General features: G+C 55.9%; 2 protein-coding genes across 6 annotated transcripts in view; one reads left to right on the plus strand and one right to left on the minus strand.

The window, feature by feature from the left end:
- The first annotated feature begins 5,064 nt into the window (after positions 1-5,064).
- KIAA0930 (KIAA0930 ortholog) lies at positions 5,065-44,092 on the plus strand. Of its 4 annotated transcripts, XR_009265252.1 has the most exons (11): positions 5,774-6,194; positions 28,113-28,264; positions 31,967-32,092; positions 32,197-32,274; positions 32,629-32,730; positions 33,999-34,139; positions 34,487-34,681; positions 37,449-37,611; positions 38,893-39,051; positions 39,585-40,433; positions 40,629-41,017. XR_009265252.1 is itself a non-coding variant. In XM_058741042.1 (10 exons), exons 1-10 carry the CDS (start codon positions 5,080-5,082, stop codon positions 39,623-39,625), a joined length of 1,206 nt encoding a protein of 401 aa, XP_058597025.1. In that variant the 5' UTR covers positions 5,065-5,079; the 3' UTR covers positions 39,626-41,017. The 4 variants fall into 4 exon arrangements, 3 of the variants coding, with proteins under 3 accessions (XP_058597025.1, XP_058597024.1, XP_058597023.1); XM_058741042.1 differs by lacking the exon at positions 5,774-6,194 and adding an exon at positions 5,065-5,128 and having other exon boundaries at positions 39,585-41,017; XM_058741041.1 differs by lacking the exons at positions 39,585-40,433; positions 40,629-41,017 and adding an exon at positions 43,797-44,092 and having other exon boundaries at positions 5,770-6,194.
- Positions 44,093-47,235: 3,143 nt separating this feature from the next.
- The window catches only part of NUP50 (nucleoporin 50), a 21,192-nt gene continuing 170 nt past the window's right edge, over positions 47,236-68,257 (minus strand). Inside the window, exons 1-8 of one of the 2 annotated variants that reach the window (XM_058741038.1) lie at positions 68,065-68,257; positions 64,324-64,402; positions 61,683-61,766; positions 58,222-58,408; positions 56,534-57,202; positions 53,843-53,924; positions 51,672-51,790; positions 47,236-50,673 (exon numbers count right to left, since the gene is read on the minus strand). The exon at positions 68,065-68,257 is cut by the window's right edge and continues 170 nt beyond it. In XM_058741038.1, the coding sequence (XP_058597021.1) occupies positions 50,471-50,673; positions 51,672-51,790; positions 53,843-53,924; positions 56,534-57,202; positions 58,222-58,408; positions 61,683-61,766; positions 64,324-64,392 (1,413 nt within the window). In that variant the 5' untranslated portion in view covers positions 64,393-64,402; positions 68,065-68,257 and the 3' untranslated portion in view covers positions 47,236-50,470. Of the gene's footprint in view, positions 50,674-51,671; positions 51,791-53,842; positions 53,925-56,533; positions 57,203-58,221; positions 58,409-61,682; positions 61,767-64,323; positions 64,403-67,998; positions 68,020-68,064 lie in introns of those variants that run through there. The other variant, XM_058741039.1, reaches the window with a different exon arrangement.

The following is a 68,257-nucleotide window of genomic DNA, read 5'->3' on the forward strand; positions in this document are numbered from 1 at the left end:
GCCCGGGACCGTACTTGTCCACATTCAGGGAGCTTCCGGCATAAAGCAGTTCCTTGGGCAATGTGAGCACGTCCCCCGTCCCCAGTCCTACCAGGCATGTCTTCCTGAAAACCTTCTTGGGTCCTTTCTTCTCGCTACTGTGTCGGTGCCTAAAATAACTTTGAGGTTATCCCCTCCAGGAGAATTCTAGCAGGGATCTATTTTAAAAAAGGAGAGCAGCTGAGGATGTGAAAGTATTTTGTGTGCGGCGGGGCGGATGGTGGAAAGAGGGCCGGAGGAGGGGAGGAGGGAGGCGGTGAGCCTTCTCAGGCGGTACCCCTACCCTGGCGGCAGGTGAGCAAACCCCAGTGTTTCAGGCGCTGTTGCAATCGAGATCTGGGAGTGGTCGGGTTTCGATTTCCGGAAAAACAGAAGGATGAGGGACAGGGATTTCAGCAAAGGAGAACCGTAAGTGAGTCACAAGGAGGGAGAAGTCAGGCCAGGAAACTCACATGACTGTGAAAAGTATTTTAATAGATTCTCTGGAATGAATGAAAAGCCTCTGAACCTGACCCTTGCCGTTCTTGTGCTTAATGATCGAAGGTGGGGCTGTGCAGACCTAACTTACCCCCGGGGAACTGTCTTTTCTTCTTGAGGACCAAGGAGAAAAGATCAGAGCCCAACTCTAGACCCACGGAACTGTACGGGCAGGAGGGAATCTCAGCCGTCATCCGGTCCTGTCCACCTTTGTACAGACAGTAGACAGAAGCCTGGAGAAGAGAAGGTCGGTGGCACCATTTCACACGAGTCCCTGAGGCTTTCAGCTATGTAAGAACCACCGGGAGAAGGGTTCTCTGGGAGCATCTGTTGGTGACACTGGCTCTTGGAATCCGTTCAGCCCCCAAACATTAGGGCTGGAAAAGAGAGCTGTATACACAAGAATGGTACTTGGGCATTGCCCCGGCAAGAACGTTGGAAAACGAGAAAACTGACCTAGTAAAGCAGATGGGTTGTGGCTGACTTTTCCTTTTGCTCATCGTTGCTTAATGGTTGCCCTAGTGTGTTTTGCAATCACCACTCGGGGAAAAGAGGCTTCAGCTGTAGGGCTTTCGTGATTCCCTTTGTTGGCTCATTGTATTGTTTTTCTCTCGCTGCCCTAACTAACAAAAGAAGTGCCTGGAAACAACATAAATTTAGTATCTCACAGTTCTCTGAGTATGGCTGGGGTCACACTTTGGGCTGAAACGAAGGTGCAGGCAGGGCTGTGTTCCTTTCTAAAGGCTCTAGGGGAGAACCTGTGTCCTGGCCTTTTCCAGCTTCTAGAAGCTGCCTGTGTTCCTTGACTTGTGGCCCCTTCCTCCACCTTGTGTGATTAGATTGGGCCCCCACGGACAATCACGGAGGATCTCTCTGTCTCAAGGTCCATACCCTTAATTCCAGCTGCAAAGTCCATTTTGCCCTGTAACAAATATTCACAGGTTCCAAGGATTAGGGTTGGACATCTTTGGGGGACATTATTGGGCCTACACTTTTTTTCCCCCCACGTGGCTTTTCTTTCTTTTTTTTTTTTTAAATTTTTTTTTTTAACGTTTATTTATTTTTGAGACAGAGAGAGACAGAGCATGAACGGGGGAGGGTCAGAGAGTGGGGGAGACACAGAATCCGAAACAGGCTCCAGGCTCTGAGCTGTCAGCACAGAGCCTGACGTGGGGCTTGAACTCACGGACCGCGAGATCATGACTTGAGCCGAAGTCGGACGCTTAACCGACTGAGCCACCCAGGTGCCCCAAAAATAAATAAATATTAAAAAAAAAAAATAGCAAGTCTCGGGGAGCCTGGTTGACTCAGTTGGTAGAGCATGCCCCTGTTGATCTTGGGGTTGTGAATTCAGGGGTGTACATAAAAAAATAATAATTACAAAAAAACCCCCATTATCTTTATTTCATTTTTATTTGAGAGAGAGGGAGAGAGAGAGAGAGAAATTGTGTTCGAGCAGGGGAGAGGGACAGAGAAAAAGAGAGAGAATCTTAAGCAGGCTCCATGCGCAACACAGAGCCCAACGTGGGGCTGGATCCCACAACCTTGGGATCATGACCTGAGCTGAAATCAACAGTCAGACGCTCAACCGACTGAGCCACCCAGGCGCCCCCCGACGTGGCTTTTCTAAAAGCACAGCTCATTTATTTGCAGAAAAGAACATTTTCATCATCATAGGAAATATGGCTAAACCAGAATTTTTCCAAGGATCTTTTATTGTGTTTTAAATTTATTTTATTTTTATATTTTTATTATTTTATTTTTAAATTTTATGTATTGATTTTTTAAGTGTATTTATTTGAGAGCAAGAGGGACAGAGAGAGAGAGAGAGAGCAGGGGAGGGGCAGAGAGAGAGAAGGAGAGAGAGAATCCCAAGCAGGCCCCGCCCCGTCATTGTGGAGCCCTGATGCCAGGCTCAAGGTCACCAACTGTGAGATCGTGACCTAATCCGAAATCAAGGGCTGGACACTTAACTGAGCTCCCCAATAACCCCTTAAATTGTTTATTTTTAGTTCTATTTTATATTCTGAATATTTATATACACAAAAATACCTAACTCACAAAAGTACAGCTTCTTTTGTACATTTTCCATGTAATCAGCCCCCACGTCAAGAAACAGAACATGTTCTATGGTCCCTGCTCACACCCACTTTAAGTGAAAGACGCGATTCAACATTCGCTGATATTTAAAATCTCCCTATGTGGACCATACCTGGAGTATCGTTGAAACAAAAAGCAGAGGGCACGAGCGATGTTCATTTATCCATTCAACAAATTAAAAAAAATTTTTTTTGTTAAGTTTATTTATTTTGAGAGACACAGAGACAGGGGCAGTGGGGGAGGGGCAGAGAGAGAGAGGGAGAGAGAGAATCCCCAAGCAGGCTCCTTGCTGCCAGTGCAGAGCCCGACGCGGGGCTGGAACCTACGAAACCTTGAGATCATGACCTGAGCGGAAACCAAGAGTCGATGTCGAATTGATGGAGCCACCCAGGTGCCCCCGTTCAACAGATATTTTCTGATACCCGTCCTAGGCTGGATACCGGGGTAAAGACCGTGAGCTGATCCAGTGCTGGTCCTATGGCACAGTCTACGGAGGTGAGCGTGAGGGGAGAGGTGGGGCTGATGAGGAAGCAGGTAAGAACACAAACGCATTGGCCAAAACTAACCAGAAGGCTTACCCGTTGACGGTGGGCCTTGAAGCCAAGCTCAGTGGAGACAAGGGGATTTCAGGCCCCGGGGTGGTGGGGGGGGGGGCGGGGAGGACAGCATCAGCAAAGGAGAGGCAGGGGGAGCAGGCAGGGGTATGACCATTGGACTTCCCAGCCTGGCAGACCTCAGCAAGTCTCATTTCCCGTTTCTACCAGCCCGAAGCCCAGCTGTCCAGACTCAGAACTGGTGGCCGTAGCCCTCAGGCCGGTGTCCTCATTTTACAGGAAGGGACACAGACCCAGAGGAGAAGAGAGGCCTGCCGACGGCCAAACACGTGCTTCATGACCACTCTTGCCCCACACTTCCGTACAGAGTGCCCCCCACCCCACCCCCAGGCCTGGCTCTGAGGGCACAGTGGGGCCAGACACGGGCCCAGGGGCCCCAAACCAGCAGTGAGGCCTGAGGCAGGGTCCAGACCACCCATTTCCTCCCCCAGGCTATTATGCCCCATGGTCCCAGGCCTCCTTACTGCCTTGTCCAAGAGGCTTTCCTGCTTCCTATCAGGCCTCCGGTCCATTCTTTTTTTTTTTTTTTTTTTTTTTTTTTTTTTTAACGTTTATTTATTTTTGAGACAGAGAGAGACAGAGCATGAACGGGGGAGGGTCAGAGAGAGAGGGAGACACAGAATCTGAAACAGGCTCCAGGCTCTGAGCGGTCAGCACAGAGCCTGACGCGGGGCTTGAACTCAAGGACCGCGAGATCATGACCTGAGCCGAAGTCGAACGCTTAACCGACTGAGCCACCCAGGGGCCCCTCCGGTCCATTCTTAATACATTCCTCCCACATTCATTTACAGGGCGTCTGCTATGTCTCCACAACGTTCTAGGTACCAGCTGTGAGCTGTGCAGGAATCAGACACTGAACAGAATTCATAGCTATGCAGTGTGATGTCCCCGGAGGCGCGTGCTGTGCTGTGAAGACAAATAAAGCAGGGTAAGGGACTAGAGGCGGAGGGAAAGCGGGGTTTCAGGTGAGATGGTCAGGAAAGGTGCCACGGGGACCTGAGGGAAATGAGGGAACAGGTTTCACAACGATGGGGGAGAAGAGCACAGCTGATCCTTGAGGGATGTGGGGCTTTAGGGGTGCCATCCCCCACGCAGGTGAGAATCCCCGTGTAACTTCTGACTCCCCCCAAACTGGACCGCCCGGTGCTGACCGATGGCACCGTCGCAATGTGTGTTAGGTTTGTGTTATGTATTCCACGTGTCTGTGTATGTATTTGCATACTGAATTCTTACAATACGGCAAGCTAGAGGAAAGAAAATGTTAAGAAAATCACAAGGAAAATACATTTATAGTACTGTACTGTATTTCTCGAAAAATATCTTCCTGTAAGTGGACCCTAGTCGTTCACACAGTTCACATACCCGGGGGTGTTCAAGGGTCAACAGCACTTGGGCGGGTGGGGCGGGGCCTGGAGGCAGGACTTCCCTAGAGGGGTCAGAGCTGAGACCCCACCCCCACCCCAGCACGGCCTCTCCATTTCTACCTCCCCCTAGAAGTGAGGTGGCAGGCGTGGGTGCCCGCGGAGGCCTCTGGCTGCTTCTCCCCTGGGTCTCCCTCTATCAGCGGGGGCCAGCTCACCAGGGGCGCCTGGCTGGACCTTGGCCTTCGTCAGGATCATATGCACAGCCGACCTCGTACCTCCCTACTTCTCAATCCCCTCATACCTAGTCAACACTCAGGGAGATACCCCCATTGTACAGCTGAGGAAACCGAGGCTCAGAGCCTTTCTCAACACCCTGCACTGTACTCGGGCCAAGGACTCAGCGCGGGGAGGGAAGCGCTTTGCCTCGTGGCCCCTTTGACACTTCTTTATGGGGAGGGGTGAGTTCTTCCTGGGTTCCGCGGAGGATGTTCCCGGAACTGGACGGAGAGAAGAGAGCGGCAACGGCGGACGGAGGTGACAAAGTGTTGTCTCGAGGGACGGGGGGTGGGGAGGGGGATGGGAGGGCAGAGGGGGCGCAGAATAGGCCCCAAGGGGTGATGGGAGGGGCTCAAGGACGCCAAAGTGCTGGATGATGTTTGCGGGCGGGGGACGGCCGCGGGGGTTGGGCCTGGAGGAGGCGGGCGCAGGGGCTGAGGGGCCGGGGAGGAACAGCAGACGAAGCGCGGGAGGTCGAAGCGGGCTCAGGGCGGCCGCTGTGGGTAGAGCGCGGCTAGAGAGTGTCGGAGGTGGGCGGGGCCGGAGCGGCCGCGGTCGGTGGGGGTGGGGAAGGAACCCCGCCCGCCAGGCTCGGGGCCCTGGAAGCCCGGCCTGGGGCGGGGCCTCATCGGTCGGGGGCGGGGCCTACCGGCCCAGGGAGGGTGGGAGGTGGGGCGAGCAGCGCCGGGGGGCGGGACGGGACGTGCCGGGAGGGGGCGGGGTCTGGAGGGCCGGAGGCGGGGCGGGAAACGGCCGGGGGGCGGGGTCTAGCAGAAGGCGGCGTGGGGGCGGGGCCCGGCGGGCCGGGGGGCGGGGCGGAGTCGGGGGCGGGGCGGGGCGGGGCCGGGCCGGGCCGGGCCGGGCCGGGCCGGGCGGGGCGGGGCGGGCGGTGGCCCGGAGGCGCGCGGGCGGCCGCGGCGGCGCGGATCTGCGCTCGTTTCCCCGGACTCGGCAGGCGGGCGGCGGCGACGGCGACGGCGGCGGCGACGCGCACAAAGGCGGATTGTGGCTTCACTGGTGCTCGCGGCAGGCGGCGCCGGGGCGGGGGCGGCGGGGCGCGCCGGGGGCCCCGGCGGGCGCGGCGCGGGCGATGAGCCGGGGCCCGGCATGGCCTCTGCGCGGCCGCCGGGCCGGGCCTGCGCCTCGGCGCCCGCGGCCGCGGGGCTCCGGGCCGGGCCGCCCGCCCTCGCCGCCGCCGCCGCCGCCGCCTCCCCCGAGCCTGCGGGCGGCGCCGAGGCCGAGGAGCGCTCGCTGCAGCGCATGCTGCGCGCCATAGCGGAGGAGCGCGGCCGTCTCAGCCTGCGCCGGGAGGTCTGCGGCCTCGGTGAGTGGGGTGGGCCGGGGCCGCCAGCGCCGCGGGTGTGCGCGCCTCGGTCTGTGCGTGCGACCCTGTCGCTGAGCCTGTCTCGGTCTCTCTGTGTCTCCGTCTCTGCGCCTCCGTCCGTCTCTGCGTGCGTCTCGGACTCTGGGTCTTTCGGTCTCCGCGTCTCTCTCCGCCTCTGCGTGCGTCTCTGTCTCTGGGTGTCTCCGTCTCTGCGCCTGCCTCCGTCTCTCTGTTAATGTCTCTGCGTGTGTCTCTATGCGTGTGTCTGTCTCTGTGTCTCTGGCTCTGCCTGTCGTGGCCTCCTCCATGCGCCCCCCAGGTCTCCACGTATGGGTTTTTCCTGTGTCCCTGTGTGTTGGTCTCTGATTTTGGTCCCAACAGCGGCTCTGCACACTCACGTCTCTGTGTCTCTTCCTCTTTCCCGGGTCACTCGGTGTCTCCCTCTGTCTGTGCCTTCGAGTGTGTCTGTCCATCCTTCTTCCTCCCCGGGGTTGTGACAGGTCCCTTCCTTCTCTAGGAAGCCCTCCCCGGGGCTTCGGTGCCGCTGCAGGGAGTGTGGGCGTGGGATCTGGGGAGATCCTTAGCCCATCACCAGACGGGGGCGGAACAGGCCCCCAGTGGGCTCTGGGCCGACCTCCCTGCCAGCCTGTCCGGGCCACCGTCCCCCGCTTCCTGAAGCCTTTGTCTTCCCGCACCTTTCCACACTGCCATTTCTTCCTCTCCCATTAGCTCCAACTGGGGACCTGTTGGGCCTTGCCCCCCGCCCCCCCTACTCAGCGGAGGGAGCAGGGACTGCCGCCTCTCTGGGTGTGATCCTGCTTAGCTGAGGCCCTGAGCCCTACCTCTGCTGGTGGGGTGGGGTGGGGGGCACCTGGTATTGTTTGGAAACACCTGGGGCTGAAGGTGTGGGTGGGGTCTCCCGGGGTGGCTGGGTGTTGGATCCTGCCCGACCCCAGCTGAGGAGCCCCCTTCCTTGTAGTGTGTGGTTGTCATTTTTTTTCCATGAAAAGACCCCTCCCTTCTTCGTGCCGGCATGATTTCATACCATATTGTCAGCCAACACCCCCCCCTCCTCACCCCAATCTGAGCTGGGAGTTTCAGAGGGGGTGACAGCCTTGGAGATTCTACCCTTGCCCCCTTCCTTCACCACTGGGGAGTCCCAAAGTGCCAACATATCCCCTCTAAGGTCACACAGCAGCAGGGACATGGCACCCCTAGGGGTCCGGGCCCCTCAGGAGGCCACACCCTGAGTCTAGAGAGGAGAGGAAATGAATCCGAATCCTCGTTTTTTTTTGTAGTTACCTTAGCAGAAGACTACGTGTCCCCTCAGGAAGCAGGTCCCAGCCCAGCCTGCCCCAGGAATGACCTTTCCTGGAGCGAGGGTGGGGTGCCTTGGAAGTAGGGACGGGCCAGGAAATGGGTTTCTCAGGTTTCTTTTCTGATAAGGCGTCAAGACTCAGTGTTGAGCAGACCTCGAGGGATCCTCATGAGTTCATTCTCGCGTTCACTGAGCACCTACTGTGTGCCAGGCTGCGTGCCAGGCCCACCTGCCACCTGGCCCAGGATGTCTGGGATGGGAGGGGTCTGACGGACCATCTGCTCCAAGCCCCTCTGCCCAGTTTGCTCCCAAGCTCCAGGCAGCCCCTCCCCACCTCTCTGAGCACCTTCTCTCCTCGGCCAGGCCCCGCCCCCAGGAGCCCAGGGGGCCATTCCCTGAGGCCGATCCTAATGAATTCTAGCACCTGACATTTCCGGAGCTGCTTACCCTGTGCCAGGGCCTTTATGCGCTCTGTCAGTTCCATTCTGACTTGGCCTGATAGGAGTGTCATCTCCGTTTCACAGATGAGCAGGAGGTTCTGGGAGGGGGGAGGCTTGCCCCTGGAAAGCCGGTGAGGAGGTGGCAGAGCTGGGGTTGACCTGTGGCCAGTCTGACAGCAGAGCCTGCCGTGTCCCTCCACTGCTCCCCAGATGTCCCTGGCCAGACCTCGCTGTGCCTGTCGCCCTGCATCTGGGGAGGAGAAATGCCCCGTAGTTCCCGTGTCTCCTCTCCGGGCACGCGGTCCCCACTCCCCCCCCCTTCCCCCCCTCCCCTCCTCCCTCCTGCCTTACCCACCCCCCAACCCCCGTCCTGAACTCCTGAACTCCTGAACTCCGTCCCTGTGGCGCTCTGATGCTCTGTGCTTTTATGCCCGCTCTCTTCTCCTCCCGGAAGGCCACCCCTACTCCCCTGCTCCACGCACACCTACAGGGGTCTCTCCAGGCCTCAGCTCCAATGCCACCACCCTAGTGACCCCACCTCCCCTTCCTGTGCCACTGCCTAGGCTCTTTGTGCCCGATGCATGTCTTCTGGATCATCAGGCTGATTGTGGCGCTGTAACAGTCTGTGTGACCGTCTCCCCGGTTAGCAAGCGAGCCCCTTGAGGCCACTGCCCAGTCTGTGACTCCTCAGTGCCCAGCACAGGGCACGTGCAGAGCAGATACCCAGTAAACATTTAGCAGCACCAGGGAGAGGCTTTCTGGACGAGCAAATAAGGGTATGGGTGTATAGAGAGTAGAATCTTGGCCTCTTAGAAGGGTGCACTCTGTCCCTCTTTCATTTTTCACAAGAGAAATGCTGTGTTCAGAGAGGGCCAAGCTGAATAGTGACCTAATGCCAGAGTAGAGTCAGGACCCAGTGGGTGGCCTGCCCACCCAGAACGCCGCCCCCAAAGAACCTTCGCGTGTCCAGCAGGTCGCCCGGCCCTTTCTTCTCCACTTCACAGCTGTGACAACCTGTTACGTTCCTGCATTTCAACCTCCCAGATTGTTGCCGTGGTTGTTCAATTAAAGCTGAGGCTCTTGAGAACCATGCCATGTTCTCTGAGGTTGTTTTGAAGGTGTGAGGGAGCCTCTGGTGGGGACGCTTGACCCTAGACACACTGTTGTCATTTCTGAGTCACAGCGTCTGTCTAAGATGGGAGAAAGCGAATGCTTCTCCCCCCCCTCCCCCCGCCCCAGGGATTGTCACTTGGCTGTGATGATGAAAGGCACCTCGTGGATCCAAACCTGTCTTTTGAATCTTCTCTTCGGCCGCGTCTGCAGCGGAGACGTGTTTTGCGTGTCAGGCAGGGGGATCGGGCCTGGTCCTGCCTGCTCGTGCCTGGTGGGAGGGCACCGCTGAGTAGGGGAGAGAAGCCGGGGGCGCAGGTGACTCAGCCGGAGGAGAGACCCTGCTGGAAGCAGCCAGGGCTGTGGCTCCGGCGAGCAGGATTGTAGTGTTTTATCCACAGGAAGCTGCTTGGGATTCCAGGCAGCTGGCTGAGACAGCTTCTGTGGGGCTCCAGATTCTCGGAGCCGGGAAGAGTCAGGTGGTCCTGTGTCCAGCTGTTGTGTGATACAGACATCTGGACCAGAAGCGGATCTAGCCCGATGCCTCCTCCCGGGGCTTGGGCTCTCTCCCGGGCCCTGGACGTCAGCTGAAGCGTCCCATACCGGGAAGGCTCCCTCTCAACAGAGGCAGCACGCCGCTGACGTTCAATGGGGCCGCGTGGACTTGACCTGGCCCCGGGGTCTGGTGTGAACCGTGGACAGGCGCTGGGAGGGGAGGGGCCTACATCGTGCTGAATGTCTTTGGGCTCTGCCTGGGCCGAACACCTTTCGGAGCGTCTCTGCCTGGACCGATGTCCCCTTTTAGGTGGCCTAGGGCATTCTCTCTCTGGCCAGGAGTGCTGGGGGGGGGGGGGGGGGCGGCGAGAGGAGTGTTCCGTGTTCACTGTTTTATTCTTGAAATCGTCCTATAAGGTGGGTATCGGTACGCTTTTCTCTTTGTCCTGAGGACCAGATGCAGGTTTCGAGGTGAAGTAACGTGTCCCCGGGTCCGTGGCTCCTAAGTGGCAGGATGTGTCTGAGCCTAAGCTCTCAGCGGCGGTGGGACCCACCCATACCTGTCCTCAGGGTGCTGGTGGTCCAGTCATCACAGGTGTGCGCAGGTGGATTGAGGAAGGGCCCAGGTGGCGGCATGAGAGGTTCTCTCAGGGGCCACAGAGGAGGGAGCCACCACGGCTGCTCAGGGGGATTGTGCAGTGCGGGGCCTTTGAGAGGGGCCACGGCAGGGCAGGACTTGCCTGGGCGGACGGGGGGGAGGCTGGCCCGGCTGGAAGGAGAGTGGGGGCTGCAGCAGTGGTCTGGGCCCTCGGCCCGGCCTCGGGGGGGTTTTGTGGCCATTGACTTGGGCTGCCTGCCCTGTGCCCGTCACACGGCAGCTACAGTCATGCCCATGGGGGTAGAGTCTGTTGGCACCCCATTTTGCAGGTGAGAAAAGCAAGCTTCAGGAAGCCAGGCGACTCACCCAAAGTCATGTCGCTGGGAGGTGGCAGAAGTGGGATTTGTGGCGTTTCAGCTGCGGCCCGTCAGATGCCGGTAGCCATCCTGCAGGGGGTTTGTAGAATGAGCCAGAAGGAATGAAGTGGGGAAACTGCCTTCCAGGGAGCCTGCCAGCCTGGCCCTTTCCCATTTTGCTAGGTGCGGTGTAGCTGGGCATCGGTTGAGTGGGGGGGGGGGGGGGGCGGTTTAGCGGGAGGTGTGGCTGGAAGGGAAGACCGGGGGGCTGAGCCTCTGTGAAGTGGCGACCCAGAGTCTGTGGCATCACGGGAATTGCAGGAGAAGTGACAGCTTCATGGGCAGCGTGAGGAGCAAACGAGACAGGGCAGGTCCAGACCCTACACGGAGTCGGACCCCAGCCTTGCTTGCTGTTACAGAGGATACAGAGCACCCAGGCTGGTGCCCGTGCATGGAATTGGGGTTGTGCTTGTGCGGTCCCTGAGGACAGTTCCCCGGGGTTCCCTGGGGCCCCACGCCCTCCAGCCCAACCGAGGCAGGCTGGGCCGTGTCTGGGCCCGTGCTGTGGGGAGGAAGTGTAACCGTTTGCGTGGTGAGCGGTGCCTCTTTCGGTTCCTGGGCCTATTTTTAAGGCCTGTGGGTTCCGGCCTCTGTCCGTTTCTGGGGCTGGAGGAGGCCTGTGGTCTCTCCTGAGGCAGGGACTCTGTGTCCTTTCAGGGAAACCTGAGGACTTTGGACCTCACACTTCAAAGAGACCAGGCAAGGGGCCCTGAGGGCTCAGTCGGTGGAGCGTCCGACTTTGGCTCAGGTCATGATCTCGCGGTTCATGAGTTCGAGCCCTACATCGGGCTCGCTGCTGTCAGCACAGAGCCCACTTTTGATCCTCTGTTTCCCCCCCGCCCCTCCCCCACCTGTGCACGCGCACTCTCTCTCTCTTTCAAAAATAAATACACATTAAAAATAAATAAATAAATGAGGAGACCAAGGGTCACAGCTGCAGGGCTGTCTCTGCAAGGCAAGAGTGTGAGAGGTTGTGTGGCCTGCCCAAGGTGGGTGCCGTGGCCCCTCATGGCCATATTTGCCTCCTTCCCTGAGCCTGGAAGCCTCGGGAATGCCCCCTGAGCCGTGAGGCCACTCAGGAGAATCTGCACGCAGGATACTTGTTAAAAAAACAGCCTCAGACGCCCAAAACCAAATTTTTTTTTTTTCCCATTGAAAAAGTGTTCCACGCACATTACAGAAACTGGAAAATTTAAGAGGATGGGAAAAAATCACAGTTCCAATCATGCAAAGACGACCGTTAACTTTGCAAAGGCTTGCTTTCCAATCCTTCTAAAGCCTTCTTAAGGAATGCTCGACATTCTAGACACAAAGTTTCCTAGTCATGCTTTCTTACTCAAAACTCCTGAAGCATCTTCCGTGTTGTTCACCGTCTCAACGACCGCAAGGTCATTGGGTGGCTGTGCCCTCGTTTCCTGGATTGGTCTTACCTCGTGGGAAACTTAGCTTGGATCCAGGTTTTCAGCCGGCCTCCTGCTTTGGGCTCAGGCAGCAGAACGTCTTGTGGGTCACAGCCTGGCCTGGGGAAGCCGGGTGGACAGGAAGGATCCAGAAGTCCACCAGCCCGACCCTGTGTCTGCACAGACAGCGGGGTGAGGCTCAGAGAGGACCCTGCCACAGGTGGACCACAAGGGGCAGAGTGCCTGATCTGACCCACCTGTAGCCCCCCGCACAGGTGAGAGAGAGAGATGATTAGCGACAGGGCAGAGGCAGAGGCTCCCTTATTTTCCCTTTGCAGTGACAGGGCCAGGACGTGTGAGGGGGAGAAGCTCAAGTGCACCCCTTTCAGGGCCCCCGTCGGCTACAGACGGGGGCTGGGATGTTGCTTTTGGACCTACAGGTAAGGGGTTGGAGCGGCTGGAGTTGAGCCCGCAGCGGTGGGGGCCAAGGTCGGGGGCCACCCAGCTTGGAAGGAGCCTTTGCCCAGCCCAGGCTGGGCGGCAGGAGCATCAGCTCAGTTAGAGAGGGACCCCCTCCTTTTAAAAAGGGAGTCCTGGGGCGCCCGAGTGGCTCAGTCGGTTAAGCGTCTGACTCTTGCTTTCGGCTCAGGTCATGATCTCATGGTTCTTGAGTTCGAGCCCCAAGTAGGGTTCTGCGTTGCTGGTGTGGAGCCTGCTTGGGATTCTCTCTCTCAGAATAAGTAAAGAAACTTTGAAAAAAAAAAAAAGTAAAAGGGAGTCCTGTGTCTGACATGACATGAGACAAACATCCGGCCAGCTTGAGTTTTTAAAAGAATATAGGGGCCCCTGGGTGGCTCAGTCGGTTGAGCGTCCGACTTCGGCTCAGGTCACGGTCTCACGGTTCGCGGGTTCGAGCCCCGCGTCGGGCTCTGTGCTGACGGCTCAGAGCCTGGAGCCTGCTTCCGATTCTGTGTCTCCCTCTCTCTGCCCTTCCCCTTCTCACATGCTCTCTCTCTCTCTCTCTCTCTCTCTCAAGAATGAATAAACATTTAAACAAATTAAAAAAATATATACATACATATATATTTCCCTCCCTTGAACAACCAGCAAATACTTGAAAAATGTCTGTTGGCAAAGCAGAGAAGAGGGGGCTTAGTTTTCAGGTTTTTGTCTTGTTGGTGGAGTTGTTGTTCCTGTTTATCTTCAGGTAAAACCCCTTTGCTTTTGGATGTGCTTTGAAAAATCTTGAGAAACACCTTTTAGACTTGGGTTTCTTAAGACAGTGCGGAGGCAGGATACTCTCCCTCCCTCGCGGAGGAGGGACACGCTCCCTCTGCCTGGGTCTGGCCTCACCCTGTCTGCTGGAGATCTGCGCCTCTCTGTGGCCCTTTGGGGGGTGGGGGGTGGCTCTCCGGCCGCTTCCTGACCCCTTGACAGAATCAGCGCCCCTGCCACTCCGCCACCCCCGCAGTCCCGTGCCGCTGCTCTCCCTGCTCTGTGTGTGGCCTCCCCTCCCTCGCCCCCGCCCTGCCAGGCTCCCCCTTCCCTCCTGGGCTGTCAGTGCTGTGGCGGCTCAAGGCGGGCTGACCAGCCCAGGGAGGGGGTGGTGGGGGTGGTGTGGGTGATGGGTGGATGGATAGGTATCCAAGGGGTGCTGGGGAGGGGTGTCCCTTGAGTGGGCCTTCCTCACGGAACTGTCTGCCTGGCAGAGACCAATAGTGGGGAAGAGGGCAGAGAAGATTCAGAATTTAATTTTTCCCAAGTGCTGTGCTGCTTTGGGGAAACCACCGCAGCTCTCTGTTCTCCTGGCAGGGTAGGACCGATTGTTGTTGTGCCTCCACCTAGGGCGGAGGTCAGCCTCCAGGCCCAGAGTGTCGGAGAGTGTCACGGAGGCTGCCTGTGGCAGGCGACAGAGCCCGGGGTCGAATCCAGACTGTGGGCGAGGCCCTTCTCCCCTCTGGCTCTCAGTTTCCTCTTGCATCAAATGAGGGAAGGAAGGTTGACCTGGAGCAGCGTTCTCAGCCCGCAGTGCCCGGACGTGTGTTCACCAGGCCACAATGCCACTGCCTGAAACTGAGCAGGGCCACTGACACCGCCTCAGGGAGCTCGGTGCCACTGGGGTGCCGTGGCTCAGGACGGCAGGAATGAGATGGGAAGAGGCAGAAATGGGAAGCATCTCGGCTCCCACCCCCCAACAAGGCGGAAACGAGGACCCTGTCCTTCTGCCACCCGGGGCCCCGGCCTCCCCCTCAGGCTGCAGCCTTCATGACCGGCAGGTCCCCAGCTGCGTTGGCGGGGCCCCCCTGGGTGATGCCAACACGGTGCCACCTGCCCGATTCCAGATTCCTCCCGACCCCAGGGGGAGGGGAGCGGCCCCCACGCGGCGGGGCTCCGTGCAGCTGCAGGACGCAGGGGTGCGGGCCTGTCTGCGCAGAGGCGCTGCGCCCGGGAGCCCGCCGGGGAGGCCGCGAAGCCCGCTTGCTCCCGCAGAGGGTGGGAGCCAGAGCAGCCACGGCCCCGTAGCAACCCTGTGGCGAGGGGGTGTTCGCCCCGTTGGCCAGTGAAAACGGCGAGGCCCAGAGAGGCCGGGGCGCTTTGTTCAGGGTCGCGGAGCAGCGAGGGTGGGACTCGAGGCTGTGGCCTGTGCGCTCTCGCGCTCAGACGCGCCGTCTCCCCAAGGGGAGGCGTTTGGCACCCACTCACCCCGTGGCCTCGCCCGGTCTGGTGTGTGAGCAGGAGCCGGGCCGCCTGGTTTCCACAGTGAGGGGAAGGGGATCGGGACACGGAGACGGATGTGGGACTGGCCCCTCCTGAGCACGTGGCTGTGCGGCCGAGGGCCGTGACCCAGCCCCGGGGCGGGGGGCGGGGGGGGAAGGGAGCAGGCCCCCCGGGGGGCTGGGGAGGGTGCGTTGGGCATGTCCGTGCGCTAGGGGACGTTGGCATTGGTGCGCAGAATGGATGCTGTCGTGTGGCCTTGAGTCCCTCTCGCCAGGCTGTATGTCCGCAGGGACACAGTGCTTGGAGCGGGCGGGCTGTGGACGCCTTGCAGGGCTGACCTAGGCCTCTGGGGCTCTGTGACCTGCCCCCACCCAGGTAGCCTGTGGAGGTGGGGCCCTGGGCCGTGGCCAGGGCCACGAGCAAGTGGTCTCCTGCCCAGGCAGCGGGGTGGGGCGCAGGTGGGCGCGAGGGTGGCCGGTCACAGCTCCGGTCTGGGATGGGGCACCTTGCGCGTGTGTCTGGGAGCCTCGGTGACCCTGTAGAACCGCAGCTTGTCTCATAGGCTCTGTTTTAATGTGTCAGAGCGAAGCAGTGAGTCAGGAGTTCGAACAAGGCCACAGCAATGACGAGCTCACAGGAGATGGAGCTTTGAATGTGCGGCTACTCTTGGGCCATAAGTGCTCCGGCGGGATTGAGGTATCTGGGAGCAGTTTGTGGGGAGTGAGGTGTGGCGTTGAGTGCCAGTGGCCGCGGGCCATTTGCAGGCGCTGCCGTTCTGGAGAGTCCAGAGGATCGCTTTTGGGAACCTCGGGCCAAGGACCACTCGGGCGGACACCCTGCCCCGTGAGAGCGACCTGGCGGTCAGGGTCAGGGTTTATTTTTCACTATGCCCGGGGCCTCATGCAGAGCCCACTCTCAGAGCCGGTGCTGATCCGCCCTGGCATGGGTTCCAGTCCCAAGTCCCAAGGCCCGTTATGGCCCTTCTGGGTAACCTGGGTCAGGTGCCTCTGTTTCCCGCACCGCGAAGTGGGTCATTGGGGAGATCCCGGATGTGACCGAGGGTTGTAAACGGGCTTCGAGGATTTCACGGCGCCGTGCATGTGTGAGAAGGGGTCGGGAGTAAAGCGCTTGCTGGTGGAGGCTCTGGGCGAGCATCAACGCTTCCGTGGTGTCTGTCCTCTGAGCCAGCTGGAAGCCGGAGGTCAGTCATCATGACCATATTTATTTGTTCAGCCTTCGCTGGTGCCTGCTGGGGGCCCCACCCTGTGCTGGGTACTGGGTCATCCTGCCAGCAAGGTGTCTCGTCCTGGAGGGGAGGGACACCCAGGCAGGTGTGTGGAGCCGGCGTGCCGAGGCCGTGGCCTAGAGCTAGGAGCGCGGCTCGGAAGGCAGCCCCGGGCAGGAGTCTGGTCCTGCCGCCTACTTGGAACTTGACGTCAGACGAGTGACTCGAGCTGCGAGCTTCACGTTCCTCATCAGCTGAATGGAAGCAGTGACTTTACCTCACAGGGTGTCTGAGCTGGAGTGTGCAGCGGAGGCGGAAGGGATCAGGTGCTCCGGTGCAGGTGGCCTGGGGCGGTGGGGGGAGGTGACAGCTGCGGTGTCAGCACAGACAGGCTTGAGACCAGCACGGCCGGGGGCAGAGACCCTACGGTGGGGGGACTGGCAGGCTGAGGCTAGGTTGGAATTTGGCCAGGGAGGAAGGGCGGGGGACCACACTGCAGACTCTGGGGGGGCTGTCTGGAGGGCCTGGCTCATATGGTGAGGAGGACGGGGAACCGGGCAGGGGTGTGGGGCCTCACCCGATCTGGCCACCTTGCATCACCGAAACCCCATGCTTCCCGGAGGACTGGCCAGGCCCGTGGGATCCCTCACGTGGGGACCCGTCTGACCAGTGCTTCCCCTTCCAAGGGCCTCATCACCAAAGCCGGGCACCCCAGGCAGCTCCTTTGTTTGTCTTCTGTGCCCCGAGGCAAGGTCTTCAGCCAGCTAGGAGCACTGAGAGGCACTGAGAGGCACGAGTTGGTGAAAGGCCTATTGAGGGGCCACAGAGGCCTATTCATCCCACCCCGGCTGCAGGGGTGTGGGGGTGGCCAGGGGCCAAGGTCTCCCTGGGACTCTCCCCAAAGAGGCTAGTTGACCTCCCACCTTTGGGAGGGGGCCAGGCGGAGCAGAGGCGTGCTCTCAGGAGGCCCCTCCCCACAGCAGAGAGACTCCGCCCCACTCCCTCCCCGCGGAACCCTTCAGGGCTCCCCTGGCCCCTGCCAGCGTGGAGGCCCGGAGGCCCCATTCAGTGGGGTCCTCTCCAGCTCTGGCTCCCACTGGGCATCTTTACCCCTGGACCCCTTCACCAGCCGGCCTCACCGGGCATCGCCCCACAGGGGGACCTTGAATGTTCTTCCCCTGCCCTCACCCACTTAACCTGTAGGTTTGAGCCCTCACGTGAAACCCCTCCTCAGGGGAGCCTCCCTAGTGTTCCTGACCCTTACCGAGGCAGTATTAACACTCGTGTGTGTGTGTGTGTGTGTGTGTGTGTGCGCGCGCGTGCGCGCGCGTGGGTGAGTTGTGGATAAATCTTCCCTCCCCTGATGCTCCGGGGGGCAGGGGCCGCCCCACACCCCGCACTGAGCATCCAGCCCCTACGAGTGCCACCCCATGCCTTTTGGCTCCAGATTAAACAAGGTGTGGATGGGAGTGACCTTGGACAACCGTGTCTTCACTGGTAAATAAAACCTGCTTCACGCAGTGTTAACGTCGGCAATACAAGTGTTCAGCACAGTGCCCGGCACTCGGTAAACCCTCGGTGTTATTTCAGTTCAGAAGTGTTTATAAATATACGACAGAGTATGTGACAACCAGGAAGAGTCGTTCCAGCACTCTGAACACTAACCACCGTGGGCCTTTGGTTTACTCCCTTCAGTCTGTCTTAGGCCTATTCATTTGCTTATTTGTGAGGGGGGGAGGGGAAGAGAGAGAGGGAGAGGGAGAGAGAGAATCCCAAGCAGGCTCTGCGCTCTCAGCTCAGAGCCCGAAGTGGGTCTCGATCTCACAAACCATGAGATCCTGGCCTGAGCCGAAACCCAGAGTCAGACATCTAACCGAATGAGCCACCCAGGCGCCCCTTCTGTGACTTTGAGAACAGAACACGCTCAGGGCACTGAACTCGAAGGGTATGAGGAGAGTCATCGTGAAGAAGGCCCCTTTCTCTGTAGCCCGTCTTGGGACGCCGTGGTGGCACCGGCGATGGCGTGAATAACGCTTGCTCACCCGCCAGCGTCCTGGGGAGGGCTTCCCGTGTATCCGCTCATTAAAACCCCCAGTAACCCCGAGAGGTGGGTTCCATTCTTGCTGTGGTCTTACAAGTGGAAAACAGGCAGCCAGGGGCCTGGGGTCTGCCAGGCACCGGTCAGAACCGCTGGAGCCCGGCACCCGCCCTCCTGTGCCTCCGAGCGCCAGCGTTCGGTCGCGGCCGGCTGTCCCGTTAGCAGGGGGGACCCCTCGGGCTGCTTTGCTGCCCACTTTATCCTAGAGACCTTTCCTCACTGGCGCAGGTAGAGGTCTTTCCCTTGTCGTGGAACAGCCGCATCGCAGCCCGCTCTGTAAACGATCTCTGACCTCTGTCGTGACTTCCCTGTTGAGGGGACCATTCCAGTATTTCGCAAAGGGCTACAATTAGTTACATTATTTGGGGCAAACCCTCCGGAGGAGAATTGCTGGGTGGAAGGTATGAGCATTTGTGGTTTTTGTTCCCCGCCGTGTCTGCAGAGATCGTTACCCGTTCACCTTCTGCTGCCAGACGCGAAGTCCTGTCCTCGGCATCGTCTTCACCCGGGGGTGTGTTGTCAGGTGTTTAGATTTTTGTAGATCGAAGAGGCGAAAAGTAGACGTTTGTGGTTTTCATGTGACATTCCTGTAATTGTGTAAGTGGAGCCTGTTTTCATGTTTGAATCTCCCCTCGCCGTTTGGATCTGCCTTTGCTTTGCATCCTGTTTCATTTTGTGTGCATTAGATGAAACTTGTTATTTATTAGGGAAAATAAACCTCAGTTAAGCGGTCCAGTAATTTTGGGGCACCTGGTGGCTCAGTCGGTCAAGCGTCTCATGTCAGCTCAGGTCATGATCTCCCAGGTCGTGAGTTCGAGCCTCACATTGGACTCTGTGCTGACAGAGCGGAGCCTGCTTTGGATTCTGTGTCTCCCTCTCTTTCTGCCCCCCCCCCCGCCCCCCCCCCCCCAACGCTCACTCTCTCAAAAATAAATAAACATTAAAAAATTAAAAAAAAACAGTTCCAGTAATTTTTCTGGTGTGTGTTTTCTTTTGTTTACGATACATGTGGTGCTTTTTTTCCCCCCCATAGAAATATTTTATTTTTATGTAGTTTGATTAATCTTTTGTTTGAAATCTTATGCGGTCTATTTAGAGAGGCTTTTTCATCTCTGAGAATAAAAAAATTCTCTCACAGCTTATTTATTAATTTTTTTACGATTTTACTTTTAACATTAAAAGCTTTGATCTTCTGGAGTTTATTTTGGTTGCGCACAGACCCAGCCTCGTTCTTTTTCCTTAGCCTGCCAGTTGCCCCAAGACCAGTTGCTGAAGAGTCCGTCTCCAGCCTGCTGGTTCGAAGCGCCATGTTTATATAAACTAAATTACAGTGTGTTTTTTCTGTGTTTGCTTTCTGTGTTCTTCCCTTGATCTGTCTGCCGATGTGTATCACCATGTTGCTTTCATTAACCAGTTCGTTCGTTTCACTTGCTGATTCAGTTAGCCAATATTTATTGCTTCCTGTAGGCTGAGCACTCTTCTAGGGACTAAGTATGCAGCCGCGAACAGTATGATCACAGGGGAAAAATCTTCATCCCTTCACGGAGCTTACGTTCTCATGGGGCATCTCTGTTCTCCTGGGGGCAGGTGTTGGCAAAGCATGGGCCAGTTCTGGCCTGACGCCCGTTTCTGTGTAAATAAACTTGTGTTCGAACATAGTCATGCCCATTTCTTCACATGTTGCTCTGGGTGATTTTGTAGGTGAGACAGGACCATATGGCCTGCAGAAGCTAAAATATTTTCTGTCTGGACCTTTTCAGGGAAAGTGTGTTGACTCCTGTCCTAAGGAAAGGCCGAGAGCAAAGTAAATAAATAGGTAAAATACGGATGATGTGCTACAGGGCCAGGTTCAGGAAGCTGGAGAGGAGATGTTGGGGTGGGGGTTGCAGGTTTCAGTCGGGTCAAGGGCTTGGAAAGGCTTCCCCGAGAAGGCAGGCGTTTGAGTGAGGTGCTGGAGGGAGGCCAGGAAGCACTTGATGGAGATTCGGAGGAAGTATCCCCCGCAGGGAGGATTTTAAGCAGGGAAGGGACAAGAACTGATTTCACAGGACCAGTTAGAAAGCCGTACCAGTAACGCAGGCAGGCAGGCGATGGTGGCTTGGGCCCGGGGGGAGCAGTGGTCCCCGAGAGATGGTTGGATCCCAGGTTTGTGAGAAGATGGAATCCATGAAATGATACAAAGTCACAGTGGCAGGGAAAACAGAGGAAGCAATGGTACAAATGAACAAACGTGTGCATCAACAAACCTGCCCAAGAACATGATGGAAAAGTTTTTGTTGGAGTCAGCTTCCGGTCGAGATGGTAGCTGGAAGGTGATGCAGGGTCGGGATGTTTCCCCGGTTGTTTTCTAGCATCCGGTGAGCCTCGACGTTGTGTTTGCCACAAGTCTGTGGGTTAACAGGTCCCCGCTCTCTCCTCTGTTCTTGACCTCGCTGGTCGGTTTCTGTCCTGCAGGTAGACCCACGGCCCCGGGCAACACCAAAGGGTGATGACGGGTGGTTGGGGCTGTTAGTGCCTGAGGGTTTTGGGCTTTTTCCGGTGTGGTTTTTAACAACGATAGGAACTCTGCCCCCACATGGTTCTTCCCGAAGTGTCCTGGCCGTTCGCGCTAATTCGGACACATTCTCTTGGCATTTTCTGTTGGCTCATGTTAGATGACCAAATTACTAGAGTCGCTCCCTCTGTGATTTGAATATTCCCAGCCAAGATCTCGGCAAACCTGTCAATTATTCAAGTCTTTGAAAAAAAAAACTCTGAACGAGTATTTCTTCCCGTTACAACTTCTGCCTGGATTTATACTTATGACTTCTAGTGTTTGAATAATTTTTCAGTTGAGTTTTTTGGATTTTCCAAGTCAGGTATAATGTCATCTGTAAGTCATGATAATTTTACTGGACTTTCACGATTTCTTTTCTTAATATCTCCGTTGTCTAATTGCAGTGTCTAGTATCTTATACTTAATTTGTCTCCAACGTTTTCTACTTGAGCTGTAGACCACGTTTAAGGAGCTACTCATTCATTCCTATTTTATGGAGAATTAAAAAAAATTTTTTTTTTAACGTTTATTACGTATTGAGAGACAGAGAGAGACACAGAGCATGAGCAGGAGAGGGGGCGGCACAGAACCCGAAGCAGGCTGCAGGCTCCGAGCTGTCAGCACAGAGCCCGATGCGGGGCTCGAAGTCACAAACCGTGAGATCATGACCTGAGCCAAAGTTGGTCGCCCAACCAACGGAGCCACCCAGGCGTCCCGAGAAATTTTTTTTTAAATCAAGAAGGGGTACTGTATTTTACTGAATGTTTTCTCAGTGCCATGGAAATGATCACGTGTTATTATTTTTTTTGATCTGTCAATATATAGCGCACATATGGATGGATTTCCTAATATGGGACCGTTTTTGTATTAGATTAAATCCTGCTTGGAAATGGCATATACTTTTCAATGTTGCTTCGAAGATTTTTGTGTTGCTGTCCACAAGCCTGTGCTTTTTTGCATGCACATGTATATGCATGCACTATTTTTGGAATCAACATTATGCTGCCTTGTTAAAAAGAATTTGCAGATTTCTTAGGCTCTAAAAATGTATGAGTCGTTGCCCTCTCAAAAACATCTCTTGGCCTGCTACTCAAAGTACCTTTTTTAGAAGTGGCTCTCGGACAGTTTTCTCTGTTGTAATACACGGTTCTCATTTTTTTTTTTTTTTTTAATTTTTTTTCAACGTTTTTTTATTTATTTTTGGGACAGAGAGAGACAGAGCATGAACGGGGGAGGGGCAGAGAGAGAGGGAGACACAGAATCGGAAACAGGCTCCAGGCCCCGAGCCATCAGCCCAGAGCCCGACGCGGGGCTCGAACTCACGGACCGCGAGATATGGTTCTCATTTTTAATGGCTGTGAATGTTTTACTCGGGGTGTTGTTACCACGGCTTGCTTATTAAGCCGTGTGGTTTAATGGTCTTAAAGTGGACGGGGGTGATTTCAAGGAATGCCTCCCAAAATCTAATTCACGATTTCTCAAAGGTCTGGTCAACGGACAATAATTTGCCGGAGGCGGGGGAAACAGTTGGACCCCTTGGGAGCTGACGGCTATTAGTTCTTCCCATATGGCCCATCTTCATTATTCATGGATCAATATTTGGAAATTCACCTGCTTGCTAAAATTTATTGGTGGCCACCAAATCAGTACTTACGGTGCTTTCGTGATTAATTGCAGACATGCGCACAGTGGTGAAAAGTTTGAGTTGCCTGACGGGTGCAGGTTACCCACCCCCTGAGGTCGAACAAGGTGACCTTCTGCTTCTGCCTCGTCTCAGCTCATACGGTACACGAGTGTCCTTTTGCGGTCGATTTAGCGCCTGTATTTTGCATATCTGTGCTTTGTGTTGGCGATTTTGCTGTTTATTTTTTATTTATTTATTTAAAAAAAATTTTTTTTTTGTTTAACATTTATTTATTTTTGAGACAGAGAGAGAGCATGAACGGGGGAGGGTCAGAGAGAGCGGGAGACACAGAATCAGAAGCAGGCTCCAGGCTACGAGCCGTCAGCCCAGAGCCCGACGCGGGGCTTGAACTCACGGACCGCGAGATGGTGACCTGAGCCGAAGTCGGCCGCTTAACCGACTGAGCCACCCAGGCACCCCGATTTTGCTGTTTAAAACAACACCAAGGGGCGCCTGGGTGGCTCAGTCGGTTGAGCATCTGACTTCAGCTCAGGTCGTGATCTCATGGTTCGTGAGCTCGAGCCCTGCTCCCAGTGAGCCCCACTTCTCTCTCTCTCTGCCCCTCCTCGTTCACATGCGCCCCCATCTCAAAAAATAAAAATAACAAATAAAGCAACCCCAAGCATAATGCTTCGGTCTGTCTGGTCCCAGGCATGAGAAGGCTGTGACGGGCCCTTGTGGAGAAGGTCTGTGTATTAAGTGAGCTTCGCTCAGGCGCAAGTTACTGTGCTGTTGGCCTGCGTTCAGTGTTGAGGAATCGACAATGTATCAAATCAGGTGTCCTGAAACAAACACACATAAAACAAGGTTGCGTGTTGATTGGTGGACGACAATGTGTCCAGAGGCTTGCGGAACCTAACTGGGTATCCCCTTAGGAGCGCTGGTGTGGCCCCGCCAACCCCGTGCTGGGGTGACAGTGTGACCCTGCTGACCGTGTGCTGGCGTGACACGGCCAACCCGCGTTTCTGGCTACTTTAAAGAACATAACAGGGCGCCCGGGTGGCTCAGTCGGTTAAGCATCTGACTTCGGCTCAGGTCATGATCTTGTGGTTCACGAGTTCGAGCCCCGCGTCGGGCTCTGTGCTGACAGCTCAGAGCCTGGAGCCTGCTTCGGGTTCTGTGTCTCCCTCTCTCTCTGCCCCTCCCCCGCTCATGCTCTGTCTCTGTCTGTCCCTCAAAAATGAATAAACGTTAAAAAAAAAAATTTAAAAGATGCTGCTTTAGGACCCCGGGCCAGCAGGGGAGGTGGCCCTCGGGCGGAGGGGCTGTCTGCAGTGTTGCCCAGGTGAGTGGCCCAGCATCAGGGGCTGCCTGTCTCCCATAAGTCCCTCCACTGGGTTCAAGGGTCCTGAAAACCCGCTGGCGAAGGAGACAGGGACACAGGGACGGGGAGAGTGTTGCAGGTGAGGGAGCTCCCTGCTGGAGTGGCAGCTGCCTGGCTTGTGACCCAGGGGATCTCTTGCTGGGCAGGCCTCGGGAAAGGCCACGTTGCTGAGAGAGACGTGCAAAGCAGCAGCGCAGAGGGTCCCCACGAACCCATGTGTGGATGGAACTTTACAGCTTGCAGAGGACGCTCTGTTGGACTCTCACCCCGTCCTCACCGTCAGTTCCGGGAGGCTGGCAGGTGAGACCCATCTTACGGATGGGGTCACTGAGGTTCAGAGAGGTTGCATGAATTGGCTGCCTGGCTAGTGCGGAGTAGAGCTGGGACCTGAACTTGGGTGTGCCTGCAAATTCTGACACCGCACGGTGCCTCCAGGAGCCAGAATTCCCGCCCAGTCTGGACTCTCGACCCTAGCTTTGGACTTGGAGCGTGAGGTCTCCGAAGACTGGCGGGGGGAGGGGGGGGGGTCCCTTCTCCACCCCCGTCCATTCTCTCTCTTTCGTCAGCCCTATGCCATTCACCAAAAGTTGTACCTTCACGGGAAAAGGGGGTGTCCTCTTACTGTTAACAATACTGGAAATAAAATAAAAGCAGAAAGGAAAAGATAGTCCCAGCAGCTCCCGTCACTCTCGTTGTTTGCTTCTGGTACTTCCTTGTGGCCCCCCAGCTCTGGTCAGCGTGTCTGCGGCTGAAGCCCTGGGCTCTTCCCCGAACGTCGGATTACACGCCATCCTGGACCTGTACAACTTTTTACTGACGTTACTGGCGCCCAGTTCACGTAAAACAAACTGCATGCGTGTAAAGCGGAAGCCCTGATGGGGTTCGTGGCTGCGCGTACCTGGGGAGCCACCACCACGAGAGGCAGAACGTGTGGGGACATTGGCCATTTGCTGCTTGTCCCTGCAGGCAGAAACCCGCGTAGCCCTTTACGCTTGCCTTCGGCAGGTCTGGAGATTTATCCCTAGCATTGTGTGGATCAGAGTTTGTTTTTACTTTCAGTAATAGGCCACTGACTGGCTGTGTCACGTCGGTCCGTTTTCCTGGCCTCCAGTTTGGGGCTGTCACGAATAAAGCTATCTGTGGCCCGGTGTTTACGTAGACACGTCTCATCTCTTGGGTGAGTACCTAGGAAGGGCTCAGTCAGTGGCAAACATGTATGTTTGTAAGACCCCGCCAGTTTTTGTAAGTGGGATTTTTGTAAATACCAACCCTGCCCTCTTAAAAACGACAGCTCGTTCTTTGTCATGGATTTTTCATTGTTAACTGGTTATGCTACCTCTTTGGGTGTTTCGCCCACGTAGCTGTTAGGGTCTTAGGCATTTCCTCCCGTAACTTCTGTGATGTCAGTTCCTTCTATATTACGGACGTCTGTTGCTCGACTGCGGATTTCTCTCTCCTGGTTTTCGAGTTCCCTTTGATTTTCGTTTTCTTCTCTGGGACACGAGGGCAGTTTCAAGCGTTCCGGAGGACAGCTCTTGACCTTTGTGATTTCTCTTCCTGCTCTTTGACTTTGAGCGTCCCGGGCGTGGAGATGGTCTGGGAGTCTGTGCCACCGCCGTGTCGCCCGTGGCCCCCTTCTGGCGGCTGTCCTGGTGGCTCTTTGACTTGAACACCTCTCCCGCCTCCCGGTGGGACCTTCTTCACCTTGTGTTAGAGTGAGGTGTTGCGGGGCTTTCCCTGACAGTTTGAGTTTCTTCCTGCGGGGCTTGTTGGGTTGGTACTAAGGTAAGGTTAACGATTAACGTTAAGATAACGTTAACGGCGTAGACCGAATTTGGAAGCCCCTTTTTCCGTTCAGAGCTCGGCGCTGGGTCTCCTAACTTGCACGTGCCGGGCGCCTGGTGGCAGGCTGGGTGAGGGTCAGCCCTCTCCTCTTCTCTCCCATCGCACCTGCTCGGTGCACACAGTAGGTCTACCCGCCCCCACACACTCGTCCTGCTTCCACCATGGAGTCATTGCTTTGGGCCCTGGGGAGCCCAGCAAGTGGGGCTTCTTTGGGGCTTGTTAAGTCCGGGACCTGTGGCTGACGGGGGGGGGGGGGGGGGGGGGAGGGGAGTGCAAGGGGCAGCTGGTGTGTCCCAGCAGAGGTGGCGCTCGCTGGGGTTGGGGGTTGGGGGCAGACGGGGGACGGCTGGGCGCGTGGCACCCACAGACCGCTGCCGGCCACCTGGCTGCTGGGGGTTTGGTGGGGGGCATTTGCGTGCCGGGCCCAGCACCGTCCCCTCCGAGAGGTTTGGGTGTGGCCGGTGGAGAGTGGGGGACCCCGGAAGGGTGGGCTTTGGGCCGAGCCTTCGTACGAGGCGTGAACTACTAGCCGGCCGTCTGCTTCAGGCTCCGGGGTCTGCGGACTTTACTCCTGGGCCGGGGTGGACGGGGTGCGACCAGAGTGTTTTTAGCGCCGTGAAGCAGGGAAACGGGGGCCCCCTCGCCTGGCCCCCGCTGCGCCCCTCTATCGAGGGCAGACGGGTGCTTGTTTTGCGCCCACCCCCGGAACTTTGCTCCTGAAGCCAGACTCCGTCCTCTGCGCTCCCCCGGGCGCGACAGCTGCTCACCGGGCATCCGGGTCCTTCGTTCCGCCAGGTTGCCCAGCATAGCGCGGGGGCGTTTGTCAAGAGCCTGAGTGCGGGTCCGAGGGGTCTGCGGCTGCATCAGTTTCTAACTGTGAACTTGAGAGGGTCCTTGAACCTCCCGACGGTGGGTTTCTTCTCCTGTGCGGTGGGCGGTGAAGACAGGGCGCTGTGACTGTTGAAGGGCTCCCCCACGTGGGGCTCCTCGCCCACGACCCACAGGTGGCAGGCGCGTCACGAATCACAGCCGGTGGCCTGCTCGTCATCCCTGACACCGACTGGGTGCCCAGCTGGCACCGGGTCACTGCCGGGTGACTTGTGTCAGCACAACGAAAGCGATCCCCCGCGGAAGGACGCCGACAGCCAGCTTCTGCCTCTCCGTGGCAGGTGGCGGGGCTTTGAGCCGTGACTCCAGCCACTCACGGCCAGAGTTGCTTCTGGGGTTTTCCAGGGCTGACGGGGCGCCTCCCCTCGCCTCTGCAGGGCACCCGTAGTGCCTGAGGTCGGCGTGGTGGGAATTTCAAAGCAGTGATGACACCCGGTGGGTTTGGTTCCACCTGGTGCCGGTGAGCCTGGGGCCGACGGGCAGGCTCCCTGACCTGGACCCCCGATCAGAATGCCCCTTCTGTCTTCCTCCCTCTGGGAGCCAAGCAGGGCGTGGGAGTGGGTGGGCCACAGACTGCGGGCGGCGGCCTGGCAGAGGGCAGAGGCTGGTTTGGAGCCCCGGTTCTTTGGTCTCGGTGTGGCTGAAATGAACAAAAGCCCGGGGTTTTCTGCGATTCAGTCTTCCAGAGCCTCACGGCTGACCCCACGGGAGACCACAGTCCTGTGTTGGGGGAGGGGGCCGGCACCGGCCGGCTCTCGGGTTCCCCATCTCCAGGGGTGGGGATTAGGTCTTTCTGGCATCCCAAACCCAGGACGAGGTCACAGTGGTGGAGTAGTTTCTGGAAAAGAGAGGAAGAAACCAGCAACAGTTTAATCTTTTGAGTTCGTGAGAAGCAGCCCTGTCGGGTACCTTGACATTTCGTCGGGTCTGCCCAGAAAGGAAGCCCACCGTCGTAGACCCCACTCTGTGCCAGGCACGGGCTCTGTATGTGCCGCTTCCCGGGCAGCTCTCGGTCAGTCGACATTCGCTGTGAGGAACCTAGGGACCAGAGAGCCCCAAACAGCCTGCCTGCCGTCACCCAGCAAGTGGCCGAGCTGGAGCGGGCACCCAGGTCTTTCCCACCAGAGTGCTTGGGCGACTTCTCGTGCGGGAAGGACGATGACAGATTTATGTATCCCGAAGAAAAAGTATTTGTAACGAAAGAAAGAGTCCTCCCCCCCCCCCCCCCCCCGAAGATCAGGCAAGAACAGATCTGGCTTGAAAGGCTCTGCTGCGTGCAGGGGTGAGGGAGGGGGTGGACGCCTTCCCTGCTTTGTGCCTGCGGCCGGGGCTGTTCCTTTAAGTCGGGTTCTCCGTGGGAACTGCCGCAGCCTGGGGTGGGGGTGGGGGATGCTGGCCGAGGGTGGTGCCAGCCTGCCTGAGCTCCCTCCGGAGCCTGAGCCGTCGTCAGCTCCCAGCCCAGACAGCGGTGACGCTGATTCTCCTCAGGGCCTCCCTTCCCTCCGAAGCTGCTGATTCATCCACGCCGAGTCGCCGGGGGCTGTGGGGCTGGGAGTCGGGGCTCTCGGGCTCTGCTGGGTGGAGGCATTGGGCCTGCTGGGAGGTGTCCCTGAGCCCCTGTCCCCTGGCCGGGGTGGGGGTGGCGGTGAGGGAGCAGGGGGCTTAGCGCATCGCAGAGAGAGCTCCAGCAGATTTCCAAGCAGACATGCAGGTTGGGGGTTGGGAGTGCGGAGAAGGGGGGGGAGACAGGGCTTGGCCAAGGTCACACGCCAGGGCCGGGTTGGCCCGTCCTTTCTCAGTCTTCTCTGGCCTCCCCGCTGCAGGGTGCTTCAAGGATGACCGCATCGTCTTCTGGACGTGGATGTTCTCTACCTACTTCATGGAGAAGTGGGCGCCACGGCAGGACGACATGCTTTTCTACGTGCGCCGGAAGCTGGCATACACGGGCAGCGAGGGCGGCGTGGACGGAAGGAAGGTGAGCCAGCCCCCCCGGCCCCAGCCCCGCATCCCTGCGGGGTCCGCTCTTAGCCAGCCGCGTCAGCCTCCCTGCAGTCCTCACGCAGGTGATCAGGGGAAAGTGATGCCCACGGAGCACCTGCTGGGTGCCAGGGGCCGCGTGGAGACGGCCACACACGCCCGCTGGTCTTCGTGACCCTGGAAGGGCAGGGGTTCCATCACAATTGTACCTTCGAGGAAGCAGGTTCAGAGGCGAGGTGATTTGGCCAGCATCTCCCAACAGAGCAGAGATTTGACCCTGGGGGCCAGGGTCGGCCCTGGCCACGGGCAGGATGCCGCAGCTCAGAGGTGATGCTGGCAGGTCTGAGCCCTTACCGTGCGGCAGACACGTTACCGGTCGTGTCCTCCCCGCCCCCGGACAGGTCGGACGGGGAGACCAAGGGCTCCGAGGCGACGTGACTCACCTAGGGTGTTCCCTCCACTAAACCGAAGTGCGCGGACGAGTTTATAAGACAAACTTCGCACATGTCTGTCTGTTTTTCAGAAGCGTTGCTAGCTCGTAAAATGTTTAAGCGACCTGTATGCCAAACGTGGAAATGTGTCGTTTTCCTTTCTGCCCCAAACTGGGAGGGCTGTGGAGGCGGGTCTGGAGCTCACAGACCCCTGGCCCCAGGTGCAGTGGCCTCTGACCCCTCGGCCGCGGCCTGTGAGCCGTGGCCCGTGTGTCAAGTGCGGGGAGCCCCCTCCCTGCCGCGTACCTGTTGGGCGAGCGTGGCACTCACAGCATAGGTGTTCTGCGAACGGACAGGCCTGGTGGCTGCTGCAAAGGAGACGCCGTGATTGGGTGCTGGCGGCCTGAGAGCCGACGCAGGAGGACCCAGGGTTGGGCGGGGCCCTTGGGCATCCGAGTGGCGCGGCAGCCGGCTGTGTACCCGGAAGTGCGTCACACAGAGCCGGGCGACACGGTAAATCCGGTGACCGGAAGGGGTAGAAGTGGTCGGCAGAGGCCACTTGGGTGAGGTGAGTCTGCAAGGATGGAAGGAGGTTCCCTAGCAGGAGGGGCGATGGCCCAAAGCGGGGGCCTGCAGCTGCGCGAGAGCCCCGTGCATTCAGGTGGCCGCGGGTGGTAGCGTGCGGCCTGGGCACAGAAAGGTGGGGGGCGAAACGAGGTAGGCGCAGGCCAGACCGTGTGGAGGCTGAAGGTCATGGCCAGGAGTTGGGGCTGATCCCTGAAGCTGATAAAGTGAGGAGCGGGGTGTGGTCAGAGTGCCACTTAGCAGGCTGTCGGGCTGGAGGGGTTGGAGCAGAAACGAGGGAGGGGGTCAGGTGCAGGGGCACGGACATCAGGTCGGGACGCAGGGGGGCAGTCAGCGGGCGGGGTGCAGGGGTGTGGTCAGCGGGTGGGGTGCAGGGAGGCCGAGGAAGTGAGCTCAACTAGCAGGGCTTCAGGTGACTGAATGTGGGCCAGGTCCCTGACTTGGGCCCAGGGTGAGTTCGATGCCCTCACAGGAGGGGACGCAGGGGGACGGAGTTGAGTGTGGGGCAGGTTGAGTGCTAGGTGCCCGTGGGACATCAGACGACGATGTCTTCTGGTGGTGATCTCCTGTCTGAAAGTCAGCAGAGAGACCAGGGACAGGGTCTCGGGTCAGGACCACTGGCTCTGAGATGACACCTGGGGCCATAGGCATGTGTGGGAAGCGGAGGGAGACTTTGAGGTGTGCTGGTCAGAGGGCCTGGGGCCGAGCTCTGAGCTAGCCTGAAGCCAGAGGGACCAGCAGGAGACCCTGAGCGGCTGGCTGGAGAGATGGGGGTCCCAGGAGAAGGGGCGTGGCCAGCGGGGACACGGGACCTGACGAGCCAAGTCCGGCAGGGTGAGAAGGGGGGCAGGGGTGCCCTCTGGGAGGGACGAAGAAAAGGCCCCAGTTGGTGGAGTTGGCGGGGGCAGGTATTGGTGGAGAGGTCCATGAGCTGAGCACCTCGGGAGCCTGGCCCAGGGCTCCTCAGCCCCGGGTCACCACGCCCGCCCTGTCGGGGGGTGGGGGGTGCATCTGGGAGATCGCCATTCTGGCTTTGTCTCCCCGTGACTTGCCATGTGACTCTGGCCGATCAGTTCCTCCCCGGGGCTCAGCCTGTCCGGGGAAGGGGGCTGGGCAGCATGCACACTAAGGTTAGGGTCCTCTGATTGCACACACCCGGGAGACCAGATGGCGTGACCGCACGAGTCTCCTGGCAGAGAGGGTGGTGAGCACCGAGGGAGCCTCATTGGCTGTGACCCTCACTGTGGGCATGCTTTCGTCGCTCAGCACAGCCCAGGGGCACAGGCTCACCTGAGAGGAAACGGGAACCACCGAGCATTCTGCCCAAGGGCACGCCGCCAGGAGACCGCAGGGCCGTGGCCTCTGCCCGCCAGCCGGCACCACTCTGGCCTGCCGGCCTCTGCTGGAGCTCACGCTGCAGACATTGGGAGTCTTTTCCCAAAGGCCACCTGCTCAGATCAGAGGCTCTGATAATAAGGATCTGAGACTCGCAGCTGGACCTTGAATTTTGGGGCCGGGGGAGGCCCCAGCTCTGGTTAGAGATGGTTTTCTCAGCCCTACCCAGCCTTGAACTCTCCGGGAGGCAGGCGGGAGAACAGAGAGGCCAGGTCCCAGGCATGTTCCCAGGGGGGCCAGGTGAAGAGGTGGGAAGGAAAGTTTCTTGGATCCAGGACTGAGGAGTTTGGGGACCAAGTGCAAACTCTCGGGAAGGTTTGGGGAGCATGTGGCAAGTCCAGCTGCCCCCATGCTAGAATGTTCCATTGAACACCGCAGTGAGCAAATGCAGAGGCCCCTCCCCCTCCGCACTGGGAGCACAGAAATGACTCAGACCTGGCCCTGCCCTCGGGGGGCCTGCAGTCTATTGGGACACACAGAGGGCACAACTGGGGACACAGGGCCGTCGGTGCTGTTGTAGTGGGAAGAACGGGGGGGGGGGGGGGCAGGGATGGTTAGGGGGAGCCCACAAGAGAAGGCGGTGACACCTGGCCTCAGCGTTGTAGGACAGAGTGAGGGGACCACGGTGGCCCAAGGGCATTCCCACTGGAGGGACCAGCACACGTGGAGCTGGAGGGGGCGCCAAGCACCTACCAGAGCGGACTGGGTAGTATTGGGAGGGCAGGGGGCGGGCGGCGATGTGGGGAGACCCTGCGGGCCTCAAGGGTGCAGGGTGGGCAGGGAGGGACACACAGGGAGAGCCGACGGCCGTTCCCAGGCAGTCCCTCCGCCCCCACCGCCCAAAGGAACAGAAAGGGAGGAAAGCGCTGGGCAGGCGCAGTGTGGGCGCTTCCGCGCGGCGGCGCCTGCGCGCTGCGGCTTCTCTGCGGCAAGCCCACCCCCTCCCCCTTCCTGCGGCTGTGCTGGTACCCGGTTGCCATAGCGACCCGCGGGGGGGGGGAGGGGGGCTTCCGGCGCTCGGCCGGCGTTGGCGGGTGGCAGGGTGGACAGCCCCCTACAGGCAGGTTGCACGGAAGCCGTGTGGGTGGGACGGGAGGCTGGGCTCCCCGCGTCCTGCTGCAGGGCCCGAGGGACCCCCCCCCCCCCCCAGCCGCACTTCTTGACCGCCCTGGGGTCGCATCGCTGGAGTCCGCGTCCGCGTGAACACCTGCCCACCCAGTAGTGGGGTGGGGGGGTGGGGGAAGAGCCCCGGAGGCCACGGCCAGGCTCATCCGTGCCCATCCTCGCAGCTGGCAGAGACTGAGCCCGAGGTGGACGTGGAGGTGTACCGGCGTGACTCCAAGAAGCTGCCGGGCCTCGGGGACCCTGACATTGACTGGGAGGAGAGCGTCTGCCTGAATCTCATCCTGCAGAAGGTACAGGGGTGTAGTGGGGGGCGGGGCTCCCGGAGGAGGGCTGTCGTAGGCCCCAGGGGACAGCAGACCCCTCCACGCATGCCGTCCTGCGCGCTCTCTTCCAGCTGGACTACATGGTGACATGTGCCGTGTGCACGCGCGCCGATGGAGGGGACATCCACATCCATAAGAAGAAGTCCCAGGTAAGCCGTGGGGCTGAGGGCCCGCGGGCCTCCTGACGGCCAGCGCAGCCCAGAAGTGGCAGCCACCTGCTGCTCAGGGTTTTGGGGGGGGACACCACCTGCCCCCTCCTCCTTCCCTGCCTCGAGGTGAACTTCTGACCAGAAAGCCACGCGGCTCCTGGGGTCCTGTGTCACCTGCGAGGAGCGCACAGAACCAGGTCGTCCCCAGCAGCTCCTTGCGGAGCGACATAGGACCTGACCTGGCTTTGGCCTGGCCCTGAGCAGCGTGACCACAGCGACCCGTCCCTCGAGTGGCTGTGGGCCTGGGTGCGGGGGTCGGGCCTCGCTCAGCCCTCCACATCTCCTTCCTTTCAGCAAGTGTTCGCGTCCCCCAGTAAACACCCCATGGACAGCAAGGGCGAAGAATCCAAGATCAGCTACCCCAACATCTTCTTCATGATCGACAGCTTTGAGGAGGTGGGCCACACGCGCCCAGCCATGTCTCCCCTCGGGCTCCCGGTCAGGGGCGCAGAAAGCTGGCCTCCCTGGGGCCTCCTCACGTGCTTGCAGACAGGCGAGGGCGGTCCCGACTCCGACCCCTGCGGCTCCCCCTCTTCCTGGTGCTGGACTTGGGGCCGGGGGGGCCCCCCTAGCCCTGAGCCTGTTTTCTCATCTGTAAAATGAGCGTCACGATCATGCGTCCTACTTACCTTACCCGTCGGGGTCGAAGATCAAACGAGCGCACGGGTGGAGAGATGCGTCATGAACGCCTATAAAAAGGGCTGCCCGGGCAGGAGTCATTAGTGTCTCCGTGAAAACTCCAAATAAGTGCCTCCCCGCCTTGGGATGCTAAGACGTCAGGGGGGCCGGGCTTCGGAAGTTTCTGGGCCAGTCTGGGAAAACTGGGACGCGCGGCAGAAAGTGACTCAGCCGGGGAGCACCGGGCGCACCCTGCCCCCACCCCACTCCTGCCCAGCTGCTCTCCTCTGCCGAGGTCCCTCCGCCGAGGTGCTTGTACTCGCCTGCAGGTGGCCAGGACCCCCGGGAAGGCTTGCAGAGAAGGGAGCACATGGTGCGGGGTCTCACCTCGATTTCACGGTGCCTTGAAGCACCACCTTAGTTAGGCTCAGGGGACGAAGCGCCCTCTCTAGGCTCACACAGCCCGTGCGTGGCACAGCCGAGATTTGAACCTGAGTCTGGGTGACCTGGAAGCTGGGTCCGCGCACCAGCTCCGGGAGCAGTGACAGGATGCAGAGCCCCCTGTGGACCGGTCTCCCAGGTGGATGGCCACTCCGGGTGCTCCTGAGGGCAGGGGTGGGGCGGCTGGGGCTGGGTGCCCGAAGCCAGAGGGAAGGACATGGTGGACAGCGGGACGGACAGACCACGTGCGCCGTTCAAGTCCACGTGAGGGCGTGCGATGAGCGTCATCGTCCTCCCAGTGGCCAGCGGGTGGTGTGTCCCCTTCCTGTCCCAGAGTCACTGTCGTGAACCTCCCCCTGCCAGACACCGGGCCTGCTCCCCCTGCCATGGCTAGGCCGCCCCTGTGCTGGTCCCTGTGCCATAGGGGCGGGGCTGCGGCCCTGGGCGAACAGCGTGACATCTGTGTCCCCTGCCAGATGGGAGCTTCTGAGCAGTCCTCCCGGCGGCCCCGGGCAAGGGAGGGCTGGTGGCCTGGGAGGCAGCCAGCGGTTTGGGAGGTGGGCAGCTGACACTTGTCCCCTCTCCTCCTCTGTGCCCCATCCCAGGTGTTCAGCGACATGACAGTGGGGGAAGGAGAGATGGTCTGTGTGGAGCTGGTGGCCAGTGACAAAACCAACATGTTCCAGGGTGTCATCTTTCAGGGCTCCATCCGCTACGAGGCACTCAAGAAGGTGTATGACAACCGAGTACGTGCGTGGGTGGCCCCGCGGCCCCTCTGTCCTGGTCCGGCTCCGCCCCTCCTCCGCACCTGTGGCCCCACGCGCCTCTAGGTGCTTCGGGGCCTGCGTTAATGTTCCTCCTCGCTGATCCGGGCACGCTTGATCTGAGGGACAGGAGGCCCCACCCCGAGTGCAGACACTCCTGAAGCCGGCCCTGGCTGGAGGGAACGGGGAGGAACCGGGTGGACAGGCCGCTGTCCCGCAGCCGGGCACCGTCCTGAGGCCGGCCCCTCCCAGGACCCTAGTGACTTGTGTCCCCAGGAAGAGCCCATCCCTCCGTGCGCTGACTCAGGCCGTCCCCCGCCTGCCCACAGGTGAGTGTGGCTGCCCGCATGGCACAGAAGATGTCATTCGGCTTTTACAAGTACAACAACATGGAGTTTGTGCGCATGAAGGGGCCCCAGGGCAAGGGCCACGCTGAGATGGCAGTCAGCCGTGTGTCTACCGGTGACACATCCCCCTGCGGGACGGAAGAGGACTCCAGCCCGGCCTCACCCATGCATGAGCGGGTAAGGGCTGCACAGCTCGGGGAGGGGCCTCCCGTCCCTCGGATCCGCTTCCCACCGCCTCCCTGGTCCTTACAGCCCCCCGGTGAGGTAGGTGGCGTCACCCCACCCCTCGGGTGAGGAGGCCGGGGTTCAAAGAGGGCAGTGACTTGCCCAAGGTCACACAGCAGGTCCGTGCGTGGGCCAGCTTCCCTGAACTTCCAGCTGCCGCTGGGCTAAGCCTAAGGGGAACCCGGGCTGGTCCCGGCACCTGCCTCCGGGCACATGCTGGCCGGGCGGGGGCACACGGCCAGCCTTCCCTGGGGACTGCCTTGGGGATGACGATGAGTTAGCCTCTCCTCCTGCCCTGTGAGGACGAGCGGGAGAACACGAGGTCCCAGAGCCGCCCATCTCTTCCCTCGGCCTGGCCCGCCGGTTTACCAGGTGCCGTACATGTTGAACTCTGGCGGCAGCCCGTGGGTAGGCATGGGTGTTCCTGTCCGCTTGCCGGATTTACTGGCGCTGCCCCAGGTCACACGGCTCTCGGGTGGCAGCATGGAGCCTTTGAACCCCGCTCTTTCTAGGCCACCGTCCTTCCGCAGGGGTGGGAAGCCGAGGTCGGTGGCAGCTGTATTCCCAGGGCCTCCCGTGGGGCCCAGGGCTCGGGCGGGAGAAAGTCTGCAACCCGCTGGCTGCTTTTGCCCCGCTCGGGTCTGGCAGGGGGTTGCCGCTCGGAGCTGTGGGTCTTGGCAGGGGTGAGGTGAGTGAGGGCGCCGGGGGCCGGGAAGCAGCTTTGGCCAGCCCGCCTCCAGGAAAGGGCTTGGGGGTGAGACACCGTGGGCTGGAACCCGGGCACCGCTGCTCGCGTGACCTGGGACCAGTCTCTTCCCATCCAGAAGCGGGGAGCCCCGCGGTGGTGGGAGGCTCAGAGTTGCTGCTGAACAGCGGGCACCTGGCTCGGGCGTGACCTCAGGGGTGCTTCCCCAGCCACCAGTCACCACTGGCTGTTGACCTGCTTGGGAGAGTGACTCTGAAGGGCGTGGAACGCCCTTAGTGCTGACGTGCCCGAGATGAGGAAGCCTGTGTTTGCTACACTTTTTAGTGTAAAACCGTTAGCCGCGCATATGCCCAGGCAGCCAGATAGCAGGTGTCTCTCTCTCCTTCGTGGCCTTTTTGGTTTCGTTCCTTCTGCAACGAATGTGTTTGAGAAGCAAAATAAAAATAATAAGTGCTATTTTTTTATTTTATTTTTTTTTTATTTTTACGAAGACCAGGGTGGGGGTTCCAAGCGGAGGCTTCCCCTATCCGTGAAATAGAGGCTGCTGATAGATTTCTGAGCTGACGGCGGAGAAAAGGAGTCTGACTCCTCTCCCCGGCCCTGCAGAATGTGTATGTGAAAGGCCTCGCGAACAGAGAGATGTGTTACTGGACTTGCCCGAGTCTTGGCTGTTCCCGTCCGTCGAGTGGCAGTGACAGTCCCTCCCTCCCGGGGTGGTAGTTGGGGGGGAAGGAGATGGCACCTGGCTCAGAGCCTCAGGGAGGCCCGGGGTCGAGGGAAGGGACCCGCCAGGGTCATGCAGGTGCCGGTGGCGGGGCCTGACCTCCTGGGGACTGCTCCGGCCCCCTGCCACCTCTGTGCTTCCTGCCGCTCGCCCCCCTTTTCCAGAGGGGTCCTTTGTAAACAGCTCATGACAAATACAGACTGTGTGTGTATTGTGGTATCTGGTGTTTTGTTTTGTTTTTTCTATCTTTTAAAAACCTTCCCTGGCTTGTGGGAGGACCGTCTGCAGCCCAGCGGCCGCCGCGACTTTGCTGGATGTCGGAAGCCGTGACGAGGAGGCTGATGGGGCTCCTGAAGTCTCAGTCCCAGCTCACGTTGTTCCTCAGATTCTTGTTTGCGTGGGGAGGAGGGAGGAGATGGGCCAAGTTCCCTCTGCCTGGAACGCCCTTCCCCCCCTTCTTCACCTGGCGAACTCCTACTCGTCCTTCAAGACCCATCTCAAGCGGCGTCTCCTCCAGGAAGCCTTTCCTGATGTCCCAGGCTGTCGACCCCATTTGCTCTGTGCCCCCCTGTATCCTGTGCTTCCCTTTTTCTGTCTCAGCAGCCAGCATTCAGTCTGTGGTTGTCGCTTTCCGAGTGTGTCGCCCCCACAGCAGACTGTGAGCTCCTTGAGGGCAGGGCCCGGTGTTGTGTGCCTGTCTGTCCCTTGTGCTGCGCCTGCCTGGCCCCGCGTGGGTGTCCAGAACGTTTGGTGCCTGAGCGGTGTGGTTACGAGAGACGAGGGGACGGAAGTGTTGGCTGCTTCGCCATTGCACTTCCTTCGCTGCTTCGCCATTGCGGGGGCCGAGAGGGACGGGGGCGTATCAGTCGAGAAGAAATTGGGGTGAAGAGCTTAGGAGGCCGAAGACCTGGGCTGAACCCTGGTTTTGACCCCCTCCTGCTGGGTGACCTTGGGCGGGTCAAGGTCGCTGTCCCACCTTAGTTTACCGATCTGTCCGATGGGGCTCCTGTCTTGCGGATTGGTTGGGAAGCTTGCGTGGATCCCTGTGCCGTGCAGGGGGCTCGGGCAGCGTCCGCAGCCAGGCTTTGTGCTGGCCGGTGTCTGGGGCTCCTATGGGGCCCCTGGCCCCTCCTTGGGCAGAGCTGGCAGCGAGGTCCTCCTGCCCTCCCTCGAGCTGGACCGGCCCCCGGTGCCCGCCTAGCCCCAGGAAGGCCCGCCCTCCGGTGGGTGGGGTCGGGGCCCTCCCGGGGTCCCTGGGCTGCCCCGTGACTGCGGCTCTTTGTTCCCAGGTGACCTCCTTCAGCACGCCCCCCACCCCGGAGCGGAACAACCGGCCCGCCTTCTTCTCCCCGTCCCTCAAGAGGAAGGTGCCCCGGAACCGGATCGCTGAGATGAAGAAGTCTCACTCGGCCAACGACAGTGAGGAGTTCTTCCGGGAGGACAACGGAGGGGGTGAGTGCAGCCGTTTCTGCCCGGAGGGCCAGCCGCGGCCCTGTTTCCTCGCGGTTCGGTCCCTCGTTCGCAGCTGGAGAGCCGGTGGGTGCCCGTCAGGGCTGGGGAGGAGCTGTGGACGGGCAGACGGCCAGACAGAAGTCCCTGCCCTGAGGAGCTCCTGCTCTGTGGAGAATAGGAGGCACTGTCGGTTTGCAGACTTTTCCGGATGTCGATGGTCTGACTGTTGCACACGGAGGGTCCGAGAAATCCTCGCCTAGTGGGAGACGAGTTCTCTGGTTGATTCCTGCCCTTGGTGACTTCAGGCTGCCACTGTGCTCCTCCTCAGCGCCCTCCCTCTAGAGCCTGCACGGGGGTGACCGTCAGGGTCTCCTCAGGGCCCACCTCCCCGCCTGTGGTGACCGGGCGTCTCTGCCTGGGTCTGTGGGGGCCCCATCCAGCCCACTCGTGCCCGGCAGAATCTCCCAGCCGCCCCGCGCCTCCCACCGTCTCCCCGGCCGGGGCAGGCCCCGCGGCCAGCGAGCCCCACGCCGCGAGGCCGGGAGGCACCCCATCTAAGCGGCGGGAGGCCATCGGAAGGTTTTAAGCAGGGAGTGACAGAATCAGATGTGAAGGCTCGAGTAGCACTGAGCGGTCCCTGCAGGGAAGGGGCTGTAGGAGGCAGGCTGGCTCCCGGAGACGAGATGTGGGTGCTGGGCACCGGGCGCTTGCGCCGCAGGGGTGAAAGGGTGGCCCCTGGCCGGAGCTGGGGCCGTCCTCGTTCTGAGCGCCAGGGCCCAAAGACAGAGGGCCCCAGCCTCGACCTGCTCGTGTGTGCTTGGGCAAAGCACCCTCCCCACCTTAGCTCCTTTCCAGATCAGTAGGGAAGGGCTGGTAGGCACCCCAGCCTGCCTCCCTGGGTGATCCCTCAGAGCGGGTGGGGCCTCCCAGCCTCGCCCTGGGCCCTGCACGCTGGTGGCCCACTTCCGGTGACAGATGGGCCATGGGGAAGCAGAGAACACAGTGGGACGATGAGCCACGTCCCGCAGAAGAGACTGTCCGGGATGGGGAAGGGGGGGTCAGGGACGGCTGGAGGGGTGGGTGGGGCTGGGCGGGCAGGAGGGAGTGGGGCAGCCACAGGCCAGGGGCGGGCAGCTCTGCGGTAGGTTGAGGCACGGAGGGGCTGGCGGTCAAGGGCCCAGGCTGCGGCAGAGGCCGCGCCAGCCCCTTAGGCAGCCGCCTGCGGTGGGGGGTGCTCCCCTGGTCCTCCCAGGGGCCCTGACTCGGCCTTCTCCCCTCCAGCGGATCTGCACAATGCCACCAACCTGCGGTCTCGGTCCCTGTCTGGCACGGGGCGGTCCCTGGTTGGGTCCTGGCTGAAGCTGAACAGAGCGGATGGAAATTTCCTTCTCTATGCACACTTGACCTACGTCACTTTGCCGCTGCATCGGATTTTAACAGGTAACTACGCTGCTGGAGGCCGAAAACTGGATGGCTTTTTCGTAGCCGACCTGAGACCTGCTCCTGAGGCTGTCCTTCCCCGTCCTGTTGTTTCCAGCCCAGAGCCCATCAGCAGGTGTCCGTGTTGGGTTCTCGGCCTCCCGTCGAGGCCTGTGGATGGGGCCCCTTCTCACAGCTCTCTGGAGGCTCCTCCTGTCCCCCTTGGGTGACTGCGGGCCCCTGGGTGTGAGTCACGGGTGGGCGGGGCGAGGCGCCTGGGGCTGGACAGGGGCTCCAGACTCGGGCCAGCCGGTACCGGAGCCCTGCTTCCCCCCAACCACACCCCCCCCCCGCCACCCCCCACCCCGGCCATGGCTGGGCCGTGCAGCTGCTCCGAGGCCGGTTCCCATCTGGAGGATGGGGACGACCGGTCTCGCAGCCCCGGGAGGGCGCGCGAGGAAACGCGCGGAAGTACTTGGCGCGGACTGCCCGCGGAATCGGAGCGCTCGGGGTGTTCACCTCCTGGTCTCGCCCGCCCCCTCCCGCCGCCCTAGACATCCTGGAGGTGCGGCAGAAGCCCATCCTGATGACCTAGCCGTGTGCAGAGCCCGCGCGGAGCCCCCCCAGCCCTGCCCGGCCCCGGGCGTGCTGCCAAGTGCCTACCCGTCCACCGCCACCGGGGTCTTCTGTGACAGCCCAGCCAGGCGGGGCCGCTCGACTCCGGGGGCCGGGGCCGACTCCATGAACACCAGCCCAAACTGAAGTGCCTCTTTCTCCTCCCCTGCTGGCTCTGCTCCCGCCCCTGTGCCCAGCCGCCATCACGCGCCCCCCCCCCCGCCCCCCCCACCCCAGCCCGTCTCTGGAGGGCCCTCGGCACCCAGAGAGGCCCAGAGACGCCAAGAGGCTGTAAGAGCAGAGGAGCGGCCGGCGCCCGGCGTGTGTCCAGACCTACGGATCCGACGTTCACGCTCGGACAGACCGCAGGTGGAGAGACCCCCTCCCCCACCACCAACCCCGGTCGGGGGCACTCAGTGTGTCGGACCATCAACACTTCCCCGAGGAGAACTGGCTTCAGAGTCTGTAACGCTGTACCGGTGAACTCCGGCGTCCGAGTTAGTCCCGACCCGTCCGCCCTCCCTCGTTCACCGCTTGGTTATAAATGGGTTACCGCGGGGTTTTAAACGGGGCACGCGGCTGTTGAGGGTTTTGCCCTGGGCTGGGAATACCTCACCCCACGCCTGGTTCCAGAAAGGCCTCGAGCTGAGCAGACAGGCCCCGATCCTGCCAGAACGGCCTTTGCTTCCAGCCAAAGAGCACCACCAACACACACACCTCCGCCTTGGAGATAATCCCGCTCTGCGCCTCGGCTGGCGTGACCCGCAGAATTTGGACTCTGAGGGCAGGTGGGACGGCTCGGTCGTCAGAGAAGAGTGTTTTGGGGGAGTGCGGTGGAGTCGGCTCCCTCCCGGGAAGGTTCTGGGTAGAACCTCCATCCCATCCCAGGGCCGGGGTTGGGGGGGGAAGGGGAGCTGGGAAGGGGATGGGGTGTTTCCCGGAGCTCGTTTCCTTTGACTGAGTGTGCTGGTCCCGTTTCTCAGACCAGCTCACTGAGGCAAAGCAGAACTGGCCTGCACGCGGCTGGTCTGGTGGGTTGGCGTGAGCGGCCTGGTTCCGGCTGGAAGGAGTCCTGCCAAACCACGAGCCTTCTCCAGAGCGGAAGCGTGTGCCCTGCCCCCATGGGAATAAACTGTAAGCTGGGTCTCTGTCACCACGTTGTTTTGTTTGAAGTCCCCAGGAACACGTGAGGGTTTCCAGTCGTGCGTAGAGATCCTCTCTGCGAGGACAGAAGGGGCCGGAGGGGCTCGCCCCCACCTGTTCTATTCTGCGCACGCTCCAAGGGTTTGCGCTGGGCTCTGGGAAAAGGGGCTGCTTTGGGGCTTTCTCTAGATTTTGTATGCTGTTATTAAAAGCAAGCTATTGCGTTTCATTCTGCCTCAGTTTGCCCACCTGTACAATGGGGCTGATACCACCTACCTCACCGAAGTCTCCAGGGTTGCAGTGTACGACTGGGTCGGGCGGCTACCCTGCACGGCTCGGCTCGGGGGTAGACCTGGGATGCCTCCCCGCCCCCTAGCATCCGTGTGTGTGAGTGTGTGTGTGTGTGCGCGCGTGTGTGTGTGACGGGGCTGGGCTGGAACAATCTCGCATTCTCGGCAGCGCCCAGCTCCTGCTTGGCTGTATCCCAGCTGCCTCAGGACTTTGCGTTCCGGAGCAGTGTTTCAGGACAGCACAGACAGAGCCAGGCCTTGCCCCTCAGACCCCTGAGCGCGGCCCTGTGTTCCAGGAGTACTCTCCGGGGGACCCAAACGCTGTCCCCCAGTGTGTGTCTAGGGTGGCTAAAGTACAGCTTTTTCTTCGGGAAATTTTTTCCTCCCTGGTCATCTGGGGTCTTAAGACTCTGGAACTCAGGTCTCGGGAGAAATACGCTCCTGACGTCTCTCCCGTGGAAGAATGAGGTAGCTCCCACGCAGAAGTCCAGAGGGGCACAAGAGGGTTCCCCCCCCACCGCCGGAACCAGGCCCTGAGGCTCAGCCCCCGCTCCTGGGGGGCCCTGGGCACACCAGACGCCTCCTCCGTAAGGTGACACGCGTGAGTTCTGCCCGCGTCACAGGCGAGCTGAGGGTTAGTGATGGTACCGTGCGCGTACAGGTGCTTGGCGGGTCCTAGAATTGTGTGCAGCGGTGGTGTTTGGAGACGACCCCTCATCTGTGACACACGCGAGCGGATGCGCACGACGGTCCGGCTATTTCCCATCCAGCACGAAGGCGGCGCCAGCCTGCGCGGGCACCGTGCTGTCGTCACGCCCAGCCTGCGGGCGAGGAAAACGCACAGCGACAGCCGGAGTCCCATCCAGGCAGCCGGCCCCGGCCGTACCGCGCCGTGACAGACGGACACGCGTCGTGGAGGCCACCTTTCGATCTTTGCAGGACATGCTGGTTTTAGAAGCACTTGGTAGCTGGGCAGTAAGCTGTCCCCCCGAGGCTTATTTTTTCAAAGCGACCAACAACATCAGTGGCAAAGTAACAGTAACAAGGGACAGGGCCGAGACCGGGGCCCCAGCGCCCTGGTCCTGCTGTGTTCCTGGCGTTGGCACGGTTTGCCTTCTCGCGTTTTGCTGGAAGCGTGCCCGTCTCCTGTGTGACGCGGGGATGGCCAGAGCACGCGTGCATTTCTCAAATGGGAACTGGAGTCAAAGTACAGTTTTCCTGGGAAGAGACGAGGCGTCGCTTTTTGGGCCATGACCGAGAACGTTCTCTCTTGACCAGAAATGTCACAGTCCCGGAGTCGATGGACGGTGTGTCGCCTCCACTCCACCTGTTAGCGCCTCCAAAGCTGCGGGAGCGTTTGGTCTCCCACGCGGAGGTCTTACAGGAACTGCCCGTTGCTTCTGTAAACAGCCGAGGCTCGGTATGTCAGAAAAAGAGTATTATTTATGATGTTATATAGTCAACAAAGAGCAACAAATAAAACGAGGAAAATATTCTGCAGCCCAATCAACTTGCAGACGGAAGGGTTTTCCGAAGAGCCCCGTTCTTGCCAACGTTTGGGCTTTTCAAGGACCATGAACAGACCCTCAGAAATGAGGTTTCTGTTCTACACGGAGCAGAGTCTAGCCAGTAGACCCTATGGTGAAACTTCTTTTTCTCCCCCGTTAAAAGACATTCCAGAAGGCGGGCCCTGTGCGGTCGGTAAATTGTAACGACTGACGTGACTGCATTTGACCCTGTCATAATTTGGAGGTCTTGAGGCGCTGGCCGAGATTCTTTAAAGGCGTCCCACGTTAAGAGGCTGCCAGCGTTTTCCATGAGCCTGGATAGCTTCTGCCCGGGCACGTGTTCTGGGCGGTTTTGCACATTAGCAAGAATGGGGGTTTCATGGCCAGTTTCAAGCCCAGGTATCTTTTGACATGACGTTGATTCTTCCTGTTCAGGCTGCTTCTCGTCTCTGTAGCAGAAAGCAGAATTCTCTTAAAACACATCGCCACCCTGACGGGGACACAGGCTCCGGGAGAGAGGGAGGCAAGGGCCGGCCGACACCTCCCCCAGAGTGTGAGCCTGAAGTGACCTCCTGGTCCCGTGGCCTGAGTCGGCCTGGGGGTGGGGGTTGGGGGGGCGGTCACCTCTGGCTGCTTTCCTCTGTTCTTTTCCACCTGGTGTGGCACTGACCTGGTCCTCGGGGGGAGAAGGGAGTCCTCTGGCCTTTTCTCTGAACCTCCGGAACGAACAGCCTGGAGAACCCCTTGGTTCCCACGCACAGAAGCCAGGCTGCCAGGCTGCCGAGGGGCCTGGGGCGGGGGTCAAAGCGCCACGGCGGGTAGCCCCCCGAAGTGGAGGAAGCCGCAGATGCACGGAGAGAGTTCGCGGTTTTCCTTGGTCCCCAAGGCAAGCGGGCACCTTTATTTCTGCGGCTCCGGTCCTGGCGCACAGGAGGCCAGATGTAACAGTGATGCCCCAGCTCTGCCGAGGTGGCAGCGGCGGGAAGCTTTCAGTCCTTCTTACCTTCCTTGTGCTTTTACGCACGTCCTCAGCTCGCCGGGGGGGGGGGGGGGGGGGGGGGCGGGCGGGTTGGGTGTAAATAGGGACCTTTTCTGGTTTCCAGACGGACTGTGTGTGTGAGAGTACTCAACCCTGCAAAGAAAACCTGTTGAGATTCTTTTTCACGACCTTGAGGCTTGAGTAATGTGGTTTCTACAAAATCTGTTATAGCAAAAACAGCACGACGGCATCATTGGACACGTTAGGATCTGACTGTCCCTGGCGTTTCCATAGCAGCAGCAGCGGCAGCTTCTGGGCCACCCGTCTTCGGTATACAGAAACCATTTCTGAGCAGCTCTTGGTTGGCTGTGAGCTGTGCTGTGCGGGTTTTGCATTTCTGTTGAAGGTTGATTTGCATGTTGGATATTAAATTTCTTTTTCCTCTGTGTTTTCCTCCAGTGGATCTGTACTTGGTTATTTTCTTTTCCTTAATGGGAATTTCAAATTAAATACGGATATTATAGCAATTCGAGAAACTCGGTGATTGAACCTTAATTTGCCTCCCCCCCCCACCCCCACCCCGCCAAAGATTTCTTCTTCAACTGTTTTTGGAGCTTTCACACGAATTCCTGTTTTGGAAGGGTCGGAGCCATCCACCCCAGGGCCCCGGCTCCTGGGAGCTGGGGACTCAGGCCCGGGACTGGCATGCCCAGGGCTTTGGTTTGGGCAGAGGTGGTTATTTGCAAAAACAAATCCCAAGAGACATGTCTCTGGTTTAGCTCCAGTCCCTGTGAAGCAGTACATGCCCTTCCGCCACACCATCAGATTTCCCACACTTAATTTCTAGAGAAACTCTTAAACCCTCATGGCAGCGGGAACGTGACTAGGGGCAGAGTGAGGGGTCCCAAGTTCAGGGACGGGCTTGCAGGCTCTCAACAGGCTGCTCGGCCTCCGGGAAGATGGCTTTCTGGGCCGTGGCTCTCTGTTGCCTTGAGACTCTGCAGTTAATCACGCTGAGTGGAGCGTGTTGCCTGTTTTCAAGCGGGCTCTACCCGCCAGAGGTTGAGGCGGGCTGGTCGCAGACATTGGCAGCCTCTGTGTCTCGGGGCTTTTTGTTCCCACGCGCCAACGGACTCTCAGTTGGGTCTAAGGTGCAGAGCTCGCGTCAGCTCCCACGGTGGGAAGCGATGGGACAGGAAGTGAAAACGGGAGGGGCGTCTGCGAGGAGCACACACGCAGATCCAGAAATATGGCGAGAACGGTCACGTCGGTGACCCCGACAGTCTTCGCGTTTGAAGCGTCTGCACCAGAATTTTCGGAGGCAGCATCACCAAGGGCAGCCCGTGTGAGAGCGTGCTGACACCAGGCGGTCTAGGGGCTGAAAAAAAGGCAACGTCCTCGTTGCCATCCAGATCCAACCCCCTTCTCGCTAGATAAGGAGGCGTTTTTAAAACAGTCACCTGAAAGGTCTTCAGCAGGTGTCTGGAGGGGGCTGTCTGGGGGGCTCCCTGCAGTGAACTCATCCTGTGAACTGCCTACTCCCTGAAGGGCTAACGCTGCCGTTTCGGCTCTTTGTTCCGCCCTGGATGAACTTTTAGGGATCGTCATGTCCTAGCTTAGAAGAACACGTCGATTGGAAGAACAGACCTTTGGGAATTTTATATTGGGAGGAGGGGAAACCGGAAGAGAAATTCACTCGTGCAAGAACATAGTCCATTGTATATACACATGGTGAACGGGGGACATGGTGGACTTCGTGCTGGACTGTTAAAATGACAGAACAGCTGAGAAAATTAAAGAAGGGCAAGTGTTGGCTTTGGGGGGGGACGAGAAACCAAAAGGCGTCCTTTCTTTTGCTCACAGATTCGTTGATTCCCTCTTGCCCTGGCCTCTACGAAAGCTGACGGGTGTGACAAGGGGTTTCTTTCCTATGTGTGGATTAAGGGTCGTTCATCTTGGAACCGGACTTTGATAGAACAATTGGATTGCTCAGTTGGAAACAACCATGGTTTTTAGTGAACTTTATCGTTGTTTTGAATAAACAACTTTGTTTCAGAAGGCTTTCGTCCATTCCAGAAGCCAGTGAGTGGAGTCCTTGGACAGGCGCACACACGCCTTCGAGCGGCATGCTGGGCAGAGCCTGTGTGGCTCTGGGTCTCCCCAGGCGCATGGCAGCGGGGGCTGGGTTTTCTCAGCCACAAAGTGGGCTCACTACCTCCCGCCCTGGGTGCACAGAGGGTGGAGACACGCGTGTCAAGAGGCTGCCAGAGTTCCTGTCGACAGAGTCCCGGCCGTCCCGCTGCTGAAACGTGCCCCAAGGGCATCTCCTAGGTTATCTTTTTTTTTTTTTTTTAACGTTTATTTATTTTTGAGACAGAGAGAGACAGAGCATGAACGGGGGAGGGGCAGAGAGAGAGAGGGAAACACAGAATCGGAAGCAGGCTCCAGGCTCTGGGCCATCAGCCCAGAGCCCGACGTGGGGCTCGAACTCACGGACCGCGAGATCGTGACCTGAGCCGAAGTCGGACGCTTAACCGACTGAGCCACCAAGGCGCCCCTCCTAGGTTATCTTTAAACAAAAGTCCTAAGGGAGCATGAGGGAGACGGCCCAGGAGTTCTCACGCTTGAGCCTATCCACCGGAGGAAACCCAGATGGTCAGCGATGAAGCGTTCCAGAACGAGTGGTGATGGTTGCACGTCTCTGCGCCTGTACCAACACCGACTGAATCCTGCACTTCCAGGCGTGAATTTCTCAATAGACACAGAGCAAAATCCATCCCCAGGCTCCGATTCCGGCAGGTCTCGGGGGAGGGGCCCCAGGGTCTGCAGTTTGAACAAGTTCCCAGGTGTTACCCTTTTGAGAACCCTGTTCTCACCCAGCTGTCCTGAGCGCCTACAGTAGGGCTGTTGCATTTCGGGGACAGGCTCCCTCCTCAGACAGCACCCTCTTGTGTCGCTCGGATGGCACCCATTGGACCTTTGCAGCTTGGGAGTGCTACTTTGACGGGGAGGTCGGTCCTCCCAGTACTGACCCAGGTGCCGCCTCCGGTACAGCCTGGTGCGGAGTCAGCCCTGGACCGACGACACAGTAGTATCCTCCCGACTACTGCAGTTTGATCCGTGAACACCTCGAGAGCGGTTTGCCAAATCGCTGAAAATTTCAAATTCTATAACCTCAGTGTATTTTTTTCTTGATCATTTTGGTCCTTAGTCTTAAAATATCCTTAGGAGGGTTCAGATTTCTGACAGACGACCCGGACACAGATGCCAGCTCCGCTCACTTACGTGGAAGAAACACACTCACCTGCCCAAACCCCTGGCTTTGCAAAACCCACCGCAGGGCCATCCGGGAGGTCGGCCCGGGCACTGGAGGCAGAGGGCAGCGCGCCCAGCGCAGTGCTTCCCATGGTGGCCGGTGACCATCCACCGTCCCCGCCGCAATGCTCATTTGTGAAAACACGAATCCGACACGGCGAACTCCAGTGGCCTGGAAGGGGCCTCACCTGCACGCACGGGGGGTTGATGGGTAGGTCTGTCCTCACCTCCAGATCTTCCTGCGACCTGGGGGCTTCTGGGCGCTGCCTCCCCACACCCCTCCTCCCTCTGGTCCGCTTGACTTGTGTCGACACCGGGAACATCACAGGAGCATAAAAGTGTCAAACACCGTGACTTTGTTTACTTTCCATTTATTCACATTTCATGGATATTACACTTCCTCAAAAACTAATACAAATTGAGATTACATTGTCTGACAATTCAAGTATTTTAGTTTTAGAAAACAATTTCCTATGTGACATAGGAAGCAAACATCTTATCCAACTGATTGCTAACAAGTTTTACGGCTGTTACAACCGCACCTGCATCGGCAGAGTCCACGGTCCTCAGCTCGATGGCCTCTGGCCAAGAACGTACCAGTGTGTAGAGTGCGGCCTGGATGGGCTGCTCCCGGCCACCTGCTGGTACCACAGGACACATCAGGTCCCACCACAGATTCTCACTTCCAGAGCGAGCACAAGTACCCGGGGGTTGGGGAGTGAGCCACTTGGTCTGCAAAGCCTTCGAACGCCCGTGCTTGCGTCCCGACTGCTCCGAAGTAAAGAGTAACTGACGAATGCTCAAAAAGCAAACAACTTGTTTAAACTTTAAAACTAAACCAAAAAAAGGCTCAGCGACAACCTGTTCTGAACTCTGATGGTAAGGTGAATTGTTTTTTCTCTACCCCGGAACAGGTAGATCTTTTTTGGCATGCAGCTTATCAAAACTATAATGTAGAACTGAAATTGTACAACAATAATCCTTGTCAAGAAAATCAGTTTAACAAATGGCCAGACTTGTCCTTCCGTAGAAAACACAATCTACACACTGCTTTAAAAACGGGACACACGTTTCCAGCCCGTAATTCTAAAAAGAAGACAGCACAACGCCCAAGTTTTTGCTTACTGGGGAATGCTCCAGAGGAGATGGGACAGGCACCAGTTTGAAAAAAAAAAAAAGAAAAAAAGAAAAAAAAAAGGCCACCGGGACACTCCGTATGGCGCAGCACGGTTAGGATCAAAGGTGATCCTTTGGGCCACGCAGATGATACACATCACAGATCCTTCAACTAAATACAAAAATTTCCATCTACATCAGACACTTTAAAGCCAAATTTCTAGTTATTTTGTTAAAAATAATTCTAACTAAAGCCAAGGGGCGGAACTGAGCTATTAGTACGGTGGGGGGGGTGAGCTCTCTGGGGGGCCCCGCCCCCGAGTAACATATAAGCACTTAGACTTTACAGTAAAATCCACACACACTCACGCTCTTTTCTATTAGTACATAATTAAGGTGGAGGCCAAAGTTCCTCACGCACAAGGGACACGGAGGAAATAGCACGTTGTGAGTGATGGCGCACATGTCACATCTGCCCCTGTAATGATCACTTTCACAGTGACAGCTGTAGCAGCAAGTTTGCCAGGAATGTTAGGAAAAGAGAAAGCCACACATACCCACTACTTCAAAGAGATATGAACTATTTTTCCAGGGGGGTTGAGAGGTGGCCCAATTCTGATGTTTTTGGGCCATTTCTGGCAAACGTCCCACCGGACAGGCCGAGGCTACTGCCACCGAGGCGCTCCTGAAGGCGCCCGGGGACCACGGGAGCACGTGAGGCCAACGTAGGACACACGGGGCCCCACATGTCCTCGTCCTTCCAACGGCTGGATAAACCTCAGGTGAGGGAACAGGACCAATGACGCGGAAACGGTGTCAGCCACCCGCTTACCACAGATCGCCGGTAACAGAAACTCACCCACGTACTCTTTCTAAAAAGAAAATGCAACAGAAGTGACCACGCCCTCCCTGTTCTCCCAGGTGAGTCTGACCACGTCCCACAAAGTGTAAGCTCCTCTCTGCGTATTTGTCCGGAGTCACACACACGCGGGGGCCAAATTCTCTCAGCAGAACCAGAAAACAGGTACAAGAATCTCATGATAAATGTGGGGCCAACTACCACACTTCAAGTGTTTAACACAGTTGATCATAAAACGGTTTCCCTGCCCCCCCTTGTATCTAAAACTTATAGCTTCTTTTTTAAAAAAGCAACTGTACTATCTACAGTTATCGTGACTGTTCTTTCCTAAGTCAGAAGACATTCTATGCGCTGAAGATCAGAATATACAAACGTGAGCCCTCAGGCACGGACCCTGAGCCTTTAAAACAAGATCATTAAATGACTAACGAGGAATGAAAGTAGACCTTTAAACACTAAAAGCTGCATCTAATTCATGTGCCCAGAGTTTTCCCAGAAGGCTAGGATTAGCTACCCAACAGCGGTGGCGAAGTGACGGGATCTTCTCATGCACAACCATGGATGGCTCCCTTCCAAACGGACATGCCGAGTATCTTACTCTTAAAAAAGTCAATGGAAACTTATCAAATGCAGAATAATATACTTCTGTCTAAAGTTAAAGGCAACGTTTGCACACGCACTTTCAATTCCATGACCTTATTGCATGTTTCCTGGTGAACTTACATGGCTCGTGTGTAGTAAAAGCTCTGAGATCCTCAGGGTTCATCACGGTACAAATGAACGAGGACAGATTCACTTTCTTTTTTGTACCGTGCTCGAACTTTAATTTTTTTCCCCCAGGTTTTGCGGCCTATGGTCTATCAACGATAAGCTACCAAATTTGTGCTTTTAAACCCTCATTCCTGACCACCCCCCATTCTGTCTGTAGGGGACGCACCGGCACCAGCACCTCAGGAATGCCACTACAAAACCCCATCTACAAAACCAAAGAACAAACTCCTTATTTCCTTTTAAAATGAAAAAGCAGTTCCTGAATCAGGTAAAACAGGCCACAGGGCTAAAAGGCCGATGTCTGCAAACGATAAGCTAAAGCCTCTAATGCGGAGGGGGAACATTTGGTAGTTACGAGTCAGCTTTAAAACGAGACGATGCGGCAGAGGAGAAGCACCTCTGTCACGGCGTGGTAGCGAGATTCATTTGGGAAGGGTGCCGTCCTCCCAAATCAGTCAAGCCCACCAGAGAGAATGCCACAGGCAAGTTTCCTCCTGGACGCAGGGGTTGCCGGCACGCCCTGCGGGCCGCAGCAGCGCACCCCAAAACCCGTGGATCGGAGCAGCCTTTGGGAAGTCTAATCGATACCCTGATTTTAGTCTATTAAGAAATCACTTGCGGTCACTTTAATAAATGAACATTAAAAATCTTCCAAAAAACTTCATTCAAACGTTATTTTGCACATCACACAGCTGTTAAGAAGGGAGGATACGGTTTCTTGACGCTTAACATCTACAGGCTTTATTGGCCACATTCATCTTCCTCACAAAGTTGTAAGTTACCGTCCGCGGCGGGCGGGGAGGGGGGGCGGCAGCTCGGCAGCGACTCCGCAGAGGGAGGGCGTTCAGGCGTCCTTTTTCTCCAGTAAAATTTTGTGTAGCTCATCTGCGTCCTCACCTGTTTTTACCCGGATTAACATGGTGACTGGGACGGTGGCATTCTTCTCATCGATGGGTGGGTTTGGGACACACACAATAAGTACGTTGTTTTTCCCTGTTCGGGTGCACGGCATATTGGGCGGGATCAGGACATTCAGCAGTATGTTGCCTGCATTTAAGCAAAGGAAAAAGTCCATCAAAATCACACAGACCCCGTGTCGGGAGACTACAGCTTTAATACGCGAAACGTTCAATCCAGAAGCCCTCTTCAACTTAACCGATCTCACGCGGGGGGCCATCAGGGAGGTCACGGGAAAGGGCACTGGATCCCCGGTGCACATGCCAGCACGGCGTCCCTCCAAGAGGACCACGAGGACTGTGGCAGGCCCTGGCCCTGCTGCGGGGAAACCGCCTTCCACCCCGCTCCTGCCCACATCCCCGGCCTCCGTTGCAGCAGCCAGGCCCCGCTGAGAGGCGTCCGTTCTTACACGAAAGGAAGAACACTTTGGCACGACCCGGAGCCTTCACGAGGTCATTGGAATAAAGGCAGCATGGTCAGCAAAGAAACCTCTGTCCGAGGCAAGCATGACTCCCGGGGGGGGGGGGGGGGGGGGACCCACTAGTACCATGATGGCGTCACCCATGCATCAAGCCTTCGGGGAAAAAAAGCCACAGGGAAGTTTCTGTATCCAGCCTGGCAGGGCCCAGAGCTACCCACCACTTCCTCTCAGACCTGCCCCGTCCTCCTTCCGGCGGGCTGTTCTGAGGGCGAAGCTGGGTGTGGGGTGAAGGATGGACTGCAGCACGTTCAAGTTTTTTGCCTACATAAACCAGATTCCTTCAAACGGTTAACTCCCCTTCTGTGTTTATTAAACCATCCACTTTATCGATAGCTTCTTAGTTACATTTCTAACACAAATTAAAACGAAAACCATTTTGGTGACTTCTTGGCTATAGTTTTTCACACACCTGTATCTCCTTACACATTGTCACTTAATTAAATCTGTAAATAGTCAGTAAATACAGGATGCATTTGGTTTGAACGACTGCTATTCCAACCCCAAACACAGCAATACACTCGACCTAGAGGACTGCAGTGAGCGAGGGGAAGTCTTTTACGCCATGTGGTTATGAGGACTTGGGCCACTTGAAAAAAGAGATACCCACCTAAATTGGTGTCTGCCCGCACTAAAAGTTGTGTCTTCTGATTTGTTGTAGGTTTTAAATGCAAAGTCCCCACACCTTTCTCTTTAAATTCATTGTCTTTCTTGTAAAATAGCTTACACCTATGGGGAAAAATAGGTATCATCAGATATTCCAAAGACAAACCGAGTCACAAGTTTTCTGACCACCACCGTTCACACTTGTGTGGAAAGACCCGCATTAAATGAGCAGAGGAAGCTTCAGGATGAATCCTTGACTGATTCAAGCTGGGTCTGGGCACAAACCAGAACAAGCAAACTGGTTAGATACTGTAGAACCCCTCCCTGATTTCAAAATAATAATTCTTTTTTTTTTTTTTTAATTTTTTTTTTCAACGTTTTTTATTTATTTTTGGGACAGAGAGAGACAGAGCATGAACGGGGGAGGGGCAGAGAGAGAGGGAGACACAGAATCGGAAACAGGCTCCAGGCTCCGAGCCATCGGCCCAGAGCCCGACGCGGGGCTCGAACTCACGGACCGCGAGATCGTGACCTGGCTGAAGTCGGACGCTTAACCGACTGCGCCACCCAGGCGCCCCATAAAATAATAATAATTCTTAAAATAGTGGCTCATGGGGCGCCTGGCTGGCTGTCAGCTGAGCGTCCGACTCTTGATTTCAGTTCAGGTCACGAGGCACGGAGCCTGCTTGGGATTCTCTCTCTCTCTCTCTGCTCCTCTCCCCCATGCACACGTATACCTGCTCTCCCTGAAAGAAAAATAAAATTGCCGCTAGCTCCTAAGAAGATAACCCAGTGGGTCACATACAACTTTTAAAATGACCCTTTCTAAAATGGACACTTTTCTCAGTTCAGTCAAAATCACAGCTAAGCAGCCCACGGGTCTCTGCCGTGCTCCTCTGGCCCCGAGCTCAAGAGGTTGACCCGGTCCTTTAAGGACAGGAATAAATGCAGGACACTCTGCTCCCATCTCTCTTCCCTCTTTTCCTATTTATTTTTTACGTTTCTTCTGGACTCCTTCAATTTCGGGTCTACCAAATGCTGAAATCTTGGAAAACGTTCTTAAGCAAGGCTGAACTACCAGTAATGTCATCAAATGTCTCCCCAGCCTGCCGTGTCCCACGTCTCCTTAGGTTGTTAATAAACCCAAACCACTGCCTGCTCCTTTGATTTGTTCCAGTTAGCAAAGAATCTCAGGTCAGGATCACTCCTTTGTATCATCTGTGTAACTGAATAAGAATAAGCAAAAGGAATTGTTGGATTCTTGAAAGTTCTCAGATATAACACTTGGGGATTCCATAGAATACGGTGACTTGTTATGAAACTCAGTCTGAAATTTTTGTTACTTAGGAAAACACATGTAGGGAAGCTTCTAAAATGGCACAAATAAGTATTCTGTAAATATCTTTGTTAAAAAGCACTAACTGCATCTCACTGGGATGAGAGAATTCAAAATTTCCTCTGATCTTTCTTCTGAAAGCAACAGCTCTCATATAAAAACAAACAAAAAAAACCCGAAACAACTCTCATCACTGGGGGAAAGACCAAGGGATGGTCACTGTGCACAACTTGCTGGCTGAGAAAAGTCACAAAGGCCAACCATGTCCCCATGAAGACAGGAGGCCGCCTGAGGAAGAGCGGGAGTAAAACCAAGTCTGGAATCAGTGACGAGGTGACTCTGTGCAAGGAGGAGGAGGGGCAGAGAAGGAGACAAGCCCGAGTGGAGAAGGGGCAGGTGGGTCACGGAAAAACCTATCTCTAAAGCGCTTTAAAAAGCAGGAAAGAAGAGGAGCACTGGGGTGACTCAGTCAGTTAAGTGTCCAACTTTGGCTCAGGTCGTGATCTCACAGTTCGTGGGATCGAGCCCTGAGGCGGGTTCTGCGGCGGGGCCTGCTTGGGGTTCACTCTCTGCCCCTCCCCCACTCGCTGTCTTGCCCTCTTAAAAAAAAAAAAAAAAAAGGCAGAAAAGAAAAATAACAAAGAGTAGGATATGCCCACAGGAAATTTACAGAATCAGCTCGTTGTAAACACAGGTCAAGAATTCTTCCTTGTCCAGTTCAAAGGGCAAGCACAGCCTGACCCCGGGACGGGATGCTCGGCGCGTTCCGTGGGCCCCTTTCTTCCTCCCACGTCTCCGAAGACATGCTCACCGAACGCACTCCCGGGACTCCCACTTACTTTTTGGAGTAAAACGCATCTTCTTCTTTCACTTCAGTAACTACTACTTTGGGTGGCTCATCATTCTCTTCTTCATCTCCACCTTTTATAAAAACAAGACCAACTCAGTAAAATTCAAATCGAACGCTTAACGATGTAACAGAAGAAGTTGTCTATCCCCGCACCAACCCCCATCCTCAACCTAAAACTCCTACGTAAGCCGATGTAGAAACCGAAAGCACACGTCTAACTGGGCGTGGGGGAGCGGGAGGACTCGCTGGATTTTAACGGTTTTCTGAAAAATTAGAATAATTTTTAACAGGACCCTACTTCTCTCTTCTAGATGCCAATTTGTAGAAGGCCTTGGAATGAAAAGTTATCGACATGATTCAGTGCCCAAATTTTAACAGGAAAATAACCAATGAACACCCACACATACTCAAGATTACCCCACTAGAGAAGCAGAATGTCAGATGGGGTTCTAGCCCCCTTCCCCCCCAAATGCTCCTGCTAAGGAGCTAAGGAATAATCGATCTGAGCAACGGCCAAAGATAAGGAAGATAAACTTGTTTACAGGACTTGCCAGAGAAACCACCCCCGTGTGTAAGCAAGCTTTGCCTGAACTGCCACACCGCTCGGGGCTCGGGTCCCACGGGTCCCCTCCCTGACCGAGCCCAGGGCCCCAGGCACAGGGGAAATTGAAGTCACTACGGGATGCCAAGTAACATCCTCTGGAGAAAGTCTCAGGAAACTCACTAAGTTAAACAGCAACAATTCTGGTGCTCAAACAATTCAAAGCCACAAGATTTAAATTTTAAGAAGGCAGTCCTGGGGGGCCCCTGGGGGGCTCTGTCCGTTACCGTTAAGTGCCCGACTCCTGGTGTCCACGCAGGTCACGAGCTCACCGTCACGAGTGGAGCTCCACGTCAGGCTCGCGCCGAGCGTGGAGCCTGCTTGGGACTCTCTCTCCCTCTGCCCCTCCCCTGGCTTGCACCCTCTCTCTCAGAAGGAAGGCAGTCCGGAGTTAGGTTCTTCAGGGCAGGCCCCAGGCGTCCCGGTATTTTGGCGAGCTTAGTCCTTCCGATGCGTCAAGCACCTCAAGCACCCGGAGAAGCAGGCACCCTCACTTCCGCATCCCTCCCACAGGCTCTGCCGCTGCCCCGGGCCCACTGGTCCCGTTCAGGGCAGGGGAAGGGAAGGGCGGTCTCCGTCCTATGCTGTGCACGGGGCAGCCGGTGCCTGAGGGCGCACCTGACGGCCAGGCAGAGGGGTACCGGCAGTCTCGCTCCAGGGAGGAGGGACACGGAACATTTGGTGGCAAACCGGCCACCGCGGGTTCCTTTCTCTCTCCCTCTCACGAAGTTAACATCTCCTGAGACGTATACTTTTTAACTGCTTACGAAGAAGTATCTTCACACGCGTGGGCTGTTCACAGTCACCACGTGAGGACAAGCGATCGGGACGCGAACCCCTCTCCTCAAAGAGCAAGAACAGAGGGAGGGAAGACTGACTGGGGGCACTGATACTACACACGGTGGAAACTTCTGGAAAGGTGGCTGCAACCCAGACACATCCAGGGAAAACCCCGTCAATTTGTTCCCCGTGGCTAACAAGAGTCTACCTGTTTTATTTATAGTAGAGCACTTTTCTGCCATGTGACCTCACCTATGATTATAAAAACCTAAACACGAGAAATCCCATAGATGTTTATGACCAGTTTTTTAAAATTTTTTTTAACATTTATTCATCTGTGAGAGAGAGAGAGGCAGAGCATGAGCGGGGAAGGGGCGGAGAGAGGGAGACACAGAATTGGAAGCAGGCTCCAGGCTCCAGGCTCCGAGCCGTCAGCACAGAGTCGGATGTGGGGCTTGAACTCACGAGCTGCGAGATCATGAGCTGAGCCGAAGTCGGATGCTCAACTGACTGAGTCACCCAGGCGCCCCTATGACCAGTTCTTTCAATAAGACACAATTGTCAAACGAAGTTAATTCACTTAATTTTTATTTTAGAGAGAGCATGAGCAGGGGAGAGGGAGAGAAAGAGAGAGGAGAGAGAAGAGAGGAGAGAGAAGAGAGGGGAGGGGAGAAGAGAGGGGAGGGGAGAAGGGAGGGGAGGGGAGGGGGGGGAGGAGGGGAGGGGGGAGGGGAGAAGGGAGGGGAGGGGAGGGGGGGAGAAGGGAGGAGAGGGGAGAGGGGAGGGAAGGGGAGAGGGGAGGGGAGGGGAGAAGAGAGGGGATGGAGGGGGAGGAGGAGGGGGAGGGAGAATCCTAAGCAGGCTCCACGCTCAGCACAGAGCCCAACGTGGGGTTTGATCCCACGACCCTGTGATCATGACCTGAGCTGAAATCAAGACTCGGGCACTTAACCAACTGAGCCACCCAGGCGCCACTCAATTTTTTACACGTAAAGCCACGCGTTTCATAATTTTCAAAGTCATCGTGCCAGATATCTATATGTTCCTCACTTTTACCTTTATATTCTTAATCCTTACAATAAACTCTACAAAAACGGTCTTACTCCGTTTTACAAGTAGGGAAAACAGACTCAGAAACAGCTGGCCAACTTTGTCCGGGATCGCACCTAGGAAACGACAGTCACAGTGTGAATCCAGATCCGTCCGGAACACACACCTACGCTACGCTCATGCCACTACACACCAACTCGGACACACCCGGAGCCGACTCGCGAGGACGGCCCGGAACTCTGTCATTACCTTTGCGTTCGTTGCTGCCGCCGTCGGCTTCTACCTCCAGCGTCTTTGTGGCGAACGGTGAAGAGACCGGTTTATTCTGGCTAATATCTCTGCCAAACAAACTGGAGTTTCCAGAAGAGAACGAAAACCCAGTCAGGGGGCCAGAGTTTAAGGAGCCCAAGGCAGAACTCTCGATCTTCTTGCTAAAGTGAAACGAGGCACCTGCTGCTCCCGCCGACGGGTCCGCTTTCTTTTCAGGATCCGCCTCCGTCTTCTTTTCCGACGTGTCCTCGGTTTTGCCGCCATGAAACAAAAATGTTGACTCTTGCTGTGACTTCGCTGACCCAAAGAGGGAGGGAGACGCGGTGGCGCCGGGCGTCTTGTCGGAGTCGCTTTCGGAACCCCTGCAGCCGCCGCCGCTCCCGAGCTGCTGCTCGATCCCTGCCAGGTATTTCTCGTAGTCTTTGAAGATGGGCGTCAGGTCGCAGAGCGGGTTTGTGTTCACGTGCTTCACGATCCAGTCCCGCACCGAGCAGTTTAAGGCAGCCAGCTGCTTGTGATAGGCGTTCCTGGGGCAGGCCGTGCTAGAGGGGAGGCCGGAGGAGGAGGGCTGCTGGCTGTCCCCGTTAGTTTTGGGATTTAAAATCTTTTTATCGACCAAGGAGGTAGGACCATTTGTGGCAACAGATCCTATAGGAAATTAAAGTTTGAAGAGTTTACTGAGAGGCTGATTGGATTCTATCCCCCAGATTTTTATGCTGCCCTGCCTTTGTACTTTCTTTTACCGTACCCTAGTTTTGTGACAGTTCAAGAAGCGTGTGCACGTCTGACATTTAGGAAGCAGTGATCACAAGAACCAAACTTTGTACAAAAACGGGGCTCGCGTCAGTTAAACCTCTAAAAGTTTAAAATGGTCTTTTCTTTCAAAAGGATGCCTGATGCCTGCCTTCCCCGAGAACTGTCACAACGGTCAGGGGAAAGCTTAACCCCCAGCGCCGTGGGATGAGCACGTACTCGTGCAGTTAAAATCTTAACAGGGAGCGCTAGCTTCATCACACCGAACACTCCGCCTAATTGACACCCAACGGGCCACACTTAAAATACCTAGCGAAGTACAATCCAACCAGCCAGGGTCACTTCTGAAAACCGAAGACCGCAGTGCAGGATTCCATTCTCTGTCACCGATCCCGAGAGCTCTTGACCAACTCTCTCAAAACAGATCAGGCAATCAACACACGCCGGGCGAAACCAATCTAGGCCGGAGGACCCCCTAGGTTCCCGGGGGCGCGCACCACACAGAAAGTCCTCGGCCCCCACAGAACGAATGAGGAGACGGGAAGGCAGGTCTTTACAGAGGGGCCACTGAGAGCGTCCTCTTCTCCGTTGACCCTCAGGTCAATTCCGAGGGTCACTCTCATCTCACAGTTGAAGATCTGGATGCTCACAGGCTAAGGGACTTTACCAGGGTCACAGAGCCGGCGGCCAGCAGAACTGAGAACAGAACCTCGGTCTACCCTGGCTCAAAAGCTTCTGCTCTATTCACTTCCTCTGCAAATAGCCGATATCTAATTTGCATCCCTTTCGGTATCACCCCGTTTCTGCTCGTTTAGTCCCAGGACCCAGGATAAGTACAAGAAAAGTATCTTTGCAGAGTTACTTTTCAGATGGTCTTTAACCAGATGTGACCAGGGGGAGGGGAACCTACTCACCAAAGGCTGCCTTGGTCTCGCTCGCTGCCCTGGCACCGGAGAGGGGAGGGGCACTAGTTATGCTGCTTCCATTAGACAGTCCTTCCAAGGGCTTCCCTCCAGCACCGTTACCAAATCCAGAAAACCCTCCTCCTCCGGATGGTACGACCAAACCTTTAAAACCTTTAAAGGCCCCTCCACTATCAGACTGAAATACAAAGAAAGAGCACACATTAGATAACTCTTTTATAACTAAATAAGTGACAGTATTATCTTGGCTCGATAGCACCTAGAATCCTTATGCCAGCAGCATTAAAGGAAAACTGCCAGCACAAGCCGGAAATGAGGCAGATTTTCCTCCTGATGACACAGCTCTGCCATCCAAAGCTGCCTTCCTGAGACAGCCATGAAGGACAGTCCCAATTTATAGTGAGATTTGTTTTCAAAAATAGATTTAGGATATAGAAGACAAAAAAGACTAATGCGATAAAGTTGTGTACGCAGCCTCAGAATTGTAACTAAAAGCAAACATTTCAATACAACGAATCCCTAACGAACCATATTTCACGTGCTATGCAATCAAAAAGACCATTAGCCCAAGGATGCTGTAGAAACATCAAGTCAGGTTAACTCCAAGTGCTTTACCCACTTACCTGTAATCTCCTAAGCCCTTCTGCAGCCTTTAGTCTCTGGGAACTGGTGAAGTCGACTCTCAGATCTAGACTTTCCCTTAGTTGAGAAATCCACAGGCAACATTTTTATTCTTCACTTTCTTGCGACTTCCAGTAGCAGGGTCTTTCCAGCACTTTCAACCCACTGTGGCTGGCTCTCTCACCTCTCTAACCTGAGATGCTCTGGAAACATCTGGCACCCCAAGAACTTCTAACACTGCTCTCTGCCCCTGGAAACTTTTGGAGACACGTTCCTCAGTTTACAGTGCTTGACTGAAGTTACTATTTCCCTCCCATTCAAAACAGTGGTTCCACCGCAGCAGGGGATGGTCTGCTTTTTGGATCAAGGATCCAAGGGACGCTCTAAGAAATACTCTCAAATACATATGCTCAGAACATCCACGGGAGTGTACCAACCTTAAGTTCATGCACAAACGAATTAGAATCATGAGCTCACAAAAAATTACTTACACTAGAAACTCATTTTCTAAATGGGCCAGTTAGCCTAATATTATTGCAAAGTTTTAAAAAAATCGTTCAAAAAATTTCAATCATAAACATAGGATTTCAGATGGTTACTGACCATGGATACAATTGTGGCAATAAAATTAGGCCAGAAAAACCCAGAAAACAAAAACAAAAGCAAAGCCTTAACTTGCATAAATTTCAATGCATGTAATAAATACAGTTCTTCGGTTCTGACACTCTATAAATTTGATTTTTAATGAATCAATATCCCGAAGACACCACACAGAGTGCTATCATTTTATAAGATTCCATGGACGAAGCATAAAAAGCTGTGAGTAGCTCCTCAGAGCCTTTTACTTTGCATGAGATTTAAGAACCAGAGGATATTTATAGTTATTTTAGAGACTGCTGACAGTACATTGGCTCTAGAGCCATCACAAAAATTCAAGAACCACTGGCTTTTAAACGAAGGAATGGAGTCATTCAGAAAAGTGAGAGTACAAGTGAATGAGGTAATACACCGGGGCTCACACCCGTGTCTGTCAATCTCCCTCGCGTACTTTGATTTTTCTCCAGGGCACTTAGAGGAAAGCTAAAATTATGTATTCAGCATGTCTCTTCCATCGTTAGGACGTAAGGCCCACCAGGCACGGATATTTTACTCACTCCTGTCTTCACCCACCAATGAAGCTCTAGTGCTCAGCACAACAAATCCAGGACAGCTGACATGGGAACAACCGGGGGTTAGGGACGCCAACATCCCTCCCTTATCAAAAAAATAATAAATCTGCGTATAAATGCAATTCAAACCCGTACTGTCAACAGTCAACCGTATACAGGAAAAGTCACATTTCAGCACTGAAGCAGATGACGTAACTGTTAATTTCTCTAATATACAAGCTCTGATGGAAACCTGACGCTGCAAGTTACAGTCGAAATTATGTGCGTCTTTTACTTCCTTTAGCAGCCAGAGGGCCCCAACCCCCTTCCCTCTGGCCCAGTCTGGACTGTGGTGGACACGGCTTGTACTTCTTCACTGTCCCTCATCTGACAGCCGGGCCATCCCTCCCTGAGGCGGTCTTCCTCTGGTTTCTGTCTACACCGTGAGCTGCCACTCTCAGCCACCCTCCCTGGTTTCAACCTCCTGCGTGGTGAGGACTCTCACAGCTGCACCTCCTGTTCCAGGAAGCCGCCCACACACCTAGTGGTCTTCCAGAACTTCACCTCAATGTACCCCAGGCTCTTAGAACACATTTCCCCAACTGAACCGATCACTTCCTCCACAATTAAGTTGTCCTTCCCTCCTGCTGCCCCCTCTCCGAGGAAGAGCCATCAAACTTCACTAGGCTTGATACCTAGCTTTGACCGGTCACCAGTCTCTAAGAATGAAATCGGATCAGTGAAAACTTGGAATAACAAAACGGAACAGAGTCACCATGAAAGGTGCAGGGGAGCAGATTCATTCCAGAGCTGCCACCCCGGATGTTCAAAGCAGCTTCTCCAGCCTGACAACAGATGTCCGGGCCACCGAGTCAGCACTCAGGCACCTGGAAGGTATCTGAGGGCTGGGAATTGTACCGGGGAAGACTAGTTAAACATGGGAGTGACTGGGGCGCCTGGGTGGCTCAGTCGGTTAAGCTGGCCGACTTCAGCTCAGGTCATGATCTCACGGTCCAGGAGTTCGAGCCCCGCGTCATGCTCTGTGCTGACAGCTCAGAGCCTAGAGCCTGTTTCGGATTCTGTGTCTCCCTCTCTCTGACCCTCCCCCATTCATGCTCTGTCTCTCTCTGTCTCAAAAATAAATAAACGTTAAAAAAAAAAAAAAAAACAAAAACATGGGATGACTGCTGAACACGGACCACGTGATTTCCATTCACAAGTTACAGTTCATCTTTTATCCTTGTGAACACGGGAAGGAAAACACCATGACCTACCATCCTGGGAAGAAAACCCGCGCCTGCCAAGCTTCTTTCAGAGCTAAGGGACTCCCCCGACCCTCCCCTCGACGCCAGGATGCAGCAGGACTCTGAGGACACCTTGCGTTTCCCTTCCTTACGCCATCTGCCACTACTTCTGTGGTATCGTTCCACGTGTCTTTTCCTCTCCTTACTGCCATTCGGCGGGAATCTCGTCTATAGGATCGACACTGGATTTCTGCAACTCGGTAAGGTACGGATCCCACGCTTCTTGTCCATCTCCCGTGGTCTACATCAAGGATTTTCACAGGTGGAGTTAGCATTTTAAAAAGCATTTATCGATCTGACGGCTCCCAGAGGTAGAAATGCTCTGCGACTCAGAAGTCAAATTAGCGTTTAATGCCAAGGGAGGTAAGAAAACACTCACTTCAAACCCAACGTTTCTACGCTTTGCTTTCTTTATGGCTCTATTCTTCAAGACTTCCTCACTGGCCACGGAGAATGTTCCCACCTGCAGGTGTACAAATTAAACAGCAGTAAGATGAGGCCCCAAAAAAGAAATGAACAAAAAAGCCTAACCAAACTTATCTTCCTATCTGCTGGTTTTAACATACTGTTAATACTGATAACAAAGTGAAGAGAGGGCAGATTAAAATAAAGTTTATGTCTGTTGTCTACATCGTGAATCCCAAAGCTACTTAGATGAATGAGAAATCTCCCAGAACGAGGCGCCTAGGTGACTCAGTCAAACATCTGACTCTTGATTTCGGCTCAGGTCATGATTCACGGTACATGAGTTCCAGGCCGTTCTGGGATCCAGATCAAGCCCCCAAATTGCAGTGCGCGCTGGGCTGGGCTCCGTGAGGGGCACGGAGACTGCTTACGATTCTCTCTCTCCCTCTGCCTCTCCCCTGCTAGTGTGCTCTCTCTCAAAAAAAAAAGGAAAGAAAGAAGGCTCCCAGGATCTATGCGAATCCAGGCTTTGCATACAACCCGGAGAGGAGCACACAGAAAAAGTTTTGCTAAGACCAGGACCATCAAAAGTTTGGTAGAAAACTATTCACAGCTGGTTCTTCATATTTTAAATATATTTAAAGACATGTATCTTAGGATAAAAATCCAGTTTTAAGAAGCAAAATCTATTCTTCAAAAGCCAACAGTTACCTTAAAGATCATCAACGGTTAACGGTGGTGGAACCAGTTCTAAAACCCAAATGCCCAAATCTAGTACGCTACTGCTTCAGTTTCCAAAAACGCATTTATTTTTATCACGTGCGCACACCATTTTTAAGAGAAACCTTGCCCATTTGTCCGTCACCCAAAAGCCCACTGATGTCCCTGGGACTCTAAGGGACCCTGCTTGGAAGCTACCGCTCTTCCCAGGAGCTAAAGTACCTCGTCCATAATCAGAAGTTGGCTGAAGATCTTTGGGTTTATTTTTTTCAACTTTTTTTTTTTTTTTTTTTAATTTTTGGGACAGAGAGAGACAGAGCATGAACGGGGGAGGGGCAGAGAGAGAGGGAGACACAGAATCGGAAACAGGCTCCGGGCTCCGAGCCATCGGCCCAGAGCCCGACGCGGGGCTCGAACTCACGGACCGCGAGATCGTGACCTGGCGGAAGTCGGACGCTTAACCGACTGCGCCACCCAGGCGCCCCTTCAACCCTTCTTTTACCCTGTAGGGCTGGCATGAAATACTTTCTAAGAAGGTGTCATCCATAGTTATTTCAGGTAAGGTTAAAGACACCTCCATGCTTAGAGACGGGACCATTTGGTTGCATGTGTCCCCAAACAAATGTAATGCCCTTTCAGACTCATTAGATTCAATCCAAATGGAGGTCCTTTCATACCTGAAATATCTTAGCATCAAAGCAAATCATTATAACGCAGTCTTAAATCTTACTAGGCCCAGAATGAAACTGGGCAGAAGATCTGGAAAAAACCTGAGTTACCAAAGACCTGGTTAAAAAGCACCAAGTCAGTTAGAAATGTTAAAAACCTTGTCAAAATATTAATAAACTTGTGATTTTGGTTTCCCTAAACATAGGAATACATGTATTTGTCAAGGAAAAAACGTTCATACGACAAGACAGATTCAGCAAGAAGACAGTTTTAGAATAAGCTTGGAAACAGTTTTGCAGATTTCTTCTTCTTCCTCTTTTTTTTAAACTTAGCACTATTCTCTTGGCCTGGGAGCATCAAACTGCTGACAAGGCACTAAAAATGCAGCTGTGATTTCTATTCTTTGTAAGAGAGAAAAGGAAATATTTCTGAGGGAAGACCATTTTTATTTTGTGAGGAAAGAAACTAGGCCATCCAAATTCTATTTCATTGTTGTGGGGGTGGGGGCGGGGGTCTCAGATCTGCGCGAACATGAAGACAGGCCTCCAAGAAGCATTAGAGTAAGGGAGGTGACCCCAATCAGAAATCTCAAATTACGGGTGCGGCAGACGGAGAAGTCACGTGGTGTAGTACCACTTCTCACGTTCGGGCGCGATGCTAAGTTCACGACCAGATCACTTACTCACCCTTCAGGCTTGACTAAAACTATGAGTTTAGAATGCAGCAAGTATATGAAATTCAGGAAGGTGCTTCTACAAAGGTGCAGAATATTTCAGGAACGGGAACTAGTGGGAAAAAGACAGCCAAATGTAATAAATAAATTTCTATACTAAGTACAGATCATAAGAAACCATACTATTTCCTGTTCCGGCTGTTCTTTAAAAGGCCTTTTTTTTTTTTTTTTTAAATAAAAAATTGTTTTTAATGTTTATTTATTTTTGAGACACAGAGAGATGGAGCATGAACGGGGGAGGGGCAGAGAGAGAGGGAGACACAGCATCCGAAGCAGGCTCCAGGCTCCGAGCTGTCAGCACAGAGCCCGACGCGGGGCTCGAACCCACGAACCGTGAGATCATGACCTGAGCTGAAGTCAGCTGCTTAACTGATGGAGCCACTCAGGCGCCCCTAAAAGGCCTTTTGATTTTCCTACCAAATCTGCCCGAGGAATCCCAAAATGAATTTAAATTTAGAAGCAGCAGGGAATCGTTCTTGGGGAAAGATCTTACCTCCTCTGCTTCGTCTTCTTGATCCCAGTTCCTGTCGGTCAATTCCTTCTCAGCAATTCTTTTGGCCATTGTTTCAACCCTACGTTAAAAGTGAAAGAAGTGAAAAGTTTACTTTTCTGGATCAAGATGTAATTCCTTACAACGAATTTTTAAAGAATTTTTACGAAGAATTTTAAACAATGCTAAGCCAGCTCCGTTTGAAAAGACACTAACACTGATTTTTAAAAATCTGAAGTACTGTATACGTAATCAACAAGTGATTAATTTATTCTATGCAAATTATAATCACAGTCTTGCTACAGGCAAAACATTTGAAACGCTTCAAATTCTCTTAAAGATGATTCAGTAAAGAAGCTCATCCTTAGACAAGAATTTTAATAAGGCAGTGGAAATACCTTCACAGCATGAGTACTCTTCTTTAGGCTACAGACAATTGATAGAAATAAATTTCCCAAGACTGAACATTTAATTACCCCAATCTGTATACTGCTAAGCTAGGATATCATTTAAAAGTTCAAAATGTAATTAATATCGATGTGTTAACTAACATTCTGAAAATTTACATATAACCCTTCAAGAATAAGACATCAGCTCAACTCTAAAGCCACTGTTAAGGGGGGGGGGGGGGCAACGGTATTATCTCTGCAGTGGACACAAGCAGCTAAGCAGAGAGGGTACTTGAAACCATCCCTTAAAACCTGCAATGTTTTCCGATCCTAACATATGTTGTTTACTATAAAAAACAAAAATACCAAAACACTCAACAGAGAGCTCCATTGTGAGTGCTGAACTGGCTCGTTCTCTAACTCACCAGCTAAATGGACCAAGCAAATTCCATTTCCCGCGCTACCCGCCTTGCCTGGAATTCACCAGTTCATTCAGGGTCCCTGAAACCTGTCTAGACTCCTTTCTGAAGGTCTTTCCCCACTCATTTGACTCAACACCACAACCTACCAGAGTCAGTTCCTAGAATTTCATGGTCATTAAGATACACATCTACACCCGGCCTAGTTCTCTTTAGTAGCTACACAATAAAATTCAAATGTTGACATTCCAAAGTCCTCCAAAATCTGGCCCCCTGTGGAGTCATTACATAGGGGATGTTCAGCTTTTAGTAATATCTTAAGAATATCTAAACTTCTCTTTTACAAGTACGTACACGCTTTCTTTCCTGATTATAGAATAAATGGTTTTAAAGCCCAAGTTGCTAACACAAGAAATATGAGACCCAGCCATTACCTGCAAATCCTTTTTTAAGGTCTCCCCCCACCAAATACCTCGTTAAGTTTTGCCATTAATCTTTGTTACTCAAACAATCAAGGTACTTTCAGACTCGATCTTACTGAACTCCAAAGGTTCAGAGGCCAGGTCTCTGCTGGGATTCTTTTCCTACTCAGTAGGTAACACCTCCACCAGAGGGCAGAAGAGGGGAGAAGTTGAAATAGTCGCTTTTGCCGTAACCGTACGTGATCAAGGCAAAAAAGGGTGACGCTCAAAGTGCAAACACCGTAGTAAAATTTCAGCATCTAACTCACACCCACAAGCGAGGAGACAGGGATCTTCGCTGTGTTTGCTGACCCCCTCCAAATGCCCCGAACCTGTCCATCTTATAGGAGGTATTCCAGAAGTGCTCAATCAGTGACCCGGGGCACTACGGATCTCGGAAAATACTACAAGATGCCGGCATCTCAGTTCTGCCATTTCCTTGCTAGACCTTTGGCAAGTTATTTAATTGTTGTGACTCGGCCTCCTCATCTGTAGACAAGGCAGGTGTGGTGAAGTAAGATCAAGAAAAAAAGTTAGTTTAGGGGTGCCTGGGTGGCTCAGTCGCTTCGGCTGAGGTCGTGATCTCACGGTCTGTGAGTTCGAGCCCCGCATCGGGCCGTGTGCTGACAGCTCAGAGCCTGGAGCCCGTTTCAGATTCTGTGTCTCCCTCTCTCTCTCTGCCTCTCCCCTGCTCATGCTCAGTCTCTGTCTCAAAAAAAATTAAAAAAAAAAAAAGAAAAAAAGTTTAGCACAGTGCCCAGAACAGAGGAAGGGCTTAATGCATCTTATTAAAGAAACAAATTTTGTTAGAAGCAAAAGCTATAAAAAATACTATTTTTTTTCTTCAAAATGTACAAAGTACAGTGTGGAAAAAAGGACTTCAATTATGAGCCAGGCTTTAAAATATATTTTAGCAAATCCGTATTTCAAAGCACGATGCTTCAGTTAATAAATTTTCTTTTTATGCAAAAAGGGGGGGGGGGGACGGAAGTCTCTGTTAAGTACTCAGAACAAGGCCTAGCACCTAAGGAGTTTTATGTCCCGGCTATTACTAAGAATTTAGGGGCACCTGGCTGACTGAGCCAGTACAGCGAGGGCCTCTTGATCTCAGGGTTGTGGGTTTCAGCCCCACCTTGGGTGTAGTTTACTTAAAAATAAAATCTGTTTAAAAAAAAAAAAAAAAGGATTTAGAAAACGTTTGGGCTTGTGGTTAAAAAGGTACCAGCTTGGGGCGCCTGGGTGGCGCAGTCGGTTGAGCGTCCGACTTCAGCCGGGTCACGATCTCGCGGTCCGTGAGTTCGAGCCCCGCGTCGGGCTCTGTGCTGACAGCTCGGAGCCTGGAGCCTGTTTCCAATTCTGTGTCTCCCTCTCTCTGCCCCTCCCCCGTTCATGCTCTGTCTCTCTCTGTCCCAAAAATAAATAAAAAACGTTGAAAAAAAAAAATTTAAAAAGGTACCAGCTTTTGAAAGGATTCCTAGGTAGGAAACACTGTCATAGCAAATTGAGAGTTTTCGTAACTGGGAAAAAGCTAGTATTTACGCCGGATAGAGTTATGCGGTCTCTGCTACCAAGCGCTGGTAGCTTCATCCTTGGGGCTGAACTTCAGTCGACACCAGGGTACCCTAAGATGAAAACACATGTGCCCATATTTGACCGAGGGAAAAAACAACAACAACGAAAAACAAGGGGGCAGACCCGGAGACTGAAATGCCAGGGGAAAAACGAAGCCTCAAAATTGCTCCTTAAGGGAACAGAGTAAAAGAGCCGATCGATAGCCCGGGATTGCACGAAGAAAGGGAAGCCGAGGCAGAGGTAGTGTAGGGAGCGAGGAGAGGGCGGCGAGCCGGCCAAGAAGGAAGAAGTACCGAGGGGAACGGCTAGGAAGGATGGCCGGATCAGGATGGTCCCTGGCCGCTCCGGCCTCCGCCGGGGCCGCCTCGCCCGAGTTGGGCGCTGCAGCCCCGACAGGTCGGTCCGGCGCCCGGCTTCACAAACAGCACCCGACTACGCGCCGCTGGGATCATCCCGCCCCACCCTCCCCGGCTGACCCCACCACCCCACGGCCCGGACCCCTTATCCCGGCTTCTCCTTCCAGATCCGAGGCCCGCACCCGGACCCCAGCTTCCTCCACCCCCAGACCCAGGTTCCCTCACCCCGTCCCCCGCCCAGAATCCCCCTTCCAGGTCCGAGTCCCGCGCCCGGACCCCAGCTTCCTCCACCCCAAGCCCGGGCCGCTGACCCCGGCTCCAGCCCAGGGTCCTCCTTCCGGGTCCGAGTCCCGGATCTGGACCCCGGCTTCCTGCCCAGGGTTCCCCTTCCAGCTCCGACTCCCGCACCCGGATCCCGGCTGCCTCCTCCCCAGGCCTGGGACCCGCAGCCCAGCTCCCCCTTCCAGGCCAAGTCCCGTACCGTGACCCCGGCGCCTCTCCCCAGGCTCGGCTCCTTCTCCTGCCACGCCGCCCGCCCTCCTCTTACCTCCCAGGCGGCCGCCGCGGCACTCGCTGGGTTGTGGGTGCGGCGAAAGCCGGGTGCGCGACAGCGAGCAGGTGCGAGGTTGCAGCCGCGCGGGCCTCAGGTCTGGAGCGGCCGCTGCTCGCCCGGTTGGGCGCGCCTGGTCGCTTCCGGTGCGCCGAGCTTCTCGAAAGACTTGGTGGTCAGCAAGCCCCGG

The sequence above is a fragment of the Neofelis nebulosa genome, chromosome 8 (genome assembly GCF_028018385.1).
Source record: "Neofelis nebulosa isolate mNeoNeb1 chromosome 8, mNeoNeb1.pri, whole genome shotgun sequence".
Classification (NCBI taxonomy): Eukaryota; Metazoa; Chordata; class Mammalia; order Carnivora; family Felidae; genus Neofelis; species Neofelis nebulosa.

Bases quoted from the DNA above. Each gene is read 5' to 3' on its own strand.
- KIAA0930 (XM_058741040.1), top strand. From the start codon at position 5,978: ATGGCCTCTGCGCGGCCGCCGGGCCGGGCCTGCGCCTCGGCGCCCGCG. The intron at 6,195-28,112 runs GTGAGTGGGGTG...TCCCCGCTGCAG, and splicing joins CCGGGAGGTCTGCGGCCTCG to GGTGCTTCAAGGATGACCGC. The intron at 28,265-31,966 runs GTGAGCCAGCCC...CCATCCTCGCAG, and splicing joins GCGGCGTGGACGGAAGGAAG to CTGGCAGAGACTGAGCCCGA.